The 72,089-nt window shown below is 44.6% G+C and overlaps 1 protein-coding gene across 2 annotated transcripts; it reads right to left on the bottom strand.

The window, feature by feature from the left end:
* Positions 1 to 29,124: 29,124 nt before the first annotated feature.
* On the bottom strand, positions 29,125 to 71,587 carry LOC132394269 (zinc-binding protein A33-like). 2 transcript variants are annotated; one of them, XM_059970199.1, is made up of 6 exons: positions 71,122 to 71,587; positions 70,373 to 70,468; positions 69,723 to 69,956; positions 68,272 to 68,294; positions 68,066 to 68,184; positions 29,125 to 29,735 (listed from the first exon to the last, which is right to left on the bottom strand). In XM_059970199.1, the coding sequence occupies exons 1-6, from the start codon at positions 71,530 to 71,532 to the stop codon at positions 29,365 to 29,367; spliced, it is 1,254 nt and encodes a 417-aa protein (XP_059826182.1). In that variant the 5' UTR covers positions 71,533 to 71,587; the 3' UTR covers positions 29,125 to 29,364. The 2 variants fall into 2 exon arrangements, with proteins under 2 accessions (XP_059826182.1, XP_059826177.1); XM_059970194.1 differs by lacking the exon at positions 29,125 to 29,735 and adding an exon at positions 45,229 to 49,295.
* Positions 71,588 to 72,089: the final 502 nt, after the last annotated feature.

Raw genomic sequence — 72,089 nt, 5'->3', positions numbered from 1 at the left:
ATATAACCTTGACTCTCGGTTAGGGGTATGGAAGTACTGCTCCTGGTGTGATTTTTATTTTTGGGAGGTTACAGGTTGTGTTATGCCGTGACCATACAGCATATTTGCTTTAGTTAACCAGAAGATATGACATCTAATTCACATATGCACAGCATTGGTGAAGCTAAGTTTGTCAGCTGGAACGTACAGGGAATGAATAGTCCACTGACAAGAGGGAAGGTGTATGCACATCTTCGTACACTCGAAGTTGATATTTGTTTTCTCCAAGAAACGCACATTAAGAAAACAGCGGTGAAAGTACTTTGTCCCTCCTGGGCATCTCAGGTCTACCAGTCGAATTTTAGTACTAACACTAAAGGTGTTGCAATCCAAATAAAAAAAAACATACCTTTGTTCACACACAAACTATCGCTGACCAGAGGAGCAGATATGTAAAAGTAAGTGGAATATTAAATTCTATACCTTTGACACTAGTAAATGTGTACAGGCCCAACGTTGATGATCCAATTTTTTTTTTCAGAACCTTTTTAAGACAATGCTTAATTTGTCTGACTCTAACATAATTGTAGTTGGAGTCCTTAATTGCGTCTTAAACACCCTCCTAGACAGACATCGTCCCCAAGTTTGTTAATTTAAAAATAGTGTAACACTTAATAATCTCATGTAATCGTATAACGTAGTGGATATTTGGAGGCTTCTCAATCCCACAAAGAAGTATTTTTATCATATTTCGCCGCAGCACATAAATCCTACTCCAGGATTGATTATTTTCTGTTAGATTCGAAATTGGTCTCATCAGTAGTCGGTTGCACTTACTTACATCGGATCATACTTCTGTCTCCCTTATACTCAAACTGAACCACAGAAGAGGTGAATATAGTTGGTGGTTAAATAATGTTTTGCTAAAGGATATGGATTTTTGCTCTTATCTTTCAGATAAGATAGATCTATACTTAAGCACCAATGATACGGTTGATGTTGATGATTCCACTCTTTGGGAGGCCAAGCAGGCAGTTATTTGAGGTTGCATAATAGCATATGAGACAGCAGAAAAAAGAAGATTCAAGAAAAGGTTAACTGAAATAGATGATCAGTTGGAAAATCTAGAAGCCTCTTATAAAATAAACCAGGAAGCAGAATAACTTAATAAGATTACTGCCTTGCAGTATGAGTATAATTCTATAATGTCCAAGAGTGTTGCAAAACTACTGACACAAGTCAGACAGGGGTATTTTGAGCTTGGTGAAAAGCCCCATACATTATTAGCCCGTCAGTTAAGTCAGATGCAGGCCTCCAGGACCATATATCGTATAAATGCAAAAGATGTTTTTTTTTACTGATGGACCCAGAAAAAATTAATAAGTGTTTTGTGGAGTTCTACGCTAATGTTTACCAATCACAATGAGGTCCGAATGTTGAAGCTATGGAAGCAGTTTTTGATAATCTGAATCTGCCCACGCCATCAACAGATTCAGTAAATACACTTGATGCTGATATAAGCCAAGATGAGATCAAGAAGGTCATCTCCTTCCACCCCAATAATAAGGCAGCGGGTCCTGGTGGTTTTAGACAGACAGACATACTTTATTGATCCCGAGGGAAATTGGGTTTTGTTACAGCCACACCAACCAAGAATAGTGAAGAAATATAGCAATATAAAACCATAAATAATTAAATAATAAGTTAATCATGCCAAGTGGAAATAAGTCCAGGACCAGCCTATTGGCTCAGTGTGTCTGACACTCCTAGCGAGGAGTTCTAAAGTTTGATGGCCACAGGTAGGAATGACTTGCTATGATGCTCAGTGTTACACTTCAGTGGAATGAATCGCTGGCTGAATGTACTCCTGTGCCTAACCAGTACATTATGGAGTGGATGGGAGCATTGTCCAAGATGGCATGCAATTTGGACAGCATCCTCTTTTCAGACACCACCGTCAGAGAGTCCAGTTCCACCCCCTACAACATCACTGGCCTTACGAATGATTTTGTTGATTCTGTTGGTGTCTGCTACCCTCAGCCTACTGCCCCAGCACACAACAGCAAACGTGATAGCACTGGCCACATAGCCTCGTAGAACATCCTCAGCATCGTCTGGCAGATGTTAAAGGACCTCAGTCTCCTCAGGAAATACAGACGGCTCTGACCCTTCTTGTAGACAGCCTCAGTGTTCTTTGACCAGTCCAGTTTATTGTCCATTCGTACCCGCCAGGTATTTGTAATCCTTCACCATGGCCACACTGACCCCTTGAATGGAAACAGGGGTCACCGGTGCCTTAGCCCTCTTCAGGTCCACCACCAGCTCCTGAGTCTTTTTCACATTAAGCTGCAGATGATTCTGCTCACACCATGTGACAAAAGTTCCCACCGTAACCCTGTACTCAGCCTCATCTCCCTCGCTGATGCATCCAACTATGGCAGAGTCGTCAGAAACCTTCTGAAGATGGCAAGACTCTGTGTTGTAGTTGAAGTCCAAGGTGTAGATGGCGAAGAGAAAGGGAGACAGGACAGTCCCCTGCAGAGCCCCAGTGCTGCTGACCACTCTGTCTGATACATAGTGTTGCAAGCGCATGTACTGTGGTCTGCCAGTCAGGTAATCAATAATGCATGACACCAGGGAAGCATTCACCTGCATCACTGTCAGCTTCTCACCCAGCAGAGCAGGGCGGATGGTGTTGAACGCACTGGAGAAGTCAAACAACATGACCTTCACAGTGCTCGCCGGCTTGTCCAGGTGAGCGTAGACACGGTTCAGCAGGTAGACGATCGCATCATCAACTCCTAGTCGGGGCTGTTAGGTGAACTGGAGGGGGTCTAAGTGTGGCCTAACCATAGGCCAGAGCTGCTCTAGAACAAGTCTCTCCAGGGTCTTCATGATGTGGGAGGTCAATGCCACCGGTCTGTAGTCATTGGAGCCACTGGGGCACGGCGTCTTCGGTACAGGAAAGAGGCAGGATGTTTTTCACATCACAGGAACCCTCTGGAGACTCAGGCTCAAGTTGAAGACATGGTGAAGTACTCCACATAGCTGGAGGGCACAGGCCTTGAGTCCTCTGGGGCTGACACCATCCGGGCCTGCAGCTTTGCTTGGGTGGAGACGTTTCAGCTGTCTTCTCACTTGTTCAGCTGTGAAGCCCAGCATGGTGGTTTCAGATGGGGGAGGGGTGTAGTCATGAGAGCAGGGTGGGGGCTGTGAGGAGGGGTAGGAGGGGAGAGTGGAGTATTGTGTTGGTTGGGGGTCGACAACAGATGAATCATGGGGGGGATGGGCAGGGGCCACAGTGTCAAATCTGTTGAAGAACAGTTAAGTTCGTTGACCCTGTCCACACTGCCTTCAGCTTATCTGTTGCTGGTTTGCCAGAACCCAGTGATGGTCCTCATCCCACTCCAGGCCTCTCTCATGTTGTTCTGCTGGAGTTTCCACTCAAGCTTCCTTCTATACCTGTCTTTAGCCTCCCGGATCTTGGCTTTCAGGTCTCTCTGTATTGTCCTCAGCTCCTCCCTATTTCCATATCTAAACGCCCTCTTTTCAAAGTTCAGGATGTCCTTAATGTCCTTTGTTACCCATTAGCATGGAATTCTTCAAAGTATTTGGTCAGAAATTGTCACCTCTGCTCTTATGAATGTTGAATTACTCCAGGACAGCTTCCAGATTGCCACCTACTTTATGTAAGGCCAATGTTTCTCTGATTCCAAAACCAGGCCGTGATCTCGAGGTGGTTTCATCATATCGCCCCAGTTAGCTGCTGCCCATTGAAACCAAAATTCACGGGAAAGTCTTAGCCAATAGGTAAAAGAATGCATTTGTTCTATTATCCATCCAACTCAAACTGGCTTTATGCCAGGTAGACAGGTAGACATTTGCATTTTAATTTGTGTCTACTTTTCAATATTTTATATACAAAACATGCAGAAGAGGCTATAGTCATTTCATTCGATATACAACGTGCGTTTGACCAAGTGGCAAGTGGAATGGCCATATATGATGTTTCCACTTAAGAAATTTGATTTGGAGCATCTTTCATCAAATGGATTGAGATAATTTATTCACATCCATCTGCCTCTATTATCACTAATCAGGATATTTCCTCCCCTTTTGCAGTTCATTGTGGGAGTCATCAAAGCTGCCCCCTTTCTCCATTTTTGTTTGCAGTTATATTTGAGCCACTGGCTGTTAGCATCAGACAGGACCCTTTGATATCTTTCATTGATATGCATGGACATAAACATCACCTTTCATTGTACGCTGAATGTCCCTTTATATATCTTCAGCCCACAAACATTAATACCCACCCTTCTGCCTCTAATTAATAATTTTAGTAGTTTCTTGGGTTTCTCCATTAATTGGGATAAGAGAGAACTACTGCAAGTCACTGCAGCGATTAATACAGAGTATTTACTATCTATTCCCTTTAAAATAACTTATGATAATTTTTCCTAGCTTGGTGTGTCTATTACAAAAAACCCAGATGACCTTTTGCAAGTGAATTGGTGAAAAAATGTTGAGCAGGTTAAACGCAATATTGACTTTTGGAAAACCCTTCCAATTTCTTTGGTGGGGAGGGTTAACACAATCAAGATGATAGTACTGCCAGGATTTCTTCACCTTTTCCAGTCAATTCCATGTTTTATTCCTCTGTCGTATTTTAAGCAATTGGATTCAATTATTATATTGTTTATTTGGAATTATAAAGCCATTAGAATTACTAAAAGACACTTGTCAAAGCCCAAGGAAGAAGGAAGTTTTGCCCTACTGGATGTTAAAATGTATTACTGGGCTGCCCACCTATCCATTCTTGCATGGTGAAAAAAAGGCCCACCTTCTACCTCAGACTCGTGCCCAGCATGGTTACCCATTGAGCGAGTGCTTTGTAAGAAGACTTCCTTACCAGCTGTCCTAAGTCACATTTTAGTTACAGCTTTGTGGTTGGCAGCACTATAAGAATTCAGAAGCAGATTCAACTACACATTAACGCTCCAAAAACTTATATTGACACACCGATTTGTGACAATCACTCCTTTTTGCCTGGCCTGAATGATACTGTTTTTTGTCCTGGAAACAGAGTGGCATCTGTAGTGTGGGTGACCTATATAGTAATTGAAACTTTGCCTCATTTGGGCAGATACAAGCAGTTTACAATATCCCTGCATCTAGTTTTGTTAGAAATTTACAAATTCGAGATTATGTTAGGGAATGTATACCTAATTTCGAGGTTTTAGACAAACATGAGTCCCTGGATGCAATAAATGAATTTGATCTGGTTACTTGTAGTGCCATATCCTATTTTTATCAGATCCTACACAACGGAGCTCGGGTGGATACTGCAGGTTTTAAACAGGCATGGGTGGATGAATTGGGTATAGAACTGACAGAGTAGGTCTGGGATGAGTGTTTAAAGAGCCTACATGATTGTTCAGTCAACATCAGACATAGACTTATACAGTTTACATAGACTCCATTATTCCGAAGAAAAGTTGCACAGCTTCTATCCTGGTGTTTCACCAGTTTGTAATAGATGTAAATCTGAGAACAGTAACTTGTCACATTCATTCTGGTCATGTTGTAAGCTTTATGCATACTGGAAATGTATTTTTCACCGTTTCTCTGAGGCTTATGGGAAGCGGTGGGTACCAGACCCGCTCATCGCCATCCTTGGAGTAACAAGCTCCCCATCTTCAGCCAATAAGTATGAAAAAATGGCTGTATTGTTTGGAATGGTGATTGCTAAGAAGTTAATCCTGCAAATGTGGAAAATGGACTCTGTGTCTCCGTACGATCTGTGGCTGAGAAAACTGGCAAATACTTCACATCTGGAGAGACTGAGACTATGTAATGAGGACAGAAGGGACATCTTTGAAAGGATATGGGGCCCTGTATTGGACTTCCTTATGGGTTGAGTACTGAGTTCTTTTTCATGTGGTGCACCTCTGCTGTGCATGTTTACTTTTGCCTTTATATTATTCTCCCTTTTGCTGCTCAATATTTAATTTCATTTTGTTATGGTCGTGGTTTTTGTGGATGTGCTGTATTTTTTTGTTTGTAAAAGAATAAAAAATATTTTTCAAAAACTAATCACGATGTGAGTTCTCATTTGATCAACAAGCACTTCAGCTAATGACAGCAGGTGTCAGTTTTGGGTCTGAGCTACGATAGGCCGAGTGGAAATCTGCCCCATGTTCAGGCCCTCTTGTTCGGCTCCATCGCCATGTCAGATTACAGCGCGTTGCTGCTGTCGGTGGTCGTTGGCCTCGGTGCCCATAAGTTTGGGCGTGGATCCCCTTCAACGGCTCGGTGAGTCTCTTTTGGCGATATCTGGTGGCTGATGAAAAATGTTTTTGCAGGCAGCGAGCGGGGAGGGAGGCTACGTGACTGCAACTCCCAGAAGGCCCGGCGGATGACACAAAATTTTGGGGTGTTGTGTAGAGTCTGGAGTGTTGTTGGAGATTACAACAGGATATAGATAGGATACAGAAATGGGCTGAGGAGTGGCAGATGGCGTTCAACCCAGATACGTGTGAAGTGGTTCATTTTGACGGGTCAATTTTGAACACAGAATATAACATTAATGGTGAGACTCTTGTGAGCATGGAGGGTCAGAGAGATCTTGGGGTCCATGTGCATACGACACTCAAAGCTGATGCGCAGGTTGGCAGTGTTGTTAAGAAGGTGTCAGGTGTGATGGCCTTCATCAACCATGGGACTGAGCTCAAGAGCTGTGAGGTAATGTTGAAGCTATATTAGGCCTGAGTTAGTCCCCACTTGCAGTACTGTGTTCAGTTCTGGTCACCTCACTGCAGGAAGAATGTTGGTACGAAAGAGAGAGTGATATGACGAGCACGAGGGGACAGAGGTTTAAGGTGTTTGAAAATCTGTTCACGGGGGATGTCAGGGGTTAAGTTTTTCACACAGAGAGTGGAGGTGTGTGGAATGCACTGCCAGCGATGGGTAGATACAGATACAATAGGATTTGTAAGAGACTCTTAGATAGGTAATGGAGCTGAGAAAAATAGAGGGCTATACGATAGGGAAATCCTAGGCAGTTTCTAGAGTAGGTTACATGGTCGGCACAACATTGTGGGCTGAAGGCCCTGTAATGTGCTGTAGATTTCTATGTTCTAAGTCAAAGACAGGCAGAGGGATTAGTTTAAATGGACAGCAGGGCACCAGGACAGCATGCAAATGTTAGGCAGAAGAGTTTGTGTCAATACTGTAAGGGAGAGCTTCTGTCCAAAACATCAGCTCTAGTCCTCTCAATAGATGGCACATGATGTCCCAAAAGCTCTTAAAAAGTGGCATTCAGTTCTGCTCAGCATTTTGTACAAAGGATGTTTTGGTTTGGAAGATGGCAGAGGAGATTCATCATGATTTAGGACAATAAGTCATGGGAGCAGAATTAGGCCACTCAGCCCATTGAGTCTGCCACCTTTCCACCCTGGCAGATCTGGATTCTACACAACTCCATACACCCACCTTGCTGCCATATCCTTTGATGCCCTGACCGATCAGAAAATGATAAAATTCCCCCTTAAATATACCCATAGACTTGATCTCTAATGCAATCTATGGCAGAGCATTCCACAAATCAAATACACCCTGGCTATTAAAAAAAATTCCTCCTTATCTCTGTTTGAAAAGGTGGCCTCTCAGCATTGTGGCTGTGCCCTCTAGATCTTGATAGCCCCACCATAGGATTTATCCACTCCCCATCCACTTTTTCTAATTCTTTCAACATTTGGTAACCTTGCCCCCGCTATTCTTCTGGTTCCAGTGAGTAGAACCCCAAAGCTGCCAAATGCTCCTCCTCCTTGTGAATCTCTCTTGGACTCTCTCCAATGACAGCACAGCCTGTCTGAGATATGGGATCCAACACTGTGGAAAGTACTCTGTGCGTCTTGATTAGGGTCTTATAAATGCTCAGCATTATCCCCTTACTTTTATATTCATGGGGCAAGATTGGACTGTATTGATCTACAGAGTGATCTTGGAATTTGAGTTCATAACTCCCAGTTAGTGGTTCCAGTGTCCGGCAGTTATGTTGCTGTTGTGTAAATCTAGTTTAACTACATCTGAAGAATTGCATTCTAACATAGGAATAATGTGGAGATTTTAGATGGTGATTAGAAGTTACTTAACAGGATGCTGCCTGGGTAAAGTGAGACTGGACAATCTAGGGTAATGTTCTCAGGAGCAACAGAGGCTGAGGGCGGTCTGACAGACTTTTACAGGAACGTGAGTGGAACAGACAAAATGGACAGCCCGTATTTTTTCTCTAAGGATGAAATCTTTAATATCAGAGGACATGCATTTCAACAGAAGGAGGGAGCCCTGCAAGGCACCTAATCGGACGAATTCTGATGATTTTATAGACTATATAATAAGCACCATTGATATCTATCAGGCTATTCCCCAAGTTTTTTTGTCTATGCTGTATGGTCTTCAATCAAGGTGAATGGACCAAAATGGTATGAGGGGCTAGACAATCATAGTAATTGGCAGGCATTTTCAGCAGCAACCAATGATCCCCAGCAACAGGTAGACAAGATTAAATGAGCTCTTAAAACAACCCTTCCACAGCCTGTTGACATGAGTAAAGTCTTAGAATGTAGACCGAAGGCTAAAGAGGACTGTACTGACTTTTGGGACCTTCTATTCCACCTACGCAACTTATGCCAGGGATACCGCCTATAATGTTGGTAATCCCTCAGCCCAGTTTAATCCTATTCTCTTGCAATGTATCACTGGAAATATCGCTACTGCTATAAGGACCAACAATATGAACTGGTTGGATAACTCACAAACTCAGATAAAGCGAACACTCTTTTTTTTCCTGGAACCCGCCTCAGCGGCTATGCCATTGTAAGTGACTCGGCTGTGGTCGTGTCAGCATCCTTAGAACCTCCTGTCTCTGCACAAAAGATGGAACTATTTGCCTTGACGAGAGCCTGTATATTGGCCAAGAATAAAGCGATCAATATTTTTACCAACTCCCGTTACACTTTCGGTGTGGCTCATGTCTTCGGGCAACTGTGGGCCCACCGTGTATTCCTCACTTCCACAGGACCCGTATCCAGAATGCTTCGTACGTAAAGAACCTCCTCAGTGCCATCCTCCTCCAAAAACAATTGGCTGTCATTAAGTGCTCAGCGCATCTCTCCGACTCCTCTACAGTTACCCAAGGTAATAAGCGGGTGGACAGGGAATCCAAAGTAGTGGTGCAAACTGCCATTTATATTGTCTCCATGGTGGTGAAATTGGCCTTGGCCTGCAGGTCGACCACAACAATGCAGGGTATTCCAGACATGAACACTGTACAACAACTACAGAGGGACACCCCTGATTCAGAAAAACTAATCTGGAAGAGGTATTGGTGTTTGCCCTCTGTGTCCGAGGGCCTCTGGCTCACTCCAGTTGGCTAAGTATGTATACCTGATGCTTTGTTAACAATGCTAGTTAATTGCCTGCGTACTGATATGCACCTAGGCAAGGAGGGAATGAGTAACATTTTATTACGCGCCTGGTGGCACCCTAGATTGGAAGAGGCGACAGAAGAGAAAATACGATCATGTCTGATGTGCCAACAAACAAACACAGAAAAAGGAGTAAAATGTGCCCCAGGGGAAAAAAACCCTTGCCAAGGGGTCCTTTTGAATGCATTCAACTTGATATTATCGAACTGCCGCGTGTACACTGTTATAAGTATTGTATAGTGATTGTCCATGTGTTCAGTAGATGGATTGAAGTCTTTTAGACCACCAATAATTAAGCTTCCACGGTGGTAAGGTTGTTACTTACAGAGATTCAAGGTACCCAGACAGATATGCTTGGACAATGGTCCTTATTTTGTGGGAAAAATAAATAATGAGTTATGCGAGGTGCTGCACATTGAAAAGTGATTCCATTGTGCCTATCACCCGAAGGCTACAGGAGCAGTTGAACGGGCTAACGGCAAAAATAAGTTGGCTAAGTTAATGTTTGAAACCGGACTGAGCTGGCTGAAGATGTCTTGGTCTGGTCCAAACTCCGCATTCCGGTTCATGGACCGGTCCGCAGACTCCAGGTCATCTGATTGTCCTTCGTTTCGGCTTGGTCTCAAGCATTTGCACCTGAGGCTGATCTTGGTTCGGTTGGGCTCAAGCGTCTGCACTTGATGCTCATCAGTTGGCTGTGAATATAAATGGCTATGGGATTGAGCATAGTTGAGGGTTGTCCCATCAGATTCTGATTGGAGTACCCACTGTTGAAAGACGAGTTCTTTGAGCGAGGTATGGATTTGGCAGTTCCGTAGCCCGCCCAAGCTTTTCGGCCACCTTGAGTCTTGGAGCCACCCCAGACTGAGCTCCCTTCCTGTCCCCCCTCCTCCATCGGGTAAGCCAGGCCAGATTGCCATTATCCTGAAGTTGGTTCTGTCCCTTCCTGTTCCTCGCCTCCGTTGGGTTGTGCCCTACTTCCTGTCCAGGAGCTCCATGACCTGCCAGGCCCCCGGCGTCCTGCCCAGGAGTTCTGCGGCTGGCCCAGGAAGCTAGCCTCCCAGAACTCCAAGACTCCAGCCTCGAGCCAAGCCTCAAGACCTCCTTGAACTCCAAGGTCCCCACGAACGCCACTGTCTCCACAACTTGTCCTGTCCTTTAGCTTTGCCCCGTCCTGTTCCTACTACTTCAGTGTCTGTGTCCTGCATTTGGGTCCAGTCTCCACGCCCCCTTATGACAAAATGATCTTCCCAGTCATGGACCGAGGAACACAGGCACTGTCGTCTACTCCCGTCACCCTGGGATCTTCTCCTGTTTGAACATTACCCCCCACCACCGACCCGAGTCTTCTCTAGATCAGGAGAGCCTCTTCGGTCACCTGGAGGATCCCACAGAAGGGAGGAGTGGTCACTATCATGGTCTGGTCCGAAGTCCGCATTCCGGTTCAAGGTCTGGTCCACGGACTCCGGACTCCGGGTCCTCCCACTGTCCCTCGCTTCGGCTTGGTCTCAAGCATCTGCACCTGATGCTCATCAGTTGGCTGTGAATATTAAGTGGCTCTGGGATTGAGTGTAGTTGAGAGGTCGTCCCTTCAGTCTCCGCTTGGAGTACCTACCGTTGAAAGATGAGTTCTTTGAGTGAGGTATGGATTTGGCTGTTCCGTAGCCCGCCCAAGTCTTCCAGCCACCTCGAGTCTTGGAGCCACCCCAGACCGAGCTGCCTTCCTGTCCCTTGCCTCCATCAGGTAAGCCAGGCCAGATTGCCGTTGCACTACGGTTGGTTCCGTCCACTCCTGTCCCTCGCTTCCGTTGGGTAAACTAGGCCAGATTGCCGTTGCCCTACGGTTGGTTCCGTCCACTCCTGTCCCTCGCTTCCGTTGGGTAAACTAGGCCAGATTGCCGTTGCCCTACGGTTGGTTCCGTCCACTCCTGTCCCTCGCTTCCGTTGGGTAAACTAGGCCAGATTGCCGTTGCCCTACGGTTGGTTCCGTCCACTCCTGTCCCTCGCTTCCGTTGGGTAAACTAGGCCAGATTGCCGTTGCCCTGCGGTTGGTTCCGTCCACTCCTGTCCCTCGCTTCCGTTGGGTAAACTAGGCCAGATTGCCGTTGCCCTGCGGTTGGCTCTGCCCCTTCCTGTCCCTTGCTTCTGCCGGGTAAGCCAGGCCAGATTGCCGTTGTCCTGCGGTTGGTTCTGTTCCTCACTTCCATTGGGTTGTGCCCTGCATCCTGCCCAGGAGTCCCGTGACCTGCCCAAGGCCCAGCGTCCTGCTTGGGTGTTTCGCACACTGCCCAGGTGTTCTGCGGCCCGCCCAAGAGACTAGCTCCTTGTACCTAGTGCCTAACCGGTTCTGTCCCTTCTTGTTCCTCACCTCCATTGGGTTGTGCCCCGCGTCCTGCCCAGACCCCGGCATCCTACCTGGGAGTTCCGTGCCCTGCCCAGGAGTTCCATGGCCTGCTCAAGAGACCAGCTCCTGGTACATCGTCCCCAGCCGTTTCTGTTCCTTCCTATCCCCTGCCTCTGTTGGGTAAGCCAGGCCAGATTGCCGTAGCCCAGCGGTTGGTTCTGTCCCTTCCTGTTCCTCGCCTCCGTTGGGTTGTGCCCCGCATCCTGCCCAGGAGACCCGTGACCTGCCCAGGAGGCTAGCCTCCCAGAACCTCAAGACCCCAGCCCCAAGCCAAGCCTCAAGGCCCCCTGCCTCAAGACCTCCCAGGACTCCAAGATCTCACTGAACTCCACAGTCCCACAAACGTCACGGTCTCTATGGTCGCCACTTGTCCTGTCCTTTAGCTTTGCCCCGTCCTGTTCCTAGTACTTCAGTGTCTGTGTCCTGCATTTGGGTCCGGTCTCCACACCCCCTTTATGACAGAATGCTCTTCCGTTTGTTTTTTATCATATCAGGATTACTCACCATTCCACTACTGGAGTATCAGTAGCTGAAATTACTTATGGACCTCCCGGAAGGATCCCATGGGATGCTAACACTCAGCCTCCCACCCAAGTTGACCTTAATGTTATGGGGTCGAATTGCAAAGGTATTTTAGGCAGTTAACATCCTCTTTAAAGTTTCTTCATTCTCAGGTGCAGGAGGCATTTGAACCACAGGAAAGATCAGAGACAGAGTAGCCAGATTTGAAAATTGGAGATTCGGTACTGATAAGGGATTGGGAGCGCCCGAAGCTTGGACCCTGGTGGAAAGGACCATTTCAGATCCTTCTCCAGATGCTGACAACAGTAAAAGGACAAGGTCACGACTGTTGGATTCACCTGAGCGACTGTAAATGAATGGTTGCTGGATGAAAAGTGATTGTTGTTGGACTTGGACTCTTTATGATTGCACTTAAAGTTAATTTGGAAAGTAATCTGTTTTACAAAATGCAAGTGTGATTATGTGGTAATAGAACCGTATGTTATCCTTTAGCTCAGTCTGCGGAGGCATCATTTGAGGCTAACCCATCTGAAAGGAATTGGGAGGAGTTGGTGGAAGAGGATAGGTCAGGAAGAAACTATAAAGGTGATAAGGGTAGGTTTACAAGAGGGAGTATGGGACAGTCTGTGGAAAGTCTGAATGGTACCTCTGGGTGGACCTCTGAGAATTAGCAAGCCAAGTGCCAGGGATCTCGGTCCTGGATAAAGGCAGAGAGGCAAGGAAATGACAATTTGGAAAAGGGCTGTTGGGTCACTAACTCTAACTGTAGGGGCACCAAAAGCTACCCTTTCTGTCTCCAGGGATTAGGATGGGGGTGTGTAATTGTCAAAGACCCTGAGAACATCCCCTGCATTGAACAGCAGTGTCTGAATCATGATTGCAGAATAAAACGAGGGAAGTTTTCATGTACCTGTATTCGAGAAAGGTGTGTTTCCCTACCCAAAAGGAGTCAGTATGTAATGGCATTGTAATGGGACCCACGTTTCTAGAGGGAAAATGTTATTGGCTTTCGCCCCAATATACCGTACTGAAAATATCTGGTATTAGAAAATATTTTCTGAAAGTTCCACATGCTACTGGGCAAAGAGTGGATAGGTGTTCCTGTTTAATGGAACCGATACCAGAGCTATTAATGTTCTGATCCACTGTTCGCAGTAGGAACGATTATCCCTCTCACTGTTCTTTGCCTGCAGGAAGCTCACATACGACGACGACTGGTGGCTCGATCCATCAGTAAAGAATTTTGTGCAGATTATAAGAACCCAGTAACTCTGGGATCATCTTCGGGCTATGGGTTCCTGAGTACTCTCTCTCTCTCTGTCTCCCTGGGGGGTTCGGCCGCAAAAAATCGCAACTACCTCATCTGTAGGCTGACAGCACTGGGGAACAGCACAATGTAGGCCTGGAGGCTATCAAACAAGAAATGGCAGAACGTTGACTTTAGACTCTACTCGGTTTGCCCTGGACTACCGGTTAGCTCAGCGAGGGGGCATGTGTGCCATAGTTGGGGATAACTGCATCACTCATGTCAGGGACAAGTCATATAACATCTCTCACGCAATTCTAGATGCTGTAATGTGAGTATTATTAAAAGTAAGTTAATACTAATCAGGAAGCTGTTGGTAGCAGACGCGGGATCCGGGTTTGGTGAGATTTTGCTCCCAGTGTGCAGTGTGCATAGTTCCTCCACCCAGGCTGCACGAGGTACCTGGAAGCCTCTGTATTGTAAATATTATTTGCCGTCCCAGATAAAGGTGTTCTTTTGGCCATCAAATTGTCGAGTGGTCTTTTTGTAAAGTAGAAGTTACGACATATTTTTGGCGACGAGGTAAACTGGTTTTTGTGAACGGATCGGCCCGTTTTGAACAGGAACTGTGAGCGGACGAGGAGCCTCGCATTCGGATGGCTGCGTTTGGAACGATCGGTGTGTTCGCCGAGCGAATCGAGGAGTGGCCGGAGTATGAGGAAAGGTTGGGACACTTTTTCTGTGCTAATGGAATTACTGAGAAGGCTAAGAAGCACTCTATTCTCCTGAGTGTGTGGGGGGCAAAGACGTCCAAGCTGATATGGAACTTAGCTACGCTGCGGAAACCGGGAGAAATTCCATACGACGAACTCGTCAAGCTCGTGGGGAACCATCACAATCCGACAGTAACAGTCCAACGGTTCAAGTTTCACAGCCATGTCTGGAAGGCAGGTCAGTCTGTAACCGAACTTCAGCAGCGGTCAGAGCATTGCAACTTCGGAGCGGTGTTGAATGACAAGCTCCGTGATAGATTAGTATGCGGCATTAATAATGACGCCATACAATGCCGCTTGCTGGGGGAAACCCCACCGTTGACTTTCAAGAAGGCCCTAGAGATTGCTCAAGGCATGGAGATGGCTGTTAATAATGCCAAGGATATCCAGAAAGGACATGGGGGGGGGGGGGGTCGCAGTCGGTGGCTGTGCTCCAAGTCAGGAGGGAGACTGGTGAACAGGCAAAGCGGGTGTAACGTTTTCAGTGTGCAGGGACGCACTGTGCAAATGTTTGTAAATTCAAAGATACTGTCTGCCATGCTTGTAGCAAAAAGGGACATTTAGCTAAAAAGCGCAGGAGCGTTAGGGTTAAGGTTAAGCCTGGGTGGGGGAAAGCTCAACAGGCTCAGGCAGCCACACACCACCTAGGAGAAGCAGACGAGGAGGCAGCGTGTGCCTACAACATGTTTGGGGTGGAAAAAGATGAGGGACCACCTGAACCATATTATGCCATAGTTACTATCAGGGGAAAGGACATTAAGTTTGAGATTGATTCTACTGTATCAGTCATTAGTGAAGAGACCTACAGGAGGACATGGGGATCCAACCTGCCTCCCCTCAGACCATCTAAGCTCAAACTCAGGACCTATACGGAGCAGTCCATACCTCATTTAGGGGTGTTATATGTGGATATTTCAGCTGGTGCCCTGAAGGCTGAAGGCAGGCTAGTGATTGCTACGGGCAGTGGGCCCAGTCTTTTGGGCCGTGATTGGCTTCGCAAAATCCAACTCAACTGGCATGAAATTAAGTATGTACACGACGAAGGACATTCTGCAGCTGTATAGTGACGTTTTTAGGGACGAGCTGGGCACACTGAAGGGCGTGACCGTGAAACTCCATGTCGACCCTGAGGCCACACCATGTTTTTTAAGCCCAGGTCGGTGCCCTATGCCATGAAACGCAAAGTTGAGGAGTAGCTGGAACGTTTACAGGGGCTGGGCATCATTGAGGCCATCCAGTTTTCAAGGTAGGCGGCTCCCATTGTTCCAGTTTTGAAGGCAGATAAAACGGTGAGGATATATCGGGACTACAAGTTTATGGTGAATCAGGTCTCTAAGCTGAAGAAGTACCCATTGCCATGGGTGGATGTCCTGTTTGCGACTCTGTCAGGGGGTAAGCTGTTCACAAAGCTGGACATGAGCCATGCCTACCAACAGCTGCTGATCGATGAGGATTCAAAGCAGTAAGTCACAATCAATAGGCACAAGAGATTATTCAGATACAATCGCCTGGTGTTTGGAGTGGCGTCTAGCCCCGACATTTTTCAAAGGACAATGGACTCTGCTGCAGGGGATTCTGCACATAGCAGTGCATCTTGATGATATTTTGATCATGGGAGCATCGAGCTAACTTAGAACAGGTGCTGAAGAGGCTCTCAGACGCAGGGCTGCGATTGAAACGTGGGAGATGTGTGTTCTTGGCTCCGAGTGTGACATACCTGGGACACAAGATTACAGCTGAGGGGCTTTGCCCAGTGGAGGACAAAGTGGGTGCTATCAGGGAGGCCCCAAGTCCCAAGAGCGTCACTGAACTCAGATCGTTTTTGGGCATGGTGAATTATTATGGCAAGTTTCTTCCGGACCTCTCAAAGGTTTTTGCCCCACTGTAAGCTGCTTCACAATGACACTAAGTGGCGGTGGGGTGAAGAGCAGGAGGAAGCTTTCAAGAAGAACTCCTGCACTCAGCGAATCTGCTCGTTCACCGTGACCCAAACAAGGGATCACCCTTTCGTCTGACGCTTCACCCTATGGAGTCGGCAGTTCTGTCACACATCATGGAGGACCGTTCAGAGAAGCCTATTGGTTTTGCTTCACATAGCCCATCGGCTGCTGAGAAGGGATGTTCACAGCTAGACAAAGAAGGTCTGGCCATTGTTTTTGCGGTCAAACGTTTTCATCAGTACCTCTATGGACGTGCATTCACAATTTATACGGACCATAAACCACTGAGGAGACTTTTTAGGGAGACCAGATGCATCCCATCGCTAGTCTCAACCAGGATATAGCATTGGGCTCTCACATTGTCGGCCTTCCAGTATACTGTCGTGTACAGAGTGGGTGGGGACAATGCAAACGCCGATGCACTGAGTCGACTCCCTTTACCTGAGATGCCTGTTACTGCATATGTGCCTCCAGAGACTGTGTTTTCATTGGGGAGGCTGTCCGGGACACCTGTAAATGTGACCCAGATCAAGCAACGGACGGAGAGGGCCCCAGTCCTGTCTCAAGTCAAGACTTTTCTTTTACAAGGTTGACCCAGAGTTGTGGAAGGAGAGGAACTGAGGCCTTATGCCAAACGCAAGACCGAACGGAGTCTGCAGGATGGTTGCATTTTCTGGGGGGTGAGGGTCATCGTACCTTCCCTGGCTGTTCACAGATTGTGGAGGAAATTCATGAGACTCATGCAGGGGTGTTTCAAATGAAAAGCGTTGCAAGATCCTATGCCTGCTGGCCAAGAATGGATCAGGATCGAAGCTCACATCATGAGCAACATCACAGCCCCCTCAACCATAGACAAACTCAGGCAAGTGTTTGCAGTCCACGGGTTGCCTGACACTCTGGTCACTGATCATGGCCCGACGTTCACCAGTGAGCTGTTCGGTGAGTTCATGCAGCATAATGGCAATCTCACATTCCGACGGCCCCTTTCCACCCGGCCTCCAATGGTTTGGCTGAGCAGGCTGTTCAGACAGTGAAGGAAGGCCTGAAGCGGATGACAGGGGATTCTCTTATACCCGGCTTTCACGTTTCCTGTATAAGTACAGCCTCACTCCACAGACTACGACTGCATGCACTCCAGCAGAGATGCTGATGGGGCGTAGGCCTGTCAAGATTGGACCTGCTGTGCCTGGACATGAAGGCAAAAGTGGAGAGAAAGCAGGAAAAGCAGAGGGAGGGACATGATCAACACGCGCGCGAGAGCCAGTTAGAACCGGATGACAATGTTTATGTGAGAAACAATCAGCAATGGCTACCTGGTGTTTTTCTTAAGCAGAGTGGTCCAGTCTCCTATGCTGTTAAGCTGACTGATGGGCGTATTTTTCTGCAGACATCAGGACCATGTGCGCTTACGTCATGATTCCAGCTCAGAAGTAGACAGGTCTGTGGAGTTTCCAATAGTGAGACAAAATTCACGAGGTTAATTTCTGGGATGTCCGGACTGTCTTACACAGAGAGGTTAGAGAGACTGGGCTTGTACACGCTGGAATTAAGGAGATTGAGAGGGGATCTGATTGCAACATATAAAATTATTAACGGATTGGACAAGATAGAGGCAGGAAATATGTTCTAGATGCTGGGAGAGTCCAGTACCAGAGGGCATGGTTTGAGAATAAGCGGTAGGTCATGTAGGACAGAGTTAAGGAAAAACTTCTTCTCCCAGAGAGTTGTGGGGGTCTGGAATGCACTGCCTCGGAAGGCAGTGGAGGCCAATTCTCTGGATGCTTTCAAGAAGGAGCTAGAAGGGTATCTTATGGATAGGGGAATCAAGGGATATGGGTTCAAGGCAGGAACCGGGTATTGATAGTAGATATGAGCCATGATCTCAGAATGGCGGTGCAGGCTCGAAGGGCCGAATGGTTTACTTCTGCACCTGTTGTCTATTGTCTATTGAGACGGACTACTGGGGAAGCATGTCCACCAGTGACTTTGCTAGAGGGTGAGACACTGGCAGAGGGGGCAGACTGCCCTGAAGAGGATGGGCATTCTCATACAGACACACAGACCCCTCTCATACCCCCAACATTAGATCCCCCCCCCAAAAAAAATCCTCACCAGCGGTGCCTGCTGGATCACCGGGGGTAGTGCATAGATCACAGCACCCTCGCAAACCTCCTGACAGACTGAATCTTTGATTGGATAGTTTCTTTTGTTGCGAGATTGAATGTTGAATTTGCCACATTTTGAAGGTGTTTTTGTATTGGTAACCTGTTGCTAACGACACCACTGTTTTTATTTCCCAGTTCTTCTATATTTGGGGAATGTTGGATTTTAAAGGGGGAGAAGTGTTGTACTGTGAGTATTATTAAAAGTAAGTTAATACTAATCGGGAAGCAGTTGGTAGCAAGAGGCGGGATCCGGGGTTGGCGAGGTTTTAACTTCCACTCTTTTTACTCCCAGTATGTATTGTATATAGTTCCTCCACTCATGCCGCACGAGGTACCTGGAAAACTCTGTATTGTAAATGTCTTTTGCTGTCCCAGATAAAGGTGTTCTTTCGGTCATCAAATTGTCGAGTGCTCTTTTTGTAAAGTAGAAGTTACCACACAGGAGCAGTTAGATAGTTTTAGGCAAGGATCCGGCAGAGGGGAAGGGTGGCTCAGCTGGTTGCCAGGGGGATTCTAGGTCTCTTATCTCCTGCATGGGATAAGCATTCTTGTTGTGATTTTCATTGTGTGTTGTGGACTGTTGACCTGTTTAAACACTTGCTGCAAGGCTTTCGCTACCAAATTAGTGGCACTGTTTTCAGCCGCAATTTAATTGTGTTATCAAAATAAGATAAAAGGAGGGAATGACGGGTTGAAGGGGTTGGGGATGGTTTTCGGACCCTTGTGAGGAGGAGTTGCTCGGATTTCTGTCTGGGTGGTCAGACTGTGTTGATTAAGGAGAGGAAACACAATAGTGTTCACCTGTGCAGCCTTCGCTTCCTCCGTATCACCTGGAGAGACAAAGTCCCAAATTCTGAGGTCCCCTCCCGTGCTGCACTTCCCACGATGTTCACACTTTTAAGACAACGCAGTCTGTGCTGGCTGGATCACATCTGTCATACGAAGGATGGTAGACTGCCAAAGGACATGCTGTACAGAGAACTAGCAACAGGCAACAGGGGTATTGGTAGACTCCGACTTCGCTTCAAGGACCTCTGCAAGCATGACATGAAAGCCTTAAAGATCAACACAGAGTGCTGGGAGGATACAACAGATGACTGCAACAAATGGTGAGATACTTACTCTTCAGCAACACCTGGAGCAAGGTGAAAGAGTGATCCTGAGTCAGTTTGAGGAGCAGAGAGTTAAACGAAGAGCACAGCGGACAACCATTCCACAATGCCCTACATATGCCTCAATAGCCACAGTCGACGCTGCTCGATGAACCAGTGACTACCAGAGGCGCAGTACCCATGGTCAACCACGACCATCGGAGGTCACATACACACTTGCCCAACCACTGAGGTTAGGCTAACTGGCCTATAATTTCCTTTCTTTTGACTTCCTCCCTTTTTAAAGAGTGCAATTTTCTATTTTCCACTCCTCCAGGAACATGCCAGAATCAGGTGATTCTTGAAAGATCGTTAACATTATCTCTTCAACATCCCTCAGGACGCTGGGATCAACACGCACAACACATTGGATGAACTCAGCAGTTCGGGCAGCATACTTTGAAACGAGCAGTCAACGTTTTGGGCTGAGACCCTTCGTCAGGTCTGAAGGAGGAGGAGGCAGGGGCCCCATAAAGAAGGTGGAGGGAGGTTGGAAAACCAATCAGAGGAAAGATCAAGGGGTAGGGAGGGGATAGCTAGGAGAAGTGAAGAAGGAATGTAAGGGGAAAGCACTGTGGGTAGTAGAAGAAGGCAGAGTAATGAGAGAGGTGATAGGCAGCTAAACGAGCAGACGATGGAAGTGGGATGGGGGAAGGTAGACGGGGGGAATTACCGGAAGTTGAATTCAATGTTCATAACAAGGGGGTGGAGACTACCCAGATGGTGTATGAAGTGTTGCTCTTCCAACCTAAGTTTGGCCTCATCATGGCAGTAGAGGAGGCCATGTATGGACATATCCGAATGGGAATGTGAAGCAGAGTTGAAGTGGGTGGCAAACGGGAGATCCTGTCTGCTGTGGTGGACGGAGCGGAGGTGCTCGATGAAGCGGTCCCCCCAATCTGCGTTGGGTCTCGCTGATGTAAAGGAGGCCGTACTGGGAGCAAAAGATGACCCCAACAGACTCACAAGTGAAGTGTTGCCTCTCCTGGAAGGACTGCTTGGGGCCCTGAATGGTGGTAAGAGAGGAGAAGTAGGGATATATGTAGCACTTATGCTTGCAGGGATAAGTGCCAGGTGGGAGATCTGTGGGGAGAGACAAGTGGACCAGGCAGTTGTAGAGGGAACGATTCCTGCGAAAAGTGGAGAGGGGTAGAGAGGGAAAGATGTGCTTAGTGGTGGGGTCCTGTTGAAGGTGGCGGAAGTTGCAGAGGATAATATGCTGGATCCGGAGGCTGGTGGGTGGTAGGTGAGCACATGGTCCCTGTTGTGGTGACGGGAGGATGGAGTGAAGGCTGAAGTGTGGGAAATGGAGGAGATGTGGGTGGGGGCATCATTGATGACAACAGAAGGGAAACCATGATTCTTAAAGAAAGATAACATTTGAGATGTCCTGGAACTGAAAACCTTATCCTGGGAACCGATGCAGTGGAGACGGAAGAACTGAGAACAGGGAATAACATTTTTACATTTGGCAGGGTGAGAAGAGGTCTAGCCGAGGTAGTTATGGGAGTCAGTGGGTTTATAGAAGATGTCAGTGACAGTATGTCTCCAGAGATAGAGACTGAGAGATGGAGAAAGGGGAGAGAAGTGTCCGAGATGGACCAAGTGAATTTGAAGGCTGGGTAAAAGTTAGAGGCGAAGTCGATGAAATTGACGAGCTCAGCATGGGTGCAGGAAGCAGCACCGTTGAGGAGTGGTGCCAGTATGGATTTGGAGCACAGACTGTTCCATGTAACCCACGAAGAGGAAGGCATAGCTGGGGCCCATGCGAGTGCCCATAGCTACACCCTTGGTCTGAACTCTAGGATGTAGTCCATCTCGTCCAGGTGAACTATCCACCTTTAAGACCTTTGAGTTTTTCTAGCTCGTTTTCCTTTGTAATAGCAAAGACACTCACTCCTGCCATGTCTTCCACAGTGATGTCTGATGCAAAGTATTCAGTAAGTTCATCTGCCATTTCTTTGCCCCCCATTAGGACCTCACCAGCATAATTTCCCAGTGGTCCAATATCAACTTAATCTCTCTTTCACTCCTTATTTAACTCGGAAAAAAAATCTTTTAGTATCCTGGTTTATATTATTGGCTAGTTTGCCTCATATTTCATATTCAACATTCTTATCACTTTTTCGTTCCCTTTTGTTAGATTTTTAAAACATCCTAATAATCCAACATCCCACACACATTTCCTACTTTATATGCCATTTCCTTAGGTTTTATGCAGTCCTTAACTTCCTGTGTTGACCACGGATGCCTACTCCGACCATTTGAGAACAACTTCTGTGGGACATGTCTATCCTGCACCTTGTAAACTATCCCCAGAAACTTCACCCACCTCTGTTCAGTCGTCATCTATCCCAGTATCCTCCATTTAATCTGTGCAAGTTCCTCTTCCTCTCTCATGGCTCTGTATTACCCTTTATTCCATTGTGAGACTGATACATGTGACTTAGGCTTCTCACTCTAAAATTGCAATATCAATTCAATTACATTATTATCACTGCTTTCTAAGGGTACCCTAACCCTAAGCTCCTGAATAAGATCAGAGTTATTACACAACAAACAATCTAGGATGGCCTTTCCCCAAGTAGGTCCAAACAAGCTCTCTAAAATGCTGACTCATAGGCATTCAACAAGTTCCTCTCTTGTGAATGACACCAACCTGATTTTCCCAACCCTCTTGCATATTGATGTCCCCTGATACAATTGTGACATTACCCTGATTATATGCCTTTTCTGGTCAATAATGTGAATTAATAAAATCACTCCCATAACTATAACGTTTTTATCTGGAAACTATCTATCCCACCCCCCAAAGATTGTACTGAAAACTGCATTTGATTTTTCTTCAGCCTTATACGCGTTACATTGAAGTAGTATGTGTTTCGAGAGTTTCTTAATGACAAAATGTACATGGCACAGAATGTACTTTTCCAATTGGATACAAGGTATAATCAAACATAGTCTGGACAATTCTAAGTTGTGCCAATATAATTTCTTCCCTTTTTGTTTTAAGCCCATTTTTATAAACCCAACAGCTTTATGCATTCTGTAAAAGTTTCTGTCCTTATGTCCATTATCCTACAGGTCTTGCCATGTCCCTAATTCTTAACCCAAGCAACCCCTTACCTTCTGATTTGCTGTGGAATCCAGAGATGAACTTTTAACAGGTTTTGTTGCTAAACAGTCATTCCCATCATTTCCCTCAACAGTGCGATGTGCAGGGCCAATAATGTGCAGACATATAAGCCAAACGTATATTCAATACTGTTTGATGAGTTTCCAACAGTCAATCAGACCTCCTGCTCGAATGACCTGTTTTAAGACTCATCAAAACCAGAAAGGATTCTGAACAAATTACAAGTTTACAAGGACCAGTTTCCTCCACCACTGTAAGCCCAAAATGACGACAAAGAATTCTGCTTCACATACCCATAAATGGCCGGTAATTCATTTCTTTATCATTACCTGCAATTCAGGCACAAAGAAAAAGAAAACAGCCACATCAACATTCCCAGTTAAATGATCTTTTGATCCATCAGTGCTTTCGTATAATCATCTTCCAAACCTAAAACTGAATCTAATCCCATTCTCCTCTTCCAAAATGCACTCTGATAAAACGCGATATCACCTCTCTTTTTCAAAATCGAACTCAAACACTCGATTACCAAACATTCCACAAGTTTACATAAATGAGACATTAATGATATAGGCCCATAACTGGAAGGATCAGACAGGGATCTGCCAGGTTTCAGAATAGGCATTACTGCTGCCATTTTCCATGAGGGGGGAAGATGGCCCAATCTCCAAACACAACTAAAAAAATTAATATTTTCATGAGAGAGAATTACGTAAAATTACAATGAAATATATAACCCTTTCCTGCATTAAAAATAGACTTCTCAAATTCCTGCAAAAAAAAACTCTACATCGGTGATACTATGATTTCTACAGCTGACTTCCAACACCTCAGAGTAATAATTTAGAAACATATCCCTACATTGTTTAACATCTTCACTTAAACTATCTTGATAATGAGTCGTAGCAAATGATCCAGCCAATAACACAACCTTCCCTGTTTCAGTAACAATTATTTTGTCCTCAGTAATCAACACTGGAATGTTATGATCCCTAAAAATACCCCATTTCTAAATCATGCCCCAAACATCTCCAAGCCACTTGTAGGAGATGGAGTATTTGGTAAAGGTATATCCCTTCCAAGATTACCTCAATATGATTCCAGTCAAGCACCGCCTTCTTCACTACGGCCTGAGCCATTTTATTCTTAATGTCACTTGGAGACTGATACATCATTGCACAAATTTGCTCCAAAAAATCCTGGAGAGGGATGTGCTCTGCCATGTTTCTGATGCCTGCGGCACGCCTTACAGTGAGCATACCAAAAAAGCTTGGCATGACCGCGACCCGACGACTCCACTAGGAGTTAAGGGTGCGCGCGCGCACGCACTCTCTCTCACTCTCACTCTCTCACAAACACACACCTACACCTTTACCAAATACTCCATCTCCTACTAGTGGCTTCCTGTCCCTGATAAAAATCCAAATTCAAGCTCATAAACAAAATGCTGGTGGAACACAGCAGGCCAGGCAGCATCTATAAGGGGAAGCTCTGTCGACGTTTCGGGCTGAGACCCTTCGTCATGTCCTTACGAAGGGTCTCGGCCAGAAACATCGACAGTGCTTCTCCTTCTAGATGCTGCCTGGCCTTCTGTGTTCCACCAGCACTTCATGCGTGTTGCTTGAATTTCTGGCAACTGCAGATTTCCACGTGTTTGCTCAAGCTCAGAAAGATCGGAAGGCTGACTACCGTTCACATTAACGAATCAATGTATGAGTTCTCATTTGACCAACAGGCACATCAGCCAATAACAGCAACGGTCAGTGTTGGGTCTGAGTTACGAAAGGCTGGTGGAAATCTGTCCCTCCTCTTCCACTCCATCACCATGGCAGAGTTCAGCGAGTTGGTGCTGTTGGTGATCGCTGATCTCAGCGCCCACAAAGACAGGCGTGGTTCCCCTTCGATACATCGGTGAGTCCGTTCCAGCAATGTCTGTGATGGCTGAGGACAAATGTATTTGCAGGGAGCGAGCGGGGTGTGAGGCCACATGACTACAACTCCCAGAAGGCCCTGCTGATAACACAAAAATTGAGAGTGTTGTGGAGAGTCCTGGAGGGTTGTCAGAGATTACAACGGGAGATAGATTGGATGCAGAACTGGGCTGTGAAGTGGCAGAGGGAGTTCAACCCAAATATGTGTGAAGTGGTTCATTTCGACAGGTCAATTCTGAACACAGAATATAATATTAGTGGTGAGACTCTTGGGCAGTGTGGAGGATCAGAGAGATCTTGGGATCTGTGTCCATACACAGATGATCTGTGACACTCAAAGCTGCTGTGCAGTTTGTCAGTGTTGTTAAGAAGGCGTCTGGTCTGATGGCATTCATCAACCATGGGGTTGAGTTCAAGAGCTGTGAGGTAATATGGAAGGCCTTAGTTAGACCTCACTTGGAGTACTGTGTTCAGTTCTGGTCACTTTACTACAGGAAGGATGTGGATACTATAGAGAGAGTGCAGACAAGATTTACAAAGATGTTGCTCCTGGATTGGAGAGTATGCCTTGTGAGAATCGATTGAGTGAACTTAGCCTTTTTCCCTTGGAGCGATGGAGGATGAGAGGTGAGTAGACAAAGATTAACAGGATGCTGCTCGGATAAACTGAGACTGGATCTAGTTTGTCTGGAGCAGCTGAGGCTGAGGGAGGTCTGACAGACGTTTACAGGAACAAGAGAGGCATAGACAGAATGGAGAGCTGGTATTTTTTTTCTCTAAGGAGGAAATGTCTAACAGCAGAGGGCATGGACCAGGAGAAAGGGGGCACACCACCTCATTGGTACTTTTTGCACTATTTATTTATTTTGTAATTTCGTGTAATTTTGCATCTTGTCTCTGCACAGCTGCTGTTAAAACATTTAGGAAAGACAATAACGTTAAAAGCCTGACAGGATTTTTAAAGGAGATGAACATTGCAAGTTTTGTTTTTCATACCCTTCGTGGTGGGTGTCTGGACTGAATGTCAGGGGTGGTGATGGAGGCAGATGCAACAGAGGCTATTAGATACCACGTGAATGTGAGGAGAATGGAGGGATGTGGATGTTGTGTAGGCAGAGGGATTGATGTAGTAAGGCATGAAATAACCAGGTCAATTTGTTCAGAGCAACATATTGAGCAGAGGGGCCTGTTCAAGGACAAGTACAGGAAGCAGAGCAGGTAAACTGGATAAAGTGATGCCAGTTCGAGAACAGATTGTGAAGTCAGTGGATATATGTCGTCATCACAATTCTCTCATTAAATATACTTCATTGCTGAATAAAATGAGGTCTCTGATGTTTATAACGGATGTGGTGAATTGTACTGATCTGACATCTCGTCCTAATGAGGAAACTAAAATAATTGTGAAAGCTGCAGAAAGGTATCTTGGTGTAACTGTTTTTATGTGGGAAGTTGTAAGTGAAGCTCTGATGGGTGGAGTATCTGTATCCCAGTCTACTTGTGAAGGAACATAATGGGATTAAAATATTGCAGTGGGATGCAAGAAGCCAGATTTATAATGTTCAAGAATTTAAGGTTTATTTCTGATTTGTCAGATGCTCCCGATGTTATATATATTCAGGAACCTGATTATTTGCACATATTAAGATTTTGTGCATGATTGTATTGTCGTTCGGCATGATGGGTTAGTTGGTAGAGGGGTGGTGTTGCCAGTTTTATAAGGCAAGTAGCAGGGTGTAGAGTTGTGGATGTCAATGAAATGGATGTGAGATCTGTTGTAGAAACATTGATTCAACAGGCAGGTGTATAAAAGTGGTTAATTTTTACAACACTTGTTGACAACTTTCTATTGATTGGTTGGAAAGTATATGTAATTCTTGCTCGCTAAGGGTTGTATTTTCTGGGTATTTAAAGGCACATAGTTCACTCTGGGGTTGTTTGCAGTATAAAGGTAATGGTTTAATTGAAGAAGAGTTTTTCACCTTGTATGTCTGAAAGGGTATGAGATTTAATATTCATAGTAGTTCTGGAGCTGCTGCAGAATACTGAAGAAGATGTGTATTTTTACAATGGAAGGTTATGTCACGTTATTCAGTGAAATTCGTTGGAAGTGATTCCCTTCACAAGTGGAATTGATAGGAGAAAGGCTGTACCATGGTGGACTGGGGAGTGTGTGGAGGGAATTAGGGAGAGAAACAAGGTGTTTAAGAGAGTTGAGAAGTATCAGTCTTCGAGTGATCTCATTAAGTATTAAAGGACACAAGCCATGGTGAGGAAAGTGGTGAAAATTGTGAAAAAGATTTTCTGGAGGTCATATTGTGATAATATTGGAAGGGATTGGCAGTTCAGACGTCTCCAGGAAAGGATGATATGTGATTTTATGATCAGACGTATGACTGACAACTCTCCTGTGATAATATTAAAATTTCTGAATTGTATTTGGAGGTTTGACCATCTTTCTCATGGAAAATGGTTGTAATAGTGCCCATTCTAAAACCTGGGAGATCCCCGTCTGATCCTTCCGGTTATAAGCCACTATCATTAATGTATCATTTATGTAAACTGATGGAATTTATGGTAATCGAACATTTGAGCTATATTTTGGGAAAGTGAGGTGATTTTGCATTTTATCAGAGTGGATATCAGAAGAGTAGAATGACATTGGATTCAGTTTTATGTTTGGAAGATCATATTAGGAATGCAGAGTTAAATATAAATATTGTAATAGTAAAATATTTTGATATTGAAAAGGCAAATGATATTTATGGAAGGACGGACTTTTGATTAAATTTTGGAAATGTGCTTGCGGGGGCCATTGAATAATTTTTTCTGAGTTTTATTTATTAGGACTTCCTGTGAAGGTACGGGTGGGCAGGTTATATTCGGGTTTCTAAAAGATAGCGATTGGGGACCCCCCTAGGATAGTATTTATTATTTCATATTATGATTAATAATGTTTTTTCTGAGATAGTTTCTGGGGTGTGTAAATTACTAAATGTAGATGGTTTATGGATCAGAGGTAGAAATTTCAATGTTGGATGCAAATCAATATAGGATGCAATTAGAGTTAATAATGTCGAACAGTCAGCAAATAGATGGGATTTAAGCTTTCAGTGGCAAAAAATCACAAGTCATGTCTTTTATAAACAGGATTAAGAGACCTGCACTTGCTTTGAAATCATATAATCAAACTCTTGAAGACGTGTCAGTGGTAAGATTTCCAGGCTTCTGGACAAAGCTGACAAAGGTGCGCTGGAGGACTGTTGCGAACTTCACAAGAAGACTGTTTTTGGTTTTGGTTGCCTGGGTTCTTACACGTTGGGAATATGGGTCCGTTGGATTTGCAACATTTCCCACTGTTACTTTCTCAGTAACCCTACCTTGCTTTATTCAATGCCTTTAGTTGATTTTAGATTTAATCAAGTCTAAGGATTTTGTTATGCCTGAGAATCCGTTGATTTGAGGAAAATTATTATGTTAAACATTGCTGCAGAAGATCCCAAGATAACTTAACTGGGATGTTAATGTGGCTGTTTTTTTGTGCATTGACTATAGGTAACTATAAAGAAACAACTTACAAGCTATTTATCAGTACATACAGTAGAATTATCGGCTTACAGTGGGTGGTGGAAATTTGTTTGTGTAAAGTTGTCATTTGTTCAGAAGCCTTTTCCGTTTTGAAGAACCTTAAAACAGGTAATTCTCGCAGTAGGATAGATTTACTGTTGAAAACTCACCAAAGATTATTTCCTATACAAAGTATTCCTTTATATATCCCCTTCATATGGGTCCCTGCACGTAAAGGTTCAGTTACAAAAGCTGTTAAAATCTCAGCTGTGGATAAACACCTTCCACTTAGTTAATCAGAATCTAAGGGGTTGGTGGGTTAAGAATTATAGCAAGACTGTTGGGATAATGGGCCTCAAAGGAGACACGTTTACAGAATATATAACTGTTAGCTTTATGGGGGATGGGGGTAAAACAAGAATGTAAGGAATTACATAGACACGTCTTAGAATTTGGCACTATGTCTTCGTTCGTGTTGGGAAACATCATTCTGGGTCGTGTAGTTTTCATTTAAAAGCTTAAGTTATTGCAGTAACTTTAATTCACTATATTGTGTTTCGTTACGTGGAATCTATAGGACTTTTGGGGGCGGGTAACAGGTTTCATTTGAACCTTTTTCATGTTCAGTTATTAAGAAATTGGAAGGCTTAAATTACATAACTCGGAATTTGTGTCCGTATACGTAAACCGTTATTAGTGTAATCCCGATCTCTTTGTATCATTATCATTATTATGTTTATCAATTCGAAACTTAATAAAACAGATTGAGAAAGAAATAAAAGCTTTTTTAAAATTATTGCAGTAACTTTAATTCAATGCACTGTATTGTGTTTTGTTAAGTACAATCTATAGGACTTTTGGGGGTAATGTATGTTTCATTTGAAAAAGGAAGCATTGAGGGCTTTATTTCCCAATTACCTACACCACACTCCAGTCCATTTAGATGCCGGAATGCGACTTCAATTTGGAGTGTTCACCGCTGTTTATCCAAACCCCGCCCTCGTTCTTCACGTTAGCAAATCATTCAAGGGTGAGGCGGATACTGGTCTGATTGACATTGGATTACCCTACCTGCATCCGACTTGATCCCAGCCACTTTGTGGCAGAGACGGGCTGTGAGTTCCGTGGGCGGGATCGGGAAATAGATGGAGATAGCAACACGTTTAACACGCTGGAGGAACTCAGCAGGCCGGGCAGCATCCGTGGAAACGAGCAGTCAAGGTTTCGGGATGGGATCCTTCGACAGGACTGACTGTGTTTCGAAATAGATGGACATATCCACAGACCAATGTGCGGGCGGAATTCCGGAGTAGTTCTTTGACTGACATCTGACGGGTCCAGTGATCTACCGAGTATCCAGGCCGGTGCTTTGCCCCTTCCCACACACACACTATCGTAACCTCCTGGAGCTGCCGGTCGATGGGACAATGCGTCTGGGAATAAACATAGAAACATAGCAAACCTACAGCACAATACAGGCCTTTCGGTCCACAAAACTGTGCCGAACATGTCCCTACCTTAGAAACACCTGGGAGGTCAGGCGGTGAATGTGAGGAGCTTTAACCCCGACTGGAGATACTGCGGCCGCCTCTGGTTTGTGCTCAGGACGCGGCTTTATTAATGAACTGAAGCACCGAGGTGACCGGATATTTCACCGCGCTGATCAGCTGATAACGTCTGACAGGCACAATCCCCACGGTGACAGATTGTGATTAAGTTAAGATCAGTTGTGGGAGTTTCGAATTTAAGACTGAGCAGCGGATCTTTTCTAAATTTAAATACGACATAATATCACGTAGCCATTGAAGATGTGTAGGAGGGATGGACTCCTTCCATTTAAGCAAGATTGCTCTTCTTGCTAAAAGAGAAGTAAAAACTAAAACCTGTAGGTTAGGAGTATTTAAAGTTATATTTTCATTTGCAATAATACCAAACAAAGCAGTAAGGGGATTTGGGTCAAATTGGACCCTAAAAATTTGTGAAAAGGTATGGAACACTTCCCGCCAAAACTTTTCAATTGTAGGGCAAAACCAAAATGTATGAATTAAAGAGGCATCAGCAGAGTTGCATTTATTACAAAGTGGAGAAACAGTCTTAAATTCGAAACAATCTTTTTATGATATCTGGGGACCTTTCCTAAATTACTTTTCCAATTTATAAAGTTTTAACAGTGCACAGAATTTTATGTATATTTTTATCTTCTCTTCTTAAGTGAATATGTATTTTTTTCTAATTATCCATTGTCATCCATCAGCTTTTTTCTTTGATAGTTGGTAGGGGGTTGACTTTTTTATATATAAAAAATTATTTTATGATGTATGACCTATCTTTAAAATTTTGATTACAGGGTGGTATAGCTTTATGTGTTACGCTATGACATTTTGATCAATTTTATTACAATATATGAATGTCCACATGTTATGTTGAGATGTATCTATGTGTTGCACTCTGTAAATCTTTTTTCTTCTTCTGAATACAAATATTATAAAAAGAAAGAAAGTTGTGGGAGTTAATTTGTCCCAATAAAGGCGTCTGATCAATTGAATATGCTTCCACTGTACATCTGCCTTGAGAGTCATCACAGTTCCAAATCAGTACAAACACCCATGTGCACATTGGGTTATTCCAGAGCATGAGTCATTTGAAACAGTTCACAAACTAGCTGTGTCCTTTTTTAAAAAAAAAGAACAGATAACAAAGTTCATATTGCATTTATTATTAAAGGCTGTATAAACGGAAAAAACTTGAGATGTGAAACACCTCCAAATCCACCAATTCCCCCAAGTCAGTGTCTCCCCCCACCCCCGAATCCGCCAACATACCCAACTCAGCACATATCTGCAAATCGGTGTGCTCCCGCAAATATCTGCTCACCGGCAAACCCGCATTCAACCCTCAAATCAGTGTGCATCCCCAAAGCAACCGACACTCCAAAATCCCTGTGCACTCAGATTCGCTGGCATACCCCTAAATCAGTACACATCCGCAAAGCCGCATGCTCCCCCCGATTTACCGACAAATCTGGAATCCACTGTAAGCCCAAAATGATGGCAAGCGATTCTGCTATATATCCTGATAAATGGCTGGTAGGTCGTCTCTTTATCGTTACCTATAATTCAGGCACAAAAACAGCTACACCAACAATCCCAGTTAAATTATATTTTGATCCTTCTGTAATTTTGGTTAACCTATCTCAATAATTTACCTTAATAGATGCCGAACCAACCGATTCGCAGACATAACAGAATCGTTAGACTTCATTAAATCGTGTATCCTAAAATCAACCAAATGTATTGAAAGAAACAGGTTGGGGTTAAAGAGAGCGCGACAGTGGAACATTTTGCATAATTCAACCAACCCACATTCCAAGCATGATAAGAACACGGGCACTGAAAATTAAGAAACACTCTTCTTGTGAAGTTCCCAACAGTTCTCCAACACATCTTTAACAGCATGATAATTTCTTTGCCACCTCAAATTAATCCAGTATATTGACATTAAATTCAACCTCCGCAATTTCAACCAGTAAAGCCGAAACAGGAGACGACCTTACTGCACCACCACACCACCTTAAAGCCTATGCTTGTATCACGCGCAAACATTTTAAAGTGGAAGATGAAGCTAATCAATAAACCACACAGACAGAATCAAGAACAGTTCCAATTAAACAAATATAAATGGTCAACAGAGATTTTACTGTAGTACCCCAGAATACCCACATAGAAAACTGGGAATATTTAATGCTCCTTTATATTTATCAATTATTATACTGATATGGTGCTTCCATATCAGCTTATTATCCATCCATATGCTTAGAAATCTTACCACTGACAACTTTTCAGGAGTTTGATCATATGATTTCAAATCAAGTGCAATTCTATTAATCATGTTTGTAAAACACATATTTTGTCTTGTAGCTACTGAAAACTAAAATCCCATCTATTTGCTGACATTATAAAATGCTATGTTACCTCTCTTTTCCAAAATATAATTCAAACGCTCGATTATCATATGTTCCATAAGTTTACATAAATGAGACGTTGTAGCGGTGTGCTACACACAGCGCTGGAATAACGACACGCAGACGGTGAGTTGCAGTTGCGTAAAAGGTTTATTCAAACTTCACAGCCTCGCTTTTAAGCCTTCCCGTTTCCGCCCTCCCCGGGCGGGAATGCTGTGCGGGGCGCGTATTCACAGTCCCGTCCCTCGCGCGGGCTTCTCCCCTTGCTGATGAACAAGGACCGGCGCCCTTTTCCGGGCCGGCCTCCCTGCCGGCGCGCACGGTTTTGTGAGCCGGTTCGAGTGCGCTGAGAAGTGGATCACCACATAACCCAACCCCCTCCTCCCCAGAACCGGCGATACACCCCCCCCCCAATGTCCATAGTCTGAGTCGGCCTCTGTTTGGGAGGTCTGCCTCTGCGCCGCGGTGCCTGAGTTCCGACCGGCTGTGACAAGTCCACATTGCCCGGTTTGAGTCGGTCCACCGTGAAAACCTCCTCTTTCCCCCCAATGTCCAGCACGAACGTGGACGGGTTGTTCCTGGTCACCTTAAACGGCCCCTCGAAGGGCCGCTGTAGCGGTGCCCGATGTCCGCCCCGTCGTACAAAAACAAACTTACAGTGTCTTTGGGTATGCAGGTCGGGCTCTGTCCATGCTGTGAAGTGGGTATAGGGGCCAGGTTACCGAGCCTCTCGCATAGTCTGTCCAGGACTGATGCGGGTTCTTCCTCTTGCCCCCTTGGGGCTGGTATGAATTCTCCTGGGACGAGCAGGGGTGCGCCGTACACCAACTCGGCCGACGAGGTGTGCAGATCCTCTTTGGGCGCCGTGCGGATTCCGAGCGGGGCCCAGGAAAGTTCGTCCGCCCAGTTAGGCCCTTTCAGGCGGGCCATGAGAGCCGACTTCAGGTGACGGTGGAAACGCTCCACTAGTCCGTTCGATTGTGGGTGGTAGGCAGTTGTGTGGTGTAGCTGTGTCCCCAAAAGGCTGGCCATAGCTGACCACAGGCTGGAGGTAAATTGGGCGCCTCTGTCGGAGGTAATGTGGGCCGGTACACCAAAGCGAGATACCTAGTTTGCAATCAGTGCTCGGGCGCAGGATTCGGAGGTAGTGTCGGAGAGCGGGACTGCCTCTGGCCATCTTGTGAACTGGTCTACGATAGTTAGGAGGTGCCACGCTCCTCGCGACACTGGCAGGGGCCCACGATGTCCACATGAATGCGGTGCAAACGCCGGCGGGTGAGGTGGAACTGCTGCGGCAGGGCTTTGGTGTGCCGCTGCACCTTGGCTGTTTGGCACTGCATGCACGTACTGGCCCATTCACTGACCTGCTTGTGGAGTCCGTGCCAAATGAACCTGTTGGCTACCATCCGGACGGTTGTCCTGATGGAGGGGTGCGCTAAGTTGTGAATAGTGTTGAAAACTCGCCGCCGCCAGGCTGCCGGGACGATGGGGCGAGGTTGGCCGGTAGTTACATCACACAGTAGGGTCCTCTTACCTGGGCCTACGGGGAAGTCTTGGAGCTGCAAACCGGAGATTCCAGTTCTGTAACTAAGGTTCTCATCATCTGCCTGCTGCGCCTCCGCCAGCTCTGCATAGTACACCCCCTGGGACAGGGCCTGGATGGTAGGTGTGGATAGTGCGTCCGCCACGACGTAGTCCTTTCCCGAGACATGCCGGACATCCGTCGTGTATTCGGAGATGTAGGACAGATGTCGCTGCTGGCGGGACGACTAGGGATCGGACACCTTCGTTAACGCAAAGGTAAGTTGTCTGTGGTCCGTGAACGAGGTGAAATGCCAACAATTCCCGGTCGAAAGCACTGTATTTGAGTTCGGGTGGTCGTAGGTGTTTGCTGAAGAATGCCACGGGTTGCCAGCGACCCTCGATGAGTTGTTCCAGCACTCCACCGACTGCCTTGTTAGATGCGTCCCCTGTGAGGGCGGTAGGGTCGTCTGTTCTGGGGTGCACTTAGCATCACGGTGTTTGCCAAGGCTTCTTTGGTTTTACCGACAGCGGCTGCGGCCTGTTCGTCCCAGGTAATGTCCTCGCCTTTACTTGGCATCAGGGTGAACAGGGGGCGCATGATTTGGGCTGCTGAGGAGAGGAAGCCGTGGTAGAAATTCACCATGCCCACGAATTCCTGCAGACTTTTGAATGTGTTGAGCAGGGGGAAGTGGCGGACCGCGTCGACCTTGGCGGGCAGAGGGGCTGCTCCGTCTTTAGTAATTCTGTGGCCCAGGAAGTCGATGGTGTCCAGTCCGAACTGGCATTTGGCCGGGTTGATTGTTCGACCGTATTCACTTAGTAGGGCGAAGAGTTGACGGAGGTGGGACAGATGCTCCTGACGACTACTGCGGGCTATGAGGATGTCGTCCAAATAGATGGAAGTCCAGGTCCCGTCCCACCGCGTCCATGAGCCGCTGGAACGTCTGTGCGGCATTCTCTAGGCCGAACGGCCTTAGTTAGAATTTGAAAAGGCTGAAAGGAGAGATGAGTGCTGTTTTGGGAATGTAGTCCAGATGCATCAAGGTTTCATGGTATCCCATCACGAGGTTCACCTTGGAAAAGATCCTTGCGCCGTGCTGGTTTGCTGCAAAGTCCTGTATGTGCGGCACGGGGTAGCGGTCTGGAGTGGTAGCCTCATTCAGTCTGTAGTCGCCGTATGGTCTCCAGCTTCCTGTTGCTTTGGGCACCATGTGCAGGGGGGAGCCCCATGGGCTGTCGGACCGCCGTACGATCCCCAATTCCTCCATCCTCTTGAACTCCTCCTCGCCAGTCCGAGCTTGGCCGGGGGAAGACTTCGAACACGGGTATTGAGGGGTGGTCCCTGGGTCAGGATGTGGTGCTGTACTCTGTGCCTGAGCATGGCTGCCGTGAACTGCGGAGTCAGAACTGATGGGAAGTCCACCAGGACTCTGGTGAATTCATTGTCGGACAACGTGGAGTCCAGGTGTGGGGCGGGCATCTTGACTTCACCCAGGGAGAACATTTGAAAAGTCTTGGCGTGGATTAGTCTCTTCCCTCGCAGGTCGACCAGCACGCTGTGAGATCGGAAAAAATCCGCCCCCAAGAGTGGTTGGGCCACGGTGGCCAGTGTGAAGTCCCACGTGAACCGGCTGGAGCCGAACTGTAGCCACACCGTACGGGTGCCGTAGGTCCGTATTGCGCTGCTATTTGCGGCCCTCGGGGTGGGTCCCAGTTCTCTCTTGCGGGTGTCCTAACTCGTCGGAGGTAAGACGTTGATTTTGGCTCCGGTGTCGACCAAATAGCGGCGTACCGACTGCTTGTCCCAGACATACAGGAGGCTATCCTGATGGCCAGCCGCCGTAGCCATCAGCGGCGGCTGGCCCTGGCGTTTCCCGGGAAGTTGCAGGGCGAGCTACAGCGGCGGGCTTCTGCGCCCCACCGCTGGTGCTAGAAGCACCATTGTTCGTTGGCCTCCGCACTCCTGCCTCTGGGTTTTGTGGGCTCTGCTGTCGGGCCTGGTATGGTCTGCTGTTGGGCGCGAGGCTTGGTGATCTGTGCGACGGATGTCCCACTCTCCTTGGCTTTCCACAGCACATCTGCCCGGGCCGCCACCTTCCGGGGGTCGCTGAAATCCTCGTCGGACAGCAGCAGGCGTATGACCTCGGACAGCTGCTCCAGGAATGCCTGCTCAAACATCAGGCAGGGCTTGTGTCTTTCAGCCAGGACCAGCATCTCGTTCATTAATGCCAACGGCAGCCTGTCTCACAAACCATCCGGGTGCAGTAAGCGGGCAACTCGCTCGCGCCGTGAGAGTCCACAAGTCCTTATGAGCAGGGCTTTGAATTCTGTGTATTTGCCGTTCTCCGGGGGCGACTGTATGAACTTCTCAACCTGGGCGGCCGTCTCCTTGTCGAGGGAGCTCACCACGTAGTAGTAATGTGTGGAATCCGAGGTAATCTGCCGAATGTGGAATTGGGCTTCTGCTTGTTGGAACGATAGGTGAGGTCGCAGTGGGCCGTCGGGGACACACTGCACTGGAATAACGACACGCAGGCGGTGAATTGCAGTTGCGTAAAAGATTTATTCAAACTTCGCGGCCTCTCTTTTAAGCCTTCCCGTTTCCACCCTCCCCGGGCGGGAATTCACATTCCCTTCCCGCGTGGGGGCTTTTCCCCTCGCTGGTGAAGAAGGCCTGGCGCACATTTTGGGGCCGGCCTCTCTGCCGGCGCGCGCCATTTTGTGAGCCGGTTCGAGTGCTCTGGAAAGTGGGTCACCATAACATTACTGATATTGTCCTATAACTAGAAGGATCAACGGGGATCTCCCAGTTTTCAGAATGGGCACTACTACAACCATTTTCTCATGAGGAATGAAGATGGCCAAACCTGGCAATACGATTCAGAAATGTTAATATTATCTCAAGAGAGCAGTCAGTCATATGTCTGATCATACAATAGCATATATCATCCTTTCCTGGAGACGTCTGACCTGCCAATTCCTTCCAATATTATCACAATATGACCTCCAGAAAACCTTGTTACAGAGGATGTGAAGAGTCTGCAGAGGGATATAGATAGGGTAAGTGAGTAGGCCAAGATCTGGCAGATGGAATGCAACGTTGGTAACTGCGAGATCATCCACTTTGGAATTAATAATAAAATGATAGTATAAAGAATAATAATAGATTGTTATTAAAATGGTGAAAGATTGCAGCATGCTGTTGTGCAATGGGACTTGGGAATGCTTGTTCATGAATCACAAAAAGTTGGCTTGCAGGTACAACATGTTATTAAGAAGGCAAACAGGATGTTGTCCTTCACTACTAGAGGGATTGAATTCAAGAGCAGGGAGGTGATACTGCAACTACACAGGGCACTGGTGAGGCTGCATCTGGAGTACTGTGTGCAGTTCTGGTCTCCATACTTGAGGAAGGATATACTGGCTTTGGAGGCAGTTCAGAGGAGGGTCAGCAGGTTGTTTACAGGGGTGAAGGGGTTAACCTATGAGGAGAGATTGAGTCACCTGGGACTATACTCTCTGGAGTTCAGAAGAATGAGAGGGAATCTTATAGAAACATATAAAATTTTGAAAGAGATAGATAAGATAGAAGTAGGAAAGTTGTTTCCATTGCTAGGTGAGACTAGAACTAGTGGGTGGTGAATCTGTGGAATTCTCTGTCCAGGGAAGCAGTTGAGGCTTCTTCACTAAATATATTTAAGTTACAGTTAGATACTGTAGGTTTTAATGTAGTAAGGGAATTAAGGGATATGGGGAAAAGGCAGGTAGACAGAGCTGAGTTTACAGACAGATCAGCCATGATCTTATTGAATGGCGGGGCAGGCTTGATGGGCCAGTGTTTCATAAACCTAATACCCAATAAGAATAACTGTGACAAGTGGATGTTGCAACTGTTTGGTTTCGCTCTAACAAATGGACCCAGACTCAGTAGTTCCTCTGAGACTCACTTTATTGTTAATACAGAGAAGAAAACAGAGATTTGCGGGAAATGCTTTATATTAAATACTACCTGCACCACTAATAGGTAGGGCTAACTTAAGCGACCCCCTAGTAGTCTACATGGCTGAATATACTTAGAAACGTCTGTGTGGTCCCTGAAACAAGTGATCGGCCATAGACTGACTAGGGTGGAGGTCCTTGACACCAGTTCAGCTGCTCGGCCAGAAGGTGGGACCCAGGCAAGTGGTCTGCCCAAGAAAGAACCTGCCCACCTTTATAGCACTGTTGCCACCTCCCAGTCAGGAAGGGCTAGGCATCCAACCTAATGCTTACACAATCCTAACTTGGGCCAGTCCAAGTCCTTGCCACGTATTAAGCTAACATACATCCTTCATACCTGCAAGTACCACCGTCGGGTGACCTGTAATAACCGACCTTTGCCCCCTCAGGCACAATGCATCCTATTAATCTTACAACCGAACAATGTACAAAAAATAGTTTAGAGACAAGGTGATTAATTTCTTTTACACAATTCAGCACTTTTACCTTGATCTCAGGCATGTTATCCGGTAGACCAGAGTCACATGTTGTTCTCCCCTTATGTAGTATCAAGGGTCAATCGCCCAACAACATAACAGGCCCACAAATTCCTATTCTTTAACCATTTCCCTGCTGTACCAATTTTCATACCCACACACCTACCCATACACCTTACACTTACCTATACAGCCGGATGACCTACTCCTGATCCTAATGTTCTTATGCTTTTTTTCACTATCTTCACCACTTTCCTCACCATGACCTGTGCCCTTTATACTTAATAAGATCACTTGGAGACTGATTCTTCTTAACGTTCCTAAACACCTTGTTTCTCTCCCTAATTGCCTCCGCACACTCCTCAGTCCACCATGGTACAACCTTTCTCCTATTAATTACATTTGTAATGGGAATCACTTCCAATGCAGTTTGCTGAACAACTTGACATAACCTTTCATTGCAAAAGTACATATCTGTCTCAGCATTCTGTAGCAGTTCCAGAACTACTATGAACAATAAATCTCATATCCATTCAGGCACACAAGTTGGGAAAATCTTCAACAATGAAACCACTGCCATCATTCTGCAAACATCCCCACAGTGATGTTTGCAGTGGTGTGGGGATTTTAATGTGCATTAAAATCTCCACACCATACAACCCTTAGTGAGTGAGAACTATATATACTTTCTCACAAATCAATTGAAAGTTTTCCACAATGTTTGTAAAAATTAACCACTTTCATACACCTACCTGCTGAATCAAATATTTCTTCCACAAGTTACTTGTACACTTCATTCACTTTCACAACTTTACACCCTGCCCCTTTCCTTATAAAACTGGCAACACCACCCCTCTACCAACCAACCCATCACGACCACTAACAATATAACTCTGCACAGAAAAAAAACCTTTAAACGTGCAAATACCGGTTTCCTCAATACATATAACATTGGGAGAAACTGACTGACAAATCAGGAATAAACTTCTTAAAGTCTTGACCATTAGAATTCAGGCTTCTTGCATCCCACTGCAATATCTTTAATCCCATTATGTTCCTTCACAAGTAGACTGGGATACAGATACTCCACCCATCAGAGCTTCAGTTACAGCTTCCCACATAAAACCAGTTACACCAAGATACTTTTCTGCAGCTTTCACATTATTTTAGCTTCCTCATTAGGACGAGATGTCTGATCAGTACAATTCACCACATCTGTTTTAAACATCAGAAACCTCATTTTATTCAACAGTGAAGTATCTTTAATGAGAGAACTGTGATGATGACATATATCCACTGATGTCACAGTCTGTTCTCTGACTGGGAACACCTTATCCAGTTTACCTGCTCTGCTTGCTGTACTTGTCCTTGAACAGGCCCTTCTGCTCACTCTGTTGTTCTGAACCATCTGAGCTAGTCATCTCATGCCTTACTACACCAATCCCTTCTGCCTACACCAGGTCCACATCCCTCCAGTCTCCACATATTCAGGCACATCTCCTTTAAATATTCTGAGTCAGGTTTTTAACAACATTGGCATTTGTTTGTTTTTAAACAGCAGCTGTGCAGAGAAAAGATGCAAAATTACACTGAATTACAAAATACTTAAATAGTGCAGAAAGTACCAATGAAGTTGTGTTTCCCCTTTCTCCTGAAGTTTATGCCCTCTGGTGTTAGACATTTCCTGCTCAGAGAACAGAATCCCGGCTGTCCACTCTGTCTGTGCCTCTCACGTTCCTGTAATCGTCTGTCAGACCTCCCTCAGCCTCTGCCAGAGCAAAGAAATTTCCGCTAGATTGTCCAACCAATCTCTCCTTATCCAGGCAGCATCCTGTTAGGCATCATCCACTCACCATCCAAAACCTCCACATTATTCCTGTATTACAATGCAATTCTCCAGATGCAACACTGCCTGGCACTGGAACCACTATCTGAGAGTTATGAACTCGGATTCCAAGATCCCTCTGTAGGTCAACACAGTCCAATCTCGTCCCATGAATATAACAGCAAGGAGATAATGTTGAGGCTTTATAAGACACTAGTCAGGCCACCCTTGGAGTATTGTCAACAGCTTTGGTTCCATATTTCAGAAAAGATGTGCTGTCATTGGAGAGAGTCCAAAGGAGGTTCAGAAGGATTATTTTGGGAATGAAGGTGTTAACATATGAGGTGTGTTTGGCAGCTTTGGGCCTGTACTCACAGGAATCAGAAGAAATTAGAAGAATACTGGGGGTGGGGGGGGCGAAATCTCATTCCAATGTTTAAGGAACTAGATAAGGTGGATGTGGAGAGGATAATTCTTATGGTGGGGCTATCAAGACCTAGAGGACACCGCCACAAAGTTGAGGGGCTGCCTTTTCAAACAGAGTAAGGTGGATAATTTTTTATTAGCTAGGGAGTACTGGTTTTGTGAAATGCTCTGCCACAGACTGCAGTGGAGGCCAAGTCTGTGGGTACATTGAAGGTGGAAGTTAATTGTTTCTTGATCAAAGAATATGGTGAGAGGCCAGGTGTATGGGGTTGAGTGCGATTCGGGATCAGCCATGATGGGAAGGCAGCAGACTTGATGGGCTGAATGGGCTGAGTCTGCTCCTATCATTGAAGGTCTCTGGACACAAGCCCTCTCAATCATGATGTATCTCCTCTGCAGTCTTCCAGCACAAAACATCCCTTGTACAGAATGTTAAGCAGAACAGAATGCAACTTTTTAAGAATTTTGGCAAGTCAGGCAGCATCTACTGAGGGGAATAGAGTTGATGTTTGGGACAGAACCCCTCCCTTGTGGCACTGATACAGGCTCTTTGGCCCAACCTTTCCATGCTGTCCTGGTGTCCATTTAAACTAATCCCACTACCTGCCTTTGACATAGAACATAGAAATATACAGCTCATTACAGGCTCTTCAGCCAACAATGCTGTACCGACCAGGTAAAGTAGCTTAAAACTACGCCCCCTCATGTTAGTCACTTCAAGCCTAGGAAAATGCCTCTGGCTATCCACACGGGCAAAGCATCTCATCATCTTATATACCCCCATCAGGTCACTTCTCATCCTCTGTTGCTCCAAGAAGGAAAGGCCAAGTTCACATAATCGATTCTCATGAGGCATACTCTCCAATCCAAGAGCAACATCCTTGTAAATCTACTCTACACTCACTATAGTATCCACATCGTTCCTGTAGTGAGGTCACTAGAATTGAACACAGTACTCCAAGTGGGGTCCCTGCTGTGTTAGAATACAATTTCTTAAGTACAGGTTAGGAGAACATTACCTCACAGCTCTTGAACGCAATCCCATAACTGATGAATGCAATCACACCAGACACCTTCTTAACAACACTGCCAACCTATGCAGCAGCATTGAGTGTCGTATGTACACAGACCCCAAGATCTCTCTGATCCTCCACACTGCCCAAGAGTCTTACTATTAATGTTATATTCTGTGTTGAAATTTGACCTGCCAACATGAAACACTTCACACTTATTTAGGTAGAACATTATCTGCCACTTCACAGCCCAGTTCTGCATCCTATCTATTTCCCGCTTTAATCTCTGCCAACCCTCCAGACTCTCCACAACACACCCCACTTTTGTGTCATCAACGGGGCTTTCTGGGCATTGCAGTCATATGGCATCCCTAGCTGCTCACTCCCTGCAAGAACGTTTTTCCTCAGTTACCACAGACATCGCCAGAACGGACTCACCGAGGTGTCGAAGGGGAAACACGCCCATCCTTGTGGATGCCCAGGCTGGCGACCACTGACAGCACCAAATCTCTGAACTCTGCCATGGTGATGGAGCGGAAGGGGAGGCACTGAACATGGGGCGGATTTCTACCCGGCCTGTCATAGCTCAGACCCACCTCTAACCCCAGTTTTCACTGGCTGAAGTGTATGTCGGTCAAATGCAAGATCACACAGTGATTAGATAATATGAATGTCAGTCAGCCTTCCCGTCTTTATGAGCTTGAGCTTGGACTTATATTGGGGACTGGATGCCACTTGTAGGAGATGATGTATTTTTGTAAAGCAAATTGGGAGAAATGGAAGATTTTATGTGATGCTGTATCAGTCTCCGAGTGACATTATTAAGAATAAAAGAACATGAGCCATGGTGAGAAAAATGGTGATTTACTGGAATCATTTTGAGGTAATATTGGAAAGGATATTAAACTCGGAGATGTTTGGGGAATGATTAAGAAAGTGTGGGGATTTGTATGGATTATTTCATTTCATTTTTAGAATCTTTTTATTGATACATAATCAGCTATAAAATGATACAAAACTTCAACAAGTTTATATATATACAATTAATAAAGCTGAAGAAAAAATAGCTTATCAAAATATATGGAAATGAAAAAAAAGGAACAAAAAAATCCAGCATTGATTAATGGGGCAAAATGATTATTACAGAAACAGGGAAGGTTGTGTTGTCATTTGCTATGATTTGTAATCAAGATAATTTAAGTGAAGAAGTTAAACAATGCAGGGATAAGTTTCTAAGTGAATACCCTGATATGTTGGAAGTCAGCTCTATCACTGATGTAGAGTTTTTTTGTATGAAATTTAAGAAGTCTTTTATTAATGCAGGTCAGGCACCCACAGGAAATAGTTATACTTGTAATTGTATGTAATTCTCTCTTGTGAAAATATTAACATTTTTGAATCCTGTTTGTAGGTTTGGCCATCTTCCTCCCTCATGAGAAGTGGCAGCCGTAGTGGCAGATCCCCATCTGATCCTTCTAGTTATGGACTTATTTCGTGAATGTCTCAGTTATGTAAACTGATGGAACAATGGAACATATTAATAATGTATTATTAATAGTAATTGAGTGCTTGAGTTATATTTTGGAAGGAGCGGTGATTTAGCGTTTCATTAGAGTGGATTTTGTAAGGGTAAAATGACATTGGATTCAGTTTTAGGTTTGGAAGGTGGCTATAGGAAAGCACAGTTAAATAAAGATGTAAATCAGTATTTTTTGATACTGAAAAGGGAAATTATATGTTATGGAAGGAAGGGCTTTTGATTAGGAGTAAGGGGAAGATTGTATAATTTTCCTCAGTTTTCTATATGGATGAAGGTGTGGGTGGACATGTTATGTTTGTGTTTCCATGAGGTAGAGAATGGGACCCCACAAGTCAGTACTTGTAGGCCTTCATTATTTAATAAGATGATTAATGATATTTTCTCAGAGATAGGTATTCTGGTGGGTAAATCACTATATGCAAATGACATAGCTTTATAGATTAGAGGGAGTAATTTCACTTTCACTGTACAGAGGCTGCAATGTACAGTTAATAGGTCACACAGTGGGCAAATAGATGAGGATTTGAGCTTTCAGTCGCTAAAACAAGTTATGTGTTTTACAAACAGGATTAATAGACCTGCACTTGATTTGAAATGATATAATTAAACTCTTGAGGATGTGTCAGTGGTAAGATTTCCAGGCATATGGAAATAAGCTGACATGGAGGCGCCGTATCAGTAAAATAATTAATAAATATAAAGGAGCATTAAATCTCCTTTCCAAGATAATGAATGGCATTGATCATGTGGATAGTCAGAGGCCTTTCCCCAGGGCTGAAATGGCTACCATGAGAGGACATAGTTTTAAGGTGCTTTGAAGAAGGTATAGAGAAGTTGGTGTTAAGTTTTTTCTCACAAAGAGTGGTGAGTGCGTTGAGTGGGCTGTTGGTGGAGGCGGAAACAATTGGGTCTTTTAAGAGATTCCTGGGTGGGTACATGGAGCTTAGAAAAATAGGTAGTAAAGCCTAGGTAGTTCTAAGTTAGGAACATGTTCGGCACAACTTTGTGGACTGAAGTGCCTGCATTGTGCTGTATGTTTTCTTTCTAAGTTTCTATCTTCTCTGGCATCTATGCATATATTCTTTGGGCGCACATGAAAATCTTTGTAGACCGTTTATATTTGTTTAATTGGATCTGGTCTTGATTATGTCTGTGTGGCTTATGGATCAGCTTCATGGCCAACTTCAGTATGTGTGTATGTGATACAAGCACAGGCTTTAAGGTGGTGTTGTGGTGCAGTAAGGTCATCTCCTGTTTTGGCTTTACTGATTCAAATAGGAAAATTTCCTTCACAATGACAGAGGTTGAAGTTGATTTTAACATACTGGATTAATTTGTGGGGCAACAAAATTATCATCCAGTTAAGGCTGTGCGAGAGGACTGTTGGGAACATCACAAGATGCAGGGCTTTAGTTTTAGTTGGCTGGGTTCTTATCTCGCTGGGAGTATGGCTGGATTGGATGATACAATATGTCCCACTGCAGCTTTCTCGGTCATTCCACCTTGTTTTTTCCAATGACTTCAGTTGATTTTATGTTAAATGATTGGATTTGGTTCTGCCTGAGAGTATACTAATGGAAGTTATTATCATACGGTAACCATTTTTACAGATAATTTACAGATTTACAGATAATTTACAATTTACAATTTATAATTTACAGATCAATTTTTACATGGATCAAAAGATAATTTAACTGGGAATGTTGGCATGGCTTTTTTTGTTCCTGAATTGCAGGTAATGATGAAGAAATTATTTTCTGGCCTTTTATCGATAAACAAAGCAGAATTCATTGTCATCATTTTAGGGTTACAGTGGGTGGAGGAAATTGGCCCTTGCAAACTTGTAATTTGTTCAGAATCCTTTTGAGATTTAATGAGTCTTAAAATGGGTCTTTCTAGCAGTAGGTCAGATTTACTGAGGGAAACTCATCTAACGGTGTTTCATATACAAAGATTGGTTTATATGTCTGCACCTTATGGGACGTGCACATCGCACTGTTGAGGGAAATGATGGGGTCAACTGTTCAGCAACAAACACTGTTAAGTATTCAACTGTATTCCACTTAACACATCAGAAGCTGAGGGTTTGGTAGTGTTAAGAATTAGGGGCTTATGGCAAAACTTGTAGGAAAATGGACATAAGGAAAATGGACACCTTTACAGAATACATATATTAGATTAGTTTAGATTCAACTTTATTGTCACTGTGCCGAGTACAGATACAAAGCCAATGAAATGCAATTAGCATCTAACCAGAAGTGCAAAAGAATAGTATTATTTACAAAATAACTGCGAATAAAAAGTAAGCGCTACAGCATACAAATATAAAAGTACTGAGACAGTACAATATGGATTCAATACTGCTTAGTGCTGTGATGTGAGGATTAGCAGGGTCACAGCCTCAGGGAAGAAGCTCTTCCTGTGCCTGCAGGTGCGGGAGTGGAGGCTCCAGTAGTGCTAACTGGATGGCAGGAGAGTAAAAAGTCCATGGTTAGGGTGAGCTGCATCCTTGATAATGCTTTTCACCCTACCCAGGCAACGTTTATAAACCTGTTGTGTTTTTCAAAGAAGGGGTTAAAACAAGAAGGGAAGGAATTATTTTGGCATGACTTAGAATTGCCCAGACTATGCCTAATTCTGCCTTGTATCTAGTTGGAAAACACTATTCTGTGTCGTATACATTTTGTCATTATGAAACAGTTACACACAGACTATATCAGTGTGAAGCATATAAGGCTGAAGGAAATCGAATGCAGGCATCAGGACAATCTTTGGGAAGTAGATAATTTTCATGTAAAATCTTTATTAAAGTTATGGCAGTGACTTTAATTGAATTCACAGTATTGACCGGGAAAAGGCATGTGATAAGGGTAATGTCACAATTGTATCATGAGGACTTCAATATGCAAGGCGATTGGGAAAATCCGGTAAGTGTCGGATTGCAAGAGAGGGAATTTGTTGAATCCCATGAGACAGCTTTTTAGAGCAGCTTGTGTTTGGGCTTACTCCGGGAAAGGCCGTCTTAGAGTGGGTGTTGTGTAAAAACTCTGATCTTATTTGGGAGCTTAAAGTAAAGGAACCCATAGGAGGCAGTGATCATAATATAATTGAATACATACTGTAAGGAGAGGGATAAGCCTAAGTCACATGTATCAGTCTCGCAATGGAATAAAGGGAATTACAGAGGCATGAGAGAGAAGCTTGCCCAGGTGAAATGGAGGAGGATACTGCAAGGATGACAGCTGATCAGATGTGGCTGGAGTATCTGGGAATAGTTCGCAAGGTAGATATGTCCTACAGAAGTTCTCAAATGGCAGGGGTAGGCAACCGTGGCTGACAAGGGAAGTTAAGGGCTGCATGAAAGCTAAGGAAAGGGCATAAAATGAGTGGGAAGTTTGATGATTTGAAAGCTTTTCAAATCCAACAAAAGGCAACTAAAAAAAGTGATAAGAATGGATTAGATGAAATATGATGGCAAACTAAACAATAATATGAAACAGGATACCAGAAGTTTTTTTCAGCATGCAAGGGAGATGAGAAGGAAATGACGCTGCTTTGGTAGTAATGGGGACAATGAAATGGCAGATGAACTTATTGAACAATTTTCATCAGTGTTCACTGAGGAAGACAGAGCAGGAGTGATTGCCTTTGCTATTACAAAGGAAATAATGCCATGCAAACTCAAAGGTCTTGAGGTGGATAAGTCACCTGAGCCAGATGGACTACATCCCAGAGTCCTGAGAAAGAGCATATAAGGTAGCAAAAGTCAGTGGGATGTCAGACTGTTGGGATGCTTTTAAAATCCAACAAAAGATAACAGAAAAAGCCATAAGATGGTAAAGATGAAATATGAGGGCAAACTAGCCAATAATATAAGACAGGACGCTAAAAGTTTTTTTCAGTTTCATGAAGAGTGAAAGGGAGATGAGAGTTGATATCGGACCACTGGAAAATGATGCTGGTGAGGTAGAAATGGTGGACAAAGAATTGGCAGATGAACTTAATGAGTACTATGCATCAGTCTTCACTTTGGACACAGCAAGAGTGAGTGGTTTTGCCATTACAAGGGAAAAAGTGCTAGACAAACTCAAATGTTTAAAGGTGGACAAGTCACCTGGACCAGATAGACTACATCACAGAGTCCTGAGAGAGGCTGCTGAAGAAATAGCAGATGCATTGGTCACGACCTTTCAAGAATCACTTGATTCTGGCATTGTCTTGGAGAACTGGAAAACTGAAATTCTCTTTAAGAAGAGAGGAAACAAAAAAAGGAAATTATAGACCAGTTAGCCTAACCTCTGTGGTTGGGAAAATGGAGTCTACTATTAAGGATGGGGTTTTGGGGTACTTGGTGACCAATGATCAAAGAAGTCAAAGTCAGCATGGTTTCTGTCAAGGGAAATCATGCCTGAAAAATCTGTCTGAGTTCTTCAAGGAAGTAACAAGCAGGGTGGACAAAGGAGAGGCAGTGGATGTCATTCACTTGGATTTTGATAAGGTACCACACATGAGGCTGCCAAACAAGATTAAATCTTATGGCATTACTGTAAAGATACTGGTATAGGTAGAGGAATGGCTGACAGGCAGGAGGCCGTGAGTGGGAATAAAGGCGGCCTTTTCTGCTTTGCTGCCAGTGACTAGTAGTGTTCTTCAGGAGTCAGTATTGGGACAGCTTCTTATTACATTTCAATGATTTGGGTCATGGAATTGAAAACTTGGTGGTAAAGTTTGGGGATGTTATGAAGATACGTGGAGAGGTAGGTACTGTAGTGCTGAGGAAGCAACACGATTGCAGCAGGAATTAGACAAATTGGAAGAATGGTCAAAAAAGTGGCAGATGGAATAGAGTGTTGGGAAATGTATGATAGTGCATTTTAGTAAAAGGAACAACAATACAGACTATTATCTAAATGGGGAGAAAATTAAAAAGTCAGCAGGGGTGCAGAGGGACTTAGGAGTTCTCGTGCAAGACTCCCAGGTTTACAGGTTGTGTCTGTGGTAAAGATGGTAAATTCAATGAGAATAGAATATAACAGCAAGGAGATGATGCTGAGGATTTCGAAGACAATACTCGGGCTGCACTTGGAGTATTGCAACAATTTTGGGTTCCATATCTCAGAAAATATGTGTTATCATTGGAGAGAGTTCAGAGGAGTTTCACGAGGATGATTCTGGGAATGAATGGGTTAACATATGAGGAATGCAAGGCAGCTTTGGGCCTGTACTCACTGGGATTTAGAAGAATGCATGGGGATCTCACTGAAACCTATTGAGTGTTGAAAAGGCTAGATAGGGTGGATGTGGAGAGGATGTTTCCTGTGGTGGAGGTGTCCAGAACTAGATGGCACAACCTCAAAATTGAGGTGAGATTTTTTTGAACAGAGAGAAGGAGGAATATTTTTAACAAGAGAGTGGTGAATTTGTGGAATGCCCTGCCACAGTCTGTGATGGAGGCCAAGCCTGGGGGTTTATTTAAGGTGGAAGTTGATAGTTTCCTGATCGATCAGCCCATCAAAGAATACGGCGAGAAGGCAGGTGTACAGGGTTGCATGGCTCTGGGATCAGCCATAATGGAATGGCAGAGTGGAGTCGATGGGCTGAATGGCCTGATTCAGTTCCTGTCTTATGGTCTTTCCAAGACACATTTACAGACCCGGAGCGGAACCGGAGCAGATTTTCAGCCACTGATTTCCTTCCCAAATCCGTAAGAAAGGATAAAGTTTCCCTGTGAATTTATTCCCAGTGAAGGTGTAGAGATGGGACTTGGTCTCTGCGTTGTAAAATGAAACTTTCCCGGACTCGTAACTGAGATAAACTCCCAACCTCCCAGGGATGGAATTGGTAGGGAGACGGTACTCAGAGGAGGTGTGAACACTGAACACATCCTCACTGACCATGTTATAATTCCATCCCTCCATATTCTGCTGGATCTCTTCATAATACCGCTTGATGATCCAGAATCCGGTCTCTGGACTCGGTTTGACCTCCCCCTTCCTCTCCACAGACTCAGCGGCGACTCCCAGACACCAGACAGGATTCCCTGTCACCTCCACCTCCCAGTAATGTATCCCCGATGTGAATCCCTCCGATCCCAGCACACAAGGCCAGTCTGTGAATCTTTTCCCGGTATCAGGGAGATCCCTCTGGATCCCGGTCCATCTCACACTCTTCCGATCCACAGACACCTCGAGCTGTGTATGGGCTGTTTCCACATCCAGGGTGACAGAGACTGGGGGGAGAAGCAGAGAATTAGAGAGTCCCTGGGGATCAGAAGGAGACTCCAGCTATGAAAGGCCGGCCACAGGCTCAGTCATTGGCCGACAGCAACTGTTTCTGGGTTTTACCCAACTGCGGCCGATGGACAACTAATATCTCCCCCGCAGTTTTTCTGCTGGACAGAGAGCGGAGTTTTCCCAATCAACACACACAAAATGACACTTTTAACACAAAAAGACACTTCAACTCAGTGGGTCAGGCAGCATGTGCGGAGAGAGATGACCAGTCTACATTTCAGGTAGACGTCTTCCCTCAAGAATAGAAAGAAATAGGGGAGATAGACAGCAGAAACAAGTGCGGGAAAGGGGCGGATTCAGATGGGAAGGGGGCAGGTTAATGGATTTAAACAGGAGGTCACGGAGGCTCTTCGGCCCAACTTGTTCCTGCCGACCAACCTGCTATGATGAGCTAGGCCCATTTGCCCATTATTCCTTTCCACCTTTCTTATCCACATACCTGGCAAGATGTATTTAAAAACATTCTCACTGTACCCAACTCTACAGTTGATCAAGGGCCCATTGTGAACTTAGATAACCCTCTTTGCTGTCCACTAAACCATGAATTTCAATGTCACCCACAAACCTACTAACTATGTCACCTACATTCTCATCCAAATTACTAATATGATTGTCAAACAACCGCGGCCCCAGCACCGACCTCTGCAGGTCGCAGGCCCCCAGTCCTCTGTGGACAGACACATCAACAGGCAAGACACAGATTCACAGCAAGTTGGCAGCGGAGTAAGTCACCATTTTTTGGGAAAATTCAGTTTTTTTTAACTGCTTGGGATAAAAGAGGCTCGACTGCACGGGTGTGTGACCTCAGACTGCAGAAGGTTTAAAAAGAACACTGCCATATCCCGTGGGCAGCAGAGTGAGAGGGTGCAGAGTGATAGAGCTCAACGGGCTTAGGCAGAAATGGGAAAAGGCTTCCTGTGACCGTTGAGTCTTGTAGTAAGGGGGTAAGTTACAGGTTTATTTATTTAGTAATAATAGTAGCATTAGAGGTATGTATCTAGGATTACTGTTGTGCTTGGAGTGCCGGATGTGGAGACCCTGGGAGACTCCCAGGGATTACATCTGCACCCGGTGCATTGAGATGAGGCTCCTTAAGGACCGTGTTCGGGATCTGGAGCTGCAACAATGACCTTCAGCTAATGAGTGAAAGTGAGGAGGTGATTGATAATACCTACAGAGAGATAGTGGACAGCACCTCTGTGACAGTCTCCCTCAGAAATCGATATATCGTTTTCGATACTGTTGGAGAGGTTGACCTGACGGAGGAAGACCACAGTGAACGGGACCCTGGCACAATGCCCTGTGTCGCGATCAAGAGAGCAAGGAGGAATGTAGTAGTTATAGTGGATTCCATAGTGAGGGGAACAGACAGGAGATTCTGTGAGCCGGACAAGATACCCGGATGGTGGGTTGCCTCCCTGGTGCCAGGGTACGGGATGTCTCAGATCGAGTCTAGAGTATTCTGAGGAGAGAGTGCAAGCAGCCAGAAGTCTTGGTACAGGTTGATACCAATGACATAGACAGAAAAAGGGAGGCCGTCCTGAAGGAAGATTACTGGGAGCTAGGAAGAAAATTGAAAAGCCGGACCACCAGAGTAATAATCTCAGGATTACAGCCTGAGCCACCAGCTAATGAAGGGAAGAATAGCAGAATTAAGCAGATGAATGTGTGACTAAGTAACTGGTGCAAGGGACAGGGCTTCAAATTCTTGGATCATTGGGATCTATTTTGGGGGAGGCATGACTTATACAAAAACGATGGGTAGCACCTGAACTCAAAGGGTACTAATATCCTGGCAGGATTGCATAATATAGCTGTGAGGAAGGGTTTAAACTAAGTTGGCAAGGGGAAGAAAACCAGGGTGTTAGAGCGGAGGAAGAGGAAAATAGAAATAAGATACTGTGCAGCAAAGATGGCACGAAGGACAGGCAGGTGACTAGACAGAATAATTTGCTGTGCAATAGAAATATAGCAAAATCTGTAACAGATACTGATCTAAATGTACTGTGCTTAAAAATGCATGCAGCATTAGAAATAAAGTGGATGACCTTGTTATACAGCTACAGGTTAAAAGATATGACATTGTGGTCATCACCGAGTCATGGCTAAATGATGGATGTGATTGGGAGCTGAATGTTCAAGGATACACAGTGTATAGGAAAGATAGGAAGGTAGGTAAAGGGGATGGCGTGGCCCTGATGGTAAGCAACGATATCAAATCACTAGAAAGAACGGTCATAGGATCAGAAGAGGTAGAAGCCTTATGGGTTGAGTTAAGAAATGGCAAGGCTAAAAAGACACTAATAGCAGTTATATACAGGCCTCCAAACAGCAGCTGGATGTGGACTTCAAGTTACAGCTGGAAATAGAAAAAGCTTGTCAGTAGAAAAATGTCAAGATAATTATGTGGGATTTTAATATGAATGTGGATTGGGAAAGTCAGGAAGTGTTATGTACCCATGGGTATCTTGTCCCTGTCACGTGACCATGATGTAATTGAGGCTATGCTGGGCATGAGGTAATGGTCTTCTGGTGGTGGAGTGACGTCATTTTCCCGCCAGTAAGAGGTCATATGATAGTTTTTTTTCCAATAGGGTATAAAAGGAGAACCGCTCCCTGTGAGGTGGGGCAGTCCGTGGTTGAATTCGCCAGATATTCCCGTTTCGCTGCATATTTCGATGTTGTGATGTAGTTTCGTTTAAAAGGGGAGTTTTACTTTCTGTCTTAAGTCCCCAAGGTTATTGCTGGCAGTTTTGCTAAAGTACTGCCAGTTCAGCAGTTGGAGAGTGATGATTTGTCAAAGTTCGAGAAGCCAAAGGATCGTGGAAAGTTGATTTCGACGGTGAAACAGGTTAGACCTTGTTTGATCCTCATTCGGAAGGAATTCTTCACCCGAGCCCATGTCAGTCCCTGCTGTAAGAGCAGAAAGGGCTGGGTGCAGAGTTTCGCCAAGGGAAGGTCAGTGCCTTTAAGCCATTTCATTTTATTCATCGTAATTCCATTGATCAAAGCATACTTCGACTGGGATAAGCAGTAACACCACAAAGGAGAACTTAAATTATTTCAAGGGAAGTCTCTGCCAAGCAACTGTGTAAATTTTGGACTTTGGCATTACAACTTCTAGGAACTGTCTTTGCAATACTACTTTAAAGAACTGACTTGCATTTCTCGCTTTAAGAATTGTTCAAGCTGCCGTATCGCAACTGACTTCCAGTTAAGTTAGTCGTTTGTTTTCTTTTGGGTTTTTTTTAGCAGTGTTTAATAAATGTTTTATTTGTTTTAAAAGAAAACCTGTCTCAGTCATATATTCATTGATGCTGGATCATAACAGAAGGTACTGGATCTCAGGAAAGGGAATTTGTAGAATGCCTACAGGATGGCTTTTTGGAGCAGCTTGTCCATAAGCCCACCAGGGGATCAGCTGTTTTGTGCTGTGTAATGAGCCTGAGGTGATTAGGGAGCTGGAGGTAATGGAACCCCTTGGAAGTAGTGATCATAATATGATCGAGTTCAGTTTCAAATTTGAAAAGGAGAAGCTGGCATCAGGTGTATCGATATTTCAGCAGAACAAAGGAAATTACAGTTGTATCAGAGAGGAACTGGCCCAAGTTGATTGGAAAAGTAAGCTAGATGGAGGGATGGTAGAGCAGAATTGGATGAAATTCCTACAAGAAATAAGGAAAGTGCAGGAAAAATATATTCCAAGAAAAAAGAAAATCATGAATGGAAAAATGGTACAAATGTGGCTAATGAGAGAGGTTAAGGCTAAAATAAAAGCAAAAGAGACGGCGTACAAGGAAGCAAAAATTAGTGGAAAAACTGAGGACTGGACATCTTTTAAAAACTTAAAGAAGGGAACAAAGAAAGTCATTAGGAAAGAAAAGATGAAGTTGGAAATTAACATAAAAATGGATACTAAAAGTTTTTAAAAAATATATTTAGAGTAAAAGAGTGACACGGGTAGATATAAGACGATTGAAAATGATGCTGGAGAAATTATAATGGGTAACAAAGAGATGGCAGAGAAACTAAATGAATATTTTACATCAGTCTTCACAGTGGACATTAGCAACATACCTGATAGCCAGAGGTCTCAGGGAATAAAATTAGGTATAGTCAAGATTACTAGAGAGAAAGTGCTTGGGAAGCTAAATGGACTAAGAATAGGTAAGTCTCCTGGACTGGATGAGGTGCACCCATCGGATCTGAAGGAAGTGGCTTTGGAGATTGTGGAAGCATTGGAAATGATCTTCCAGGAATCAGTAGACTCTGGCACAGTTCCGGAGGACTGGAAGGTTGCAAGTGTAATTCTGTTGTTTAAGAAAGGAGGGAGGCAGCAAAAAGAAAATTACAGATCTATTAATCAGACATCAGTAGTTGGAAAGTTATTGGAGTCAATCCTCAAGGACGAGGTTATGAAATACCTCGAGGTGCGTGATAAGATGGAACCAAGGCAGCATGATTTCATGAAGGGAAGGTCCTCCCTCACCAACCTATTGGAATTTTTTGAGATAATCTCAAATAAGATTGACAAGGGAGAGGCTGTGGATGTTGTGTATTTGGATTTTCAAAAGGCCTTCGATAAGGTGCCGCATAAGAGGCTGCTTAATAAGGTGTGAGCCCATGGAATTACAGGAAAAATACTGGAATGGGTGTAGCATTGACTGATAGGCAGAAAGCAAAGGGTGGGGATAAAGGGATCCTATTCTGGTTGGTTGCCAGTTACTAGTGGTGTTCCGCAAGGGACAGTGTTAGGGCTACTTCTTTTTACAATGTATATCGATGATTTAGATCATGGATTAAATGGTTTTGTGGCTAAGTTTGCAGATGACACTGAGATAGGTGGAGGAGCAGGAAGTGTTGAAGAAATGGAAAGGTTGCAGAGAGACTTGGTCAGTTTAGGAGAGTGGGCAAAGAAATGGCAGATGAGATACAATATTGACAAATGTACAGTTGCACATTTTGGAAGAAGAAATAATCGGGCAGATTATTATTTCGATGGGGAGAAATTTTAAAAAATCAGAAGTGCTAAGGGACTTGTGGGTCCTTGTGCAGGATATCCTAAAGGTTACCCACCAGGTTGGATCGGCTATGTTGGCATTCATTTCAAGAGGAATAGTGTATAATGAGTAAGGAGATGTTGATGAGGTTCTATGGGGCATTAGTGAGACCTCATTTGGAATACTGTGTGCAGTTTCAGGCCCCTTATCTTAGAATGGATGGACTAATGTTGGAGAGAGTTCAGAGCAGATTTACTAGGATGATTCCTGGAATGCAGGGGCCAACATATGAGGAGCGTTTGACGGCTCTTGGACTGTATTCATTAGAGTATAGAAGAATGAGAGGGGATCTCATAAAAACATTTTGAATGTTGAAAGGGTTGAACAGAGTAGATGTGGAAAGGCTGTTTCCCTTGGTGGGTGAGTCCAGGACAAGAGGCCACAGTCTTAGAATTAGAGGATACCCATTTAAAACAGATGAGGAGAGTTTTTTTTTAGCCGGAGGGTTGTGGATTTGTGGAATTTGTTGCCACATACAGCTGTGGAGGCCCAATCCTTGAGGGTGTTTAAGGAGGAGATTGATAGGTATCTAATTAGTCAGGGTATCAAGGGATATTGGGAAAAAGCCGGAAATTGGAACTAAATGGGAGAATAGTTTAGCTCAGTGGTTCCCAACCTTTTCTATGCCCCACACCCCTATGAACTGTTTGATAAATGTTCGCACCCCCTACAAAATTAATATCACATATGAAGATGAAGAAGTCTAATTTCTAATTTTTGAACCACATACAATACTGCGGGTGAACAAATTGAACGTAAAAAAATAAGGTATTAACTCAGTGCATAAAATACAAATATAAATTGAGCAATTAGATTCTAGTTTATTCAGAAAAAATTGTAAACAGTAAATTGATGAGACTCCTCAACTTTGAGGTGTAACTCCCAGGTAACACTGATGAGAATCCTCAACGCTGACTCGGGCAGCAGGAGACTGGTGTGAGTTTATGTCTCTCTCGACTCGGGCAGCGGGAGACTGGAGTGTGCTTGGGACAAACGTTACCACCATTTCTCAAGGCACACTGGCAGCTAGCTGAGTGATGACTCGTGACTTGTCACTCAAGCACACAAACCACTCTTTATCGTTCCCCCTGAAAAACCATCTCGCACCCCCCGGGGGTGCGGGCACCCCAGGTTGGGAACCCCTGGTTTAGCTCATGGTGGAGTGGTGGAGCAGACTCGATGGGCTGAATGGCCTGCTTCTGCTCCTGTCTTGTGATCTTGTGAGAAGGAGACTGACCTAATGCCGGTCAATGGGATGAATGTAAATGGGTAAATAGGTCAGCACAGAGGTGATGGGTGGAAGGGCACGTTTCTATGCTGTATGGCGATGGCTCTGTGACTTTAAATGTACTGACTGAGACCCCAAAGTTCCCACTTCCCCCCCCATGCAGAGAATTCCAAACAGATAGTGACCCCTGACCCTTGACTCCTCAGACAGGGAAGAGTGCTGCCTGCTGAGCCCTAAAAGAATTTTGTGCTTCCCTGTGATCTTTCATTCTTCTAAACAGGGAACAGAGAACATAGAACACTACAGGGCAGGAACAAGCCCTTCATTCAATGTTAACATTCATTTGTGACTGTGAAGTGGGGGAGTGTGAAAAGGAGGTGATAATGAGAAGCAGCAGGGGAGAGATGAACAGCAGATTGAACCAGAACCAGGTGGGGGAGGGTTGGAAAGCCCATGGTTGAACTGTGTGTGTAGACGTAACGAGAAGCTGGAGGGGGACAAAGTTGGGGGTTGCGGCTCCCCTTGTCCCCTTTCCCACAACCCATCACTCACAGCCCCTCATTAGAACAGGGGATGAATTTGCAGGGGTTGTTAAGCAACACGGGTCCTGATGAAGGGTTTCAAACTGAACGATCAACTGTTTACTCTTTTCCATTGATGCTTCCTGGCCTGCTGAGATTCTCCAGTATTTTGTGTATGTTGCTCCTCTTTAAATCTACCAAGCTCAAGAGTGAAATGACCTTTGCAATTTCCCATTGTCTTGAATGATCCAGAATCTAGTTATTCTTGGAAAATCATTAATAATGCCTCAACATCCTCTTCAGTGACCTCTTTCTGAACTCTTGGGTATAGTCAATCTGGTCCAAGTGATTTATCTACCTTCAGACTTTTCATCTTCCCATACACCTTCCTTTAGTAATAGCAACAACACTCATTTTTGTCTCCTGTCACTCTCACATTTCTGACACACACCTAGTATCATCAAACATGAGGAAATCTGCAGATGCTGGAAATTCAAACAATACACACAAAATGCTGGCGGACCACAGCAGGCCAGGCAGCATCTATAAGGAGAAGCACTGTCCACGGTTCGGGCTGAGACCCTTCATCCCAGACAAAGCCCGAAACGTCAGCAGTGCTTCTTCTTACAGATGCTGCCTGGCCTGCTGTATTCCACCCGCATTTTGTGTGTGTTGCTAGTATCATCAGCAGTGAGGATTGACACAAAATACTAAGCAAGTAACTCTCTGTCTCCTATTTTGATCTCTCCAGTGCCATTTTCTAGGGGTCCAATGTCTACTCTCACCTCTCCTTTACTCTTCACATTTTTGTATCCTCTTGTGTATTGTTGGCAAACTTTCCCTCATATCTCATCTTTTCTCTCCTCGTGGCTTTTTAGTTGCTTTCTGTTCATTATCAAAACCTTCTCTATCCTCCAACTTCATGCTAATTTGTGCTACATTTTATGTCCTTTTTTTTGCTTTTATCCTCCCTTGAGAATACTTCTTCATCTTTTGGATGTATCAAACTTGTGCCTTGCCTTCCGAATTGTCCCACAAACTCCCATCTTTGCTGTTCTGCTATCATCCCTGCTCGTGTCCCTTTGCAATTTACTTTGGTTAGCTCCTCCTTCATGCCCCTGTAACTAACTTTACTCTAATACTGATACATTTGACCTTATCTCCCTCCCCCTCTCAAAATGAGGGGTGAATTCTATTACTTTAAGATCACTGCTTCCTAAAGGTTCTTTTTACTTTAAACTGCCTTATCATATCTGTTCATTATACAAATCCCAGTCAGACTTGCCTTTCTCCCATTGGGCTCAACCCGAAGCTGTTCTTAAAAAGCCATCTCAGAGAGGTGTTCTACAAATTCCCTCTCTTGGGCTGCAGCAACAACACAATTTTTTAAAATCTACCTGAATGTTGAAATCCCCCGTTCCTACTGTCACCTTACACTTTTTACACGCCTTTATTATTTCCTGCTGTAATTTGTACCCCGCTTTTTTTCCCTGACTACTATTTGGAGGCCTGTATATAATTCTCACCAGGGTCTTTTTACCCTTGCAGGTTCTCAATACCCACACTGATTTTATAAATTTACCAGCAGAGCCTCCCCATCCCCTCTGCCTACCTGCCTGTCCTTTGAATACAAGGTGTATCCTTGAATGTTGAACTTCAAGCAAGGATTTCCTTTCAGCCACAACTCAGTGATGCCAACAATGTTGTACCTGCCAATCTCTACCTGAGCTACAACATCATCAACCTTATTCCATATACTGGTGTGTTCAAATATGACACCATCAGTCCTGTATTCATCAGCTTACTCGACACTGTCTCATGTGAGCTGAAACAAGACCTTTGATGTCAATGACAGACCACACTTGGGGTATTGTGTGCATATCTGGTTCCCCTACAATGGGGAGGATGCCATTACACTGGACAGGAAGCTTCAGGAGGATGTTACTTGGACTGGCGGCTAGGTTCAAAAGGACAGAGTGGGTAAGCTGGATCTAATCACCTGGAGTGTAGGATGTTGAGGGATGACCCTTATCAAGGTATATAAATTCATAAGGGGCTTAGATAAGATAAGTCTCTTTCCCAGAACATGGGAGTACAGAGCCAGAGGGCACAGGTTGAAGATGAGGGGTTCATGGGATACCTCACAGAGAGGGAAGTGGGCAGATGGAATTTGCTGTTAGCAGATGCTGTAAAAACGGGTATAATTAAAACGTTTTAAAATAACTTTAGACAAGTACAAAGATAGGAAATAGTTCGAGGGATATGGGGCAAACACACACGAACGGGACACACTCAAGAAGACATCTTAATCTTGCAGATTGATGAAGTGGACCGTGGATTTAACATCAGTCAAACCGTTCTGAGATCATCCTCTTGAGGAATTTCACCCTGGAGTCTGTCTGTTAACTGTGGATGTGACGTCACGTCAGAGGGCAGCTCAGTGTCTCAGAACAGACAGACTGGGTAAGGACGGCAGCTTTGAATCCTAAATGCGAATTTGTGCCTGTCCGTTTGACAGTGTGTCACACTGATTTTTTGTGTGTGTGTGTGTGGTAAATATCAGAGTGGTGTGTGTACACATTGAAGGAGAGTGTGTACATTGAAGTATTTGTATGTCACAGTGTGTCATCACATGTCTGGTGTGTGCTGACAATGTGTGATATGTGTGAGTTGTTTAAATAAATTAATTACTGTGTCTGAAGAGAATGGTTTCCAGGTTACTGAGGGAAATAACAGTATACATTGCTGAGGCTCTGACTACAATCTGCCAGTCCTTCTTGCGTATGTGAGTAGGAGCTTTGCCAGGTCAGTTATGTTGTGGTATGTGCTTCTCCTGAGATATAACCTGACCGATGTCAATGCTGATTGATGCGTCTGGGCTCAGTCTCACAATGCTTCTATAGTTGTACTCTAGAGAGCATTCTGATAGGCTGCCTCAGTGTCTGGTATGGAGGGGCTACTGCACATGACCAAAAGAAGCTGCAGAAGGTTGTAAATCTAGTTAGCTCCATCTTGGGTACTAGCCTACAAAGTACCCAGGACATCTTCAGAGAGCAGTGTCTCAGAAAGGCAGCTTACACTATTAAGGGCCTTCAGCACCCAGGGCATGCCTTATTCTCACTGTTACCATCAGGTAGGAGGTACAGAAGCCTGAAGGCACACACTTAATGATTCAGGAACATCTTCTTCCGCTCTGCCATCCAATTCCTAAATGGACATTGAAGCTTTGGACACTACCACACTTTTTAAAAAAATATACAGTATTTCTGTTCTTGCACATTTTTTAATCTATTCAATATATGTATACTGTAATTGATTTACTTATTTACTATTATTATTTTTATTTTTATTTATTATTACCTTCTTTTTTCTGCTAGATTATGTACTGCATTGACTGCTGCTGCTAAGTTAACAAATTTCATGTCACATGCCGGAGATAATAAACCTGATTCTGATGGTTTCATAACCATGAGACAGAGGAACAGAATTAAGCCATTTGACCCATCAAGTCTACTGCGTCATTCAATCATGGCTGATCCTTCTCTCCCTGTTCAGCCCCACTCCCCGGCCTTTCCCCGTAACCTTTGATGCCGTGTTCATTCTAGAACCTATTAAGTTGTTTAGACTTTCCTACCATGGGAAACATCCTTTCAACTTCTATCAACACACACAAAATGCTGGTGGAACACAGCAGTTCAGGCAACATCTGTAAGGAGAAGCAGTTCTCCTGCACTTCAACTTCTATTCTGTTTTGGTCTTTCAACATTTGCTAGTTTTCAATGAGATCCCCGCTCATCCTTCTAAATTCCAGCGAGCACAGTCACAGAGCTATCAAATGTTCCTATGATAACCCTTTCATTCCCAGAATCATCCTTATGAACATCTTCTGAACCCTCTGGAATGCCTGCACATCTTTTCTCAGATGAGGAGCCCAAAACTGTTCACAATACTCAAGGTGAGGCCTCACTGGTGCCTTATAAAGCCTCAGCATCATGTCCCTGCTTTTGTATTCTAGACCTCTTGAATTGACCGCTGACATTGCATTTGCCTTCCTCACCACTGACTCAACCTTCAAGTTAACCTTCAGGGTGTTCTGCACAAGCACTCCCAAGTCCATTTGCATCTCAGATTTTTAGATTTTCTTCCCATTAAAAAAAAATCTGCACATTATTTCTGCTATCAAAGTGCACGACCATGCATTTTCCACCATTGTATATCATTTGCCACATTTTTGCCCATTCTCCTCATCCTTCTGCATCCTACCTGTTTCCTCAACACTACTGGCCACTCCACCAACCTTTGTATCATCTGAAAACTTGGCAACAAAGCCATCTATTCCAGCAGTGAAATCATTGATATACAGCATAATATGAAGTGGTACCAACACTGACCCCTGTGGAACACCACTAGTCAACGGCAGCCAACCCGAAAAGGATCCTCTCACTGCTTCCCACCAATCAGCCAATGTTCAAACCAGGTCAATAACTTTTCTATAATACCATGGCTCTTAACTTTGTAAGCAGCCTCAGGTGTGTCACTTTGTCAAAGGCTTTCTGAAAGTCGAAATGTGCAATATCCACTGCATCCCCTTTATCTAGCCTACTTGTAATCTCCTCAAAGAATTCCAACAGATATGTCAGGCAAGATATTCCTTTCAGGAAACCATACTGACTTTGTCCTATCTTGTCCCATGTCAGCAAGTATTCCATAACCTCATAATTATCATTTGACTCCAACATCTTCCCAACCACTGAGTTGAAGCTAACTGGTCTATAATTTCCTTTCTGTTGCCTTCCTCCTTACTAAATGAGTGGAGTGACTTTTGCAAGTTTCCAGTCTTCTGGCACCATGCTAGAGTCCAATGATTTTTGAAAGATCATTACTAATGTCTCCACTATGTCTACCACTACCTCTTTCAGAACACTGGGATGAGTTCATCTGATCCGAGTGACTTGTGTAGCTTTAGGTCTTCCACCTTTTTGAGCACCTTTGCCTTGTATTAGTAACCACTCACCTCTCTTCCCTCAGCCCCTTCAACATCTGCCACACTTCTAGAGTCTTCTACAGTGAGGACTGATGCAAATTACTCACTTGTTCATCTGCCATCTCTTTGACCCCTGTTATTATGTATCCTGCCTCATTTTCTAGCAGTCCTATATCCATTCTCATCTCTATTTTTTACTTGAAAAAAACTTTCACTATTCACTATGAAAATATTTGCTAGCTTGCTTTCATATTTCATTTTCCCCTCTCAATGATAATTTTAGTTGCTCTCCGTGGTACTAAAAAGCTTCCCAATTCTCTGTCTTCCTACTAATGCCCTCTGCTTTTGCTTTTACATTATCTTGTCATCCCTTGTCACTCACAGTTGTACTATTTTGCCACTTGAGTATTTATTTATTTTTGGAATACATCTATCCTGCACCTTCATCATTTTCCCAGAAAAGCACACCATTGCTGCTCTGCTATCAGCCCCGCCAGCATCTCCTTCCGATTTTCTTTGGCCAACTCCTCTCTCAGACCACTGTAATTTCTTTTATTCCTCTGAAATATTACAACATCAGACTTTACTTTCTCCTTATCAAATTTCAAATTGACCTCAGTCATGTTGAGAGCACTGCCTCCTAAGGGTTATTTTATGTTAAGTTCCCTAATCACCTCCGGTTCAATACATAACACCCAATCCAGTAGAACTGTTCTCCTAGTTGTCTCAACGTCAAACCGCTCTCAAAAGCCATCGCACAGCATTCAACAAATTCACTCTCTTGCAACCAACCTGATTTTCCCAATTGACCTGCATGTTGAAATCTCCCATAGAAACATAGAAAGCACAATACAGGCCCTTCGGCCCATGAAGCTGTGCCAGACATGTCCTTACCTTAGAATATACCTAGAGTCTCCCGTAGCCCTCTATTTTTCTAAGCTCCATGTCTCTTCAACGACCGTATTGTATCCGCCTACATCACTGTCGCCAACATCCCATTCCATGCACTCACCACTCTCTGCGTAAAAAAAAAACTTACCCCTGACATCTGCTCTGTACCAACTTCCAAGCACCTTAAAACTGTGCCCATTACTATCATAATATTGTCCTTTTCATGTGCCTTTTCTAATTTCCTGTTGTAATCTGTGATCCACATCGCAGCTACTGTTGGGATGCCTGTATAAAACTGCCATCAGGGTCCTTTTTATCTTTACATTTTCTTAACTCAACCCACAAGGATGCAACATTTTCCGATCCTACATCACATCTTTCTACTGATTTACCAGCAGAGCCACGTCACCCTCTCTGCCTTCCTTCCTATACCACCGAAACATTGTGTAACCTTGGACATTCAGCTTCAACTACAACCATCCTTCAGCCACGATTCTGTGATAGTCACATCATACCTGACGATCTGTCAAAGAGCAACAAGATCGTCCACCTTATTTCTTACACTCCATGAATTGAGATAAAACACTTTGAGTACTGTATTTGCTACCCTTTTTAATTCTGTATTCCGAAAGCACTGATACCCTGCTGGCTGAAATTTTGTCCTCGCTGCTCTGCCCACCCTTCCTGACAGTCTGACTGCACGCTATCTCAGCTTTATTTTTTACCATCAATCCTATCCAGAGTCCCTTCACTCTAGTTCCTACCCCCCTGTCAAATTAGTTGAAACCCTCCCCAACAGCTCTATCAAACCTCTTAGCGAGAACATACCTTCAAGATTGGCAGAGGTGGGGCAAGTGGAGTGAGTGCAGGGATTGTCTGAGCAGGTAAGCTCTTGGGAGTCTGTTTCCTGTTGTTTTCAGGAGCAGGTGATTTAAAAACAGGTCGGGACGGGCCTGTAACACATACCTTCAAGGTGGGCAGAGGTGCGGCAAATGAAACGAATTAGTCAATTTATCAGCCAATGAAAGCAAGGTTTGCTCTAGGGGAGTGGCCCTTGTTGAGGGAAGTGCCTTGTGAGAAAAGTGTGAGTCTTTGGCTTGAGAGTCTTCGGCGAGGAGGCTAAGGGAGGAGACCACGCCACAGTTGGAGAGGGTGAGAGGTGGTGAAGAGATGACAGGTAAACTGATTCAGTGTGATGCTTGCTTGATGTGGGAGGTCAGGGACACTCATGGTGCCTCAGGCTGCTACAACTGTGAAAAATGCGTCCAGGTTCAGCTCCTGAAGGACCATGTTGGGACACTGGAGAGGCAAATGGATGACCTCAGGTTCATCTGGGAAAACAAAAGTTTTCTGGACAGGACCTACAGTGAGATCGTTACACCGAAGATACCAGAAGAGAGAAGGGGGGGTGACGATCAGGAAGGGATGGATGCTTGAAGTACAGGAGACCCCGGGGGATGTGCCACTTGAAAACAGGTTCACCCTCTTGGAAGCCATCGGGCCAGAAGTCACTGCCAGTCTGAGAGGTGGACAGGTCTGCGAGTCAAAAATTGGCACTGAAGGAAAGCCGAGGACGTCAGGAAGAGCCGTGGTAGTAGGGGACTCCATAGTGAGAGGTATAGAAAGGGGTTTCTGCGGCAACAGGCAGGATTTAAGGATGGTGTTGCCTCCCTGGTGTCAGGATCCAGGTCGTCATGGACCAATTGCAGGGCATCCTCAAGGGTGAAGGTGAACAGCCGGAAGTGGTCGTGCATGTCGGCACAAATGACATCAGGAAGGAGAGGAAAGAAATTCTGCAGCGTGACTTCCGAAAACTCGGAAGGCTGAAAAGCAGGACCTCCAGCGTGCTTATCTCCGGTTTGCTTCCAGTTCCTCATGCTGGTAAGGGCAGGAACAGGGAGATAGGGGATCTGAATTTGTGGATGAAGAGCTGGTGTGGGAAGCAGGGATTAAGATTCTGAGACCACTGGGATCTGTTTTGGGGTAGGGATGAATTGTACAAAGGAGACACGTTGCACCTGAACAGGCAGGGGACCAGCATTCTGGCAGTCAGGTTTGCCACTGCTACATGGGTGTCTTTAAACTAATAAGTGGGGAGGGGGATGAACTGGAAATATAAGGATGGAGTTAAAGGGAAAGAGAGAATAAGAAAAGTTAAGAAGATGACAGAATTAAAGCATTAGAAAGCTCAAGAAAGGATCGGAGAGTATGGCCAAGTGCAATAGGAATCGATATGAAAGGTGAGGGGAGTAATGGATCAAAAGTATTATATATGAATGTACGAAGTATAAGAAATAACATGGATGAGCGTGAGGCTCAGTTGGAAATTGGCAAGTATAATCTTGTATGAATAACGGAGACATGGTTGCAAGAGGACCAGGGCTGGGGAATGAATATTCAAGGGTATACGTCCTATCGAAAGGACAGACAGGTGGGCAAAGGGGGTGGTGTGGCTCTGTTGGTGAGGAATGAAATTCAGACCCTTGCAAAAGGTGACATAGAATCAGGAGATGTAGAGTCAGTATGGATACAACTGAGAAATTGTAAGGGCAAAAAAACCCTAATGGGAGTTATCTACAAGCCCCGAAATAGTAGCCTGGAAATAGGGTGCAAGCTAAATCAAGAGTTAAAATTGGCATGTCGCAAAGGTGATGCTACGGTTGTAATGGGGGATTTCAACATGCAGGTAGACTGGGAAAATCAGGTTGGTACTGGACCCCAAGAAAGGGAGTTTGTGGAGTGCCTCTGAGATGGATTCTTAGAGCAGCTTGTACTGGAGCCTACCAGGGAGAAGGCAATTCTGGATCTAGTGTTGTGTAATGAACCGGATTTGATAAGGGAACTCGAGGTAAAGGAGCCATTAGGAGGCAGTGACCATAATATCTACAATTTAAGAGGGAGAAGGGAAAATCAGAGGTGTCAGTATCACAGTTGAACAAAGGGGACTATGGAGCCACGAGGGAGGAACTGGCCAAAGTTGACTGGAAGGATACCCTAGCAGGGATGACAGTGGAACAATAATGGCAGGTATTTCTGGGAATAATACAGAAGGTGCAGGATCAGTTCATTCCAAAGAGAAAGTAAGATTCTAAGGGGACTGTAGCTGAGAAGGGAAGTCAAGGACAGTATAAAAATAAAAGAGAATAAGTATTACATAGCAAAGATGAGCAGGAAGCCAGAGGAATGGGAAAATTTTAAAGAGCAACAGAAGATAACTAAAAAGGCAATACGGGGAGAAAAGATGAGGTACGAAGGTAAGCTAGCCAAGAATATAAAGGAGGATAGCAAAAGCTTCTTTAGGTATGTGAAGAGGAAAAAAATTAGTTAAGAGCAAAGTTGGGCCATTGAAGGCAGAAACAGGATTTGGATAGCAGTAACAGGATCAGTCCAAGTCAGCATGGATTTACGAAGGGGAAATTATGCTTGACTAATCTTCTGGAATTTTTTGAGGACGTCACTATGAAAATGGACAAGGGAGAGTCAGTGGATGTAGTGTACTTGGACTTTCAGAAAGCCTTTGATAAGGTCTCACATAGGAGATTAGTGGGCAAAATTAGAGCACATGGTATTGGGGGTAGGGTACTGACATGGATAGAAAATTGGTTGGCAGACAGGAAACAGAGTAGGGATAAATGGGTAACATGAGTGAATCTGCAGATGCTGGAAATAAATAAAAATACAAAATGCTGGCAGAACTCAGCAAGCCAGACAGCATCTATGGGAGGAGGTAGTGACGACATTTCGGGCTGAAACCCTTCATCAGGAACCATTCGACACCATCCTGATGAAGGGTTTCAGCCAGAAACGGTCCTTTTCAGAATTGCAGGCAGTGACCAGTAGGGTACCGCAAGGCTCGGTGCAGGGACCGCAGCTATTTACAATATACATTAATGATTTAGATGAAGGGATTAAAAGTAACATTAGCAAATTTGCAGATGACACAAAGCTGGGTGGCAGTGTGAAATATTAGGAGGATGTTAGGAGAATGCAGGGTGACTTGGACAGGTTGGGTGAGTGGGTAGATGCATGGCAGATGCAGTTTAATGTGGATAAATGTGAGGTGATCCACTTGGGTGGCAAGAACAGGAAGGCAGAGTACTATCTGAATGATGTCAAGTTAGGAAAAGGGGAAGTACAGCGAGATTTAGGTGTCCTTGTTCATCAGTCACTGAAAGCAAGCATGCAGGTACAGCATGCAGTGAAGAGAGCTAATGGCATGCTGGCCTTCATAACAAAGCGAGTTTAGTATAGAAGCAAAGAGGTCCTTCTGCAGTTGTACAGGGCCTTGGTGAGACCACACCTGGAGTATTTTGTTCAGTGTTGGTCTTCAAATTTGAGGAAGGACATTCTTGCTATTGAGGGAGTGCAACGTAGGTTCACAAAGTTAATTCCTGGGATGGTGAGACTGTCATATGTTGAAAGATTGGAGCGACTGGACTTGTATACACTGGAATTTAGAAGGATGAGAGGGGATCTGATTGAAACATATAAGATTATTAAGGGATTGGACACACTAGAGGCAGGAAGCATGTTCCGGATGTTGGGGGAGTCCAGAACCAGAGGCCACAGTTTAAGAATAAGGGGTAGGCCATTTAGAACTGTGTTTAGGAAAAACTTTTTCACCCAGAGAATTGTGGATCAATGCAATGCTCTGCCTCAGAAGGCAGTGGAGGCCAATTCTCTGGATGCTTTCAAGAAAGAGTTAGATAGAGTTCTTAAAGATAGCAGAGTCAAGGGATATGGGAGAAGGCAGGAACGGATTACTGATTGTGGATGATCAGCCATGATCACAGTGAATGGCTGTGATGGCTCAAAGGGCCGAATGGCCTACTCCTGCACCTATTGTCTATTGTCTATAACATTGTTCCTCCTCGGGTTCAGGCGCAACACATACCTTTCTACAGGTCATCCCTCCCCCAAAAGAGATCATAATAATCCAATAACCCAAAGTCCTGCCCCCTGCACCAGCTTCTCAGCCATACATTTATCTACCAAAACATCCCTTACCTACCCTCACCAGCACATGGCACAGGCAGCAATCTAGAAATTATAATCCTGGAGATACAGCTTCTCAGCTTTCTACTGAGTTCTGTAAATTTTATTTCCAGGACCTATTTGCTTTTACTTCCAATGATATTGGTAGCAATATGTACCAAGGTATCTGGCTGTTTTTCATCCCTCTAAAATGCTGTGGACACGATCCAAGATGTCACTGCCCTGGCACCTAGGAAGCAACATACCATTTGGATGTTCTGTTCACGTCCACACATTCTCCTCTCTGCTCCCTTAACGATTGAGTCCCCTATCACTTCCGCTCCCCTCTTCTGCCTCTAACAGCAGTGAGAGCTGCTGATCCAGAAGGGGGTAGACCTGTGTCAATCAGAGTCTGTACTCATAGAGGATGAAGGACTTGTGTATTTTCCTGACAATCTTGTCACCACATTGATACCTGCTTTTATTCCCTGCAATATCATCAAGTTCCCAGCTCCTGTGGTAGAAATCAAACTCACATTTTGGCGCGACACACATAAAATGATGGTGGAATGCAGCAAGCCAGGCAGCATCTATAGGAAGAAGTACAGTCGACTTTTCGGGTCGAGACCCTTCGTCAGGACTAGCTCTTCTTTCACTTAGTCCTGACGAAGGGTCTTGGCCTGAAATGTCGACTGTACTTCTTCCTATAGATGCTGCCTGGCCTCCTGAGTTCAACCAGCATTTTGTGAGTGTTGCTTGAATTTTCAGCATCTGCAGATTTTCTCGTGTTCATGCGTTGGCGTGTTAATGCAGTGTGCCTGGGATCAGGACACAGAGGTTCATCTGCCAGTCCCATGTATTGGTTGTATTGTGACCCTGTGCTGGTGTGTTCAGGGGTCTGACATCTCCAGCTGACCATGTGACAGTGATGCCTCCCAGTCAGTGGGGTTGATGTGAAATAAACTTCAGTTCCCCAGTATTACAGCCAATCATTGCTTCAAATTAGAACTTAATTCAGCAAGGAGAAATTAATCTTTGTAAATTTTACCTTGATTAATGGCATCTGGTGTTTCTCTCAACACTGTGTTCAACAAATAGGGGTGATTGAACTTTTCAAACGGTTGGGCCTCATCTCTCACTGACAAATTCTGGAGTTTGTCATTAAAGCTGTAAATATTAAACAGCTGGTTATAAACTGCAATTTTGAACTATTTTATAAATTCATACTGGTTTTCAGTAAAAAGTATGTCCTACCTCCTGTTCCGATGAGATTCTGCCTGAAATAAATAAAACACAAGTATGAATAGACTTAGAATTACTGTCAACATCTTGAATTTTATCCAAATCATTACAAGTAGTTAAAAATTTCTAATCCCATAGTCACACACACGCATGAACAATACAAAACCATGGAGTCCATTACAGAGAACGTTTCTGGAACTTAAACCATTACTGAGAGGATGAAACTTACAGGAAAATGGATAGGTGTGCATTTTGATCTGGGTATGATGTCAGGATGATAAGATGGAAGAATGTAAGATCAGTGATGGATTTAGTTGTGTACAGGTGGAGAAATTATTTATCTATTTATGGGGAGAATTGTGGGGAGATGAAATTCCAGATTGATTTTGATAAATCCCATAAGAAATTTAGTGAAGAAGATGTGGAACTCACTGCCACAGGAGAGGTTGAGGCGGAACGGCAGAGACTGAATGCTATAGGGAAACAGGATAAACACATGAGGGACCACGGACTTCGGGGCACTGTTGCTGGGTGTGCTGGGTGTGGAGGAGGCTTGTGAAGCAGAGAAATTGACAAGAGAAGATGGACCAAATGGCCTGTTTATGATGGAGAATGGGATATAATCCCATGTGAAACTGATCTGGAAAAAGTAAAGAGACAGTGAAAGTTTCTGTAATCTGATGGAAACCGGATCTGGAGGATAAGTCTAATGTGTGGGTCACATTCTTTGCTCTCAATAATTGACAGAGAGACCCTCACACCCACCGCACCAGACATACACACAGCCAGTGACTGGAACTGGGTGTTAATGTGAGCTTTCGAGGATATTTAATCTGGTAATTAAGGACACAATCAGCAACTTTGTGTTAGGATCAGAGTAAATCATTTCAGAGAAGATTGCATTCTGTCCTGAGATGTACAGAAGTTGTAGAAATCCAGTTTTGGGAAAACAACAACCCTGAACAGTTGTATCAATTGTCTGGTGAGAAACGGTTTACTGCCATTTGAAAATGCTGTGTGTAGGAGCAACGTATGTTTGTATTGTATTCTGTGTTCCCTGTTTATTATGGTAGCTAGTCACGTGAGTGGGGGCGTGGTAAAAAACAAAGGGAATAAGTTACGTACTCGTACTTTATTCTGGGCAGTTTTAAGCTGGAGACAGACCTATATCACATTTTTTATTGACTGCTTTGTTGCAACTTAATTTATGATTAATTACGCTGAAGTTTCATCGCTTCAAGATTGTATGTTGCTAATAAAGGATCCAATACATGTCTTGGACATTTTGAAATGTCATTACTATAGTGGCTGGGGGTGCGTCATACAAGTATAACAACTTGTGTGAGGTCGCCAGCAGTGGCAATTGATTTGTTAGAATTAGCTGCTGTGCGGTGTGTATTTCAAATATACCACTGTTCATTTAGTGTCCTTTGACAGGAACAAATTGAAATATAATCCCTTACCTTCAGAAACATCACACTGTCTTTTTGATCCATCTGTTCCTTTAATTTTGAGATTTCCTCCTGAATAAGCCTTCTATCCTCCTGAATCGCATGAAGATTTTTCTCCATTGGATTTAAAATCCTCTCCTCTTCTTCTCTGAGATCCCTGAGTAAGCTCTGCTCTTTTTCAGTGATAACCTGACGCAATTTGGCAAACTGGGATGTGATGTGGGTCTGAACACTGTTGGACTGCTCCTGTCGAATGAAAGGTGAAGATTAATTTACTGTATTGCTGTGCTGCATTTCCAGCTGACATTAAGGTAAGCATTCTGTCCATTAACGCCCGTGCTAGTTCTGAGACATTCCTGTCAACCCCATTCACTCATATTTTCCTGAAACCTATTCTCCCTCATTGATCCATTAAGTCTCACCTGGTTCATATTGAACCTCCCCCACATTCACAGGGTTAATTGTAATTCACCGTTCATCCAGCATGTCCCTGGGGTGTGTCTGAAACTGTCGTGGTCACAGAGAGAACACGCAAACTCCACACAGACAGCACCAGGAATCAGGATCGAACCCAGGTCCCTGGATCTGCAATACTCTTATATTCTGCATTAAAGGGAGCAAAACTATACAATAATAGCAGAAATTCCACTCAGGAAGCTCACCCGAACTCCGGAAATCTTCTCTTCCTGTTGCTGCTCCTTTTCCTGGAGGTCTGATTTCATTTTTGTGAGAGAGTCTAAGGAAGATTTTAGCTGATCCTGAAAGTCAGAGTGCGAAGGTAAAATTTAAAAAATTACAACAAAACAAACAGGCGATCAAACCCGATCATCGCACAAAATGCCGGAGGAACTCAGTGAGTCAGGCAGCATCTACGCAGGGGAAATAAACAGTCGACATTTCGGGATGAGACCCTTCATTGGGAATGGGAAGGAATGGGACAGAAACCAGAATAAAAAGGTTGGGGGTGAGAACCAGCTGACAGGTGACGGGTAAGACAACGTGAGGAGGGGCGTGGGGGAGGGTGAGCAAGTGAGAGGGGACAGGGGGAAGCGACGAAGCTGGAGAAAAGGAATCTAATACGAGAGGACAATTGACCATGGAAGAAACGGGAGGAATGCGACTGATGAGGAGGGTGGAGGTGCAGGAATCAGATGTTGCAATTGTCCCGCTCGCAGGTATCGGTGCCGGGAGGGAGATCAGTAGAGAGGAGCGAGTAGAGAGCGATCCCGACAGACAGCGGTGAGTTATCGGAGTGCGGTGGCTGTGGGAAGTCCGAGGGAAAGATTTGCTTGGTGGTAGAATACTGATGGAGATGGCGGAAGATGCGGAGAACGGTATGTTGGCTATGGAGGCTCGTGCGGTGGTAGGAAGGACTTCAGAGATTCAGTTGATGAATTCGGCTTAGTTTTACCGTGCACATTTTAACAGCTTCTTTAATCGGCTTGAAGCGGTGCTCTGTGTGTTCCTCCGCATCTCTGCAGATCACACAGATCAGTGTCTTGTCTGTTTCACAAAAGAGCTTCAGTTCTTCCTCATGTTCCTCGCAGTGAAGTTTACTTTCCTTCCCTTTCGGATTCAGGTTTAGATTTCGAGCTTTTTCAGCCAGGTTTGCTAAGGCCCGATTGACCCTGAGGGTGCTGTCGGCAAACAGCTCTCTACATTCCGGGCAGGAGTTTCTCTCCTCCGTTTCCCAACGCCGTGTGATACATGAGCGACAGAAGTTGTGTCCGCACTCCAGTGTAACCGGATCGGTGAAGAAATCCAGGCAGATGGGACAAATTGCCTCCTCGGTTAAACTCTCGACCTGATGTTTCGAAGCCATGCTTACTCCCAGCACTTCCTGATTCAGAATGCTTTCACTTTCGGCGAGCAGGCGATCCCCTGCAGTACCGCGATTGTCCACTACACGCGCTGCAGACTCAGGGAATGAACATCATTTAACTGCACGTGTTGACTCGGAAGAACCTTGGTAAATTCCATACCAGGGTGGGATCAGAAACACATTAAACAGATGGAAACAGAAATGAAAACTTGGATTGACCAAGCTCGGCTACAAAAGGAGGAGGGTTGGGCATGGGGCTACCAATCCCATCCCGTAAAAACCCATTGATCTGGGATCGGAAGGACCCGCCCCCGGAAGACGATTGAATTCACATGGTGAGAGGAGAAGCCACAGGGCCGATGAACCTTCGCCCTGGTCAAAATGGTGAAGGGGAGAAGGGAAGGTGTGGGAGCAGTTCCTGAAACCTGGGGAAATCAATGTTCATGCTGTCAGCTTAGTGACTAGGCAGCCGGAGTATGATGTCACTCCTCCAACCGGGGAGTCGCCTCATAGTGGCAGGAATATTGGACTGGGAATGGGGAGTGGAATTACAATGG

This window comes from Hypanus sabinus, chromosome 1, assembly GCF_030144855.1.
Source record: "Hypanus sabinus isolate sHypSab1 chromosome 1, sHypSab1.hap1, whole genome shotgun sequence".
Classification (NCBI taxonomy): Eukaryota; Metazoa; Chordata; class Chondrichthyes; order Myliobatiformes; family Dasyatidae; genus Hypanus; species Hypanus sabinus.
This window is presented reverse-complemented; position numbering and strand designations above follow the sequence as displayed.

Bases quoted from the DNA above. Each gene is read 5' to 3' on its own strand.
- LOC132394269 (XM_059970194.1), bottom strand. From the start codon at position 71,532: ATGGCTTCGAAACATCAGGTCGAGAGTTTAACCGAGGAGGCAATTTGT. The intron at 70,469-71,121 runs GTAAAACTAAGC...TCTGACTTTCAG, and splicing joins AAGCTGTTAAAATGTGCACG to GATCAGCTAAAATCTTCCTT. The intron at 69,957-70,372 runs GTGAGCTTCCTG...TTCATTCGACAG, and splicing joins AGAAGATTTCCGGAGTTCGG to GAGCAGTCCAACAGTGTTCA.